This window comes from Muntiacus reevesi, chromosome 15 (genome assembly GCF_963930625.1).
Source record: "Muntiacus reevesi chromosome 15, mMunRee1.1, whole genome shotgun sequence".
Taxonomy (NCBI): domain Eukaryota; kingdom Metazoa; phylum Chordata; class Mammalia; order Artiodactyla; family Cervidae; genus Muntiacus; species Muntiacus reevesi.
The window spans coordinates 18,504,973-18,576,263 of NC_089263.1; the positions used below are offsets into that span (position 1 = coordinate 18,504,973).

At 47.9% G+C, this 71,291-nt stretch overlaps 3 protein-coding genes and 2 pseudogenes across 3 annotated transcripts; all 5 read right to left on the reverse strand.

Moving 5' to 3' along the window:
* Window positions 1-10,931: 10,931 nt before the first annotated feature.
* On the reverse strand, window positions 10,932-11,852 carry LOC136147452 (myeloid-associated differentiation marker-like). The gene has a single exon (XM_065906876.1). It carries the CDS (start codon window positions 11,850-11,852, stop codon window positions 10,932-10,934), a length of 921 nt encoding a protein of 306 aa, XP_065762948.1.
* Window positions 11,853-22,915: 11,063 nt separating this feature from the next.
* LOC136147453 (myeloid-associated differentiation marker-like) lies at window positions 22,916-23,873 on the reverse strand (annotated as a pseudogene).
* A 5,406-nt stretch (window positions 23,874-29,279) lies between these two features.
* On the reverse strand, window positions 29,280-30,056 carry LOC136147454 (myeloid-associated differentiation marker-like). Its single transcript, XM_065906877.1, has one exon. It carries the CDS (start codon window positions 30,054-30,056, stop codon window positions 29,280-29,282), a length of 777 nt encoding a protein of 258 aa, XP_065762949.1.
* Window positions 30,057-32,063: 2,007 nt separating this feature from the next.
* Window positions 32,064-47,899, reverse strand: LOC136147455 (myeloid-associated differentiation marker-like; annotated as a pseudogene).
* An 11,174-nt stretch (window positions 47,900-59,073) lies between these two features.
* LOC136147417 (myeloid-associated differentiation marker-like) lies at window positions 59,074-59,982 on the reverse strand. Its single transcript, XM_065906813.1, has one exon. It carries the CDS (start codon window positions 59,980-59,982, stop codon window positions 59,074-59,076), a length of 909 nt encoding a protein of 302 aa, XP_065762885.1.
* Window positions 59,983-71,291: the final 11,309 nt, after the last annotated feature.

Here is a 71,291-nt window from a genome sequence, read left to right on the forward strand (position 1 = left end):
TTGCTACCCCATGGACTGCAGCCCACCAGGCTCCTCTGTCCTGAGATTTTCCAGGCAAGAATACTGGAGTGGGTTGCCATTTCCTCCTCCAGAGGATCTTCCCAACTCAGGAATCGAACCCAGGTCTTCTGCACTGCAGGCAGATTCTTTACCAACTGAGCTACAATTTGTATAGAGAAGGGAAAAAAATATCGCCAGTTTGTTTCCTCCTGCCGCTTAAGAGAGATAAAAGTGTCTGGCTCTTGCAGCGTATTTCCTCCATTTGGAGACCCCTGGCCTTCCTGCCTGTTACCCTCTCAGGGTCTGACACGACTGAGGGACTGAGCATGCACACGCATACATACATGCACACATGTTTGTGATACATATCTGTAGTCTTTTTTCCAGGTTTATAAACATGAGACCATGTCATGCACGTGGCCTCTTGCTTTTTAACCACCCCCAACAAGTGTAGCTAATCTCTCCCGGGGCCCTAGTCTTCTCCATCCGTTTTACTTATTTCCTTCCCTCCTGGCTCCTGTGGGCATTTGGACCCTTCTCTAGATCAGTGGATCCTCCCCTGTGAGTCTCAGACACTGGGGGACACAGGATATGACAAGGGGTCCTGGGATCCATGTGACCACCATGCTCTAGAGCAGGAGGTCAGCCATTCTCTCTGTAAACTTAAAAAATATGACAAAAACTTTTTTCCTTTCTGGAAACTTTTTCTTGGTTTCCTAGGACTATTGAAACAAGTTGGTACAAGTTTGCTGGCTTAAAATAACAGAGATTTATTCTCTCACTGTCCTGGAGGCCTGAAGTCTGAAATCAAGGTGTCAGCAGAGCTGTGCTGCTTCAGATTCTTCAGAAAGAGAGTCCTTCCTTTCCTCCTTTAGCTTCTGGAGGCCCCTTAACTTGTGGCCACTTAGCTATGTCTCTGCCTCCACTTTCATGTACTCATCTTCTCTCAACTATGTGTGTTCAAATCTCTCTCTCATTTCTCTTACAAAGATACCAGTCATGAGATTTCAGGCCCACCATCCGTTCTTAATTAAATATGTCTGCAAAGACCCTATTTCTAAATAAGGCCCATTCTGAAGTTCTGAGTAGACATGAATTTTTGGAAGACACTCTTCAGCCCTTTATGCTCCTCTTTCACATCTTCCTGTCCTTACTTCATGATTCTTTTTCTAATGTGTTTTATCATATAAAGTGAATTTGTTTACTGAGTATTTCTGGTTGATGTGTGTTCACTGGAGTTCCTGGGACTCACAGTGGGTTGTTCCTCATGTATTTTGTCATTAAACTGAGACCCTCTTTTACAGGACCCCTTTTCCTGGAAGGGTCCTACTGGGTTGGGAGCTTCACCCAGAATAACTGCACCTGCTCCTGCTCAGGACCCTCCAGATCAATTGCCTATTGGGCACTGACTGTGTTAATTTCCCAGGTTGGAGTTGTTGGATCTCAGGGATCATGCACATTTGGACCCAAACTCACAAGAAAAGAAGACCTGAAATTTCTATTCCTCTTGTGGAAACTTTAAAAAAAAAAAGGCAAAACTCATGTGGGGTGGATGTCAGCCTTGACCTTTCCTCTAGCTGAAGGGCATGGGTTTTCCTTGTCTACCCTTGCTCCAAGGCTGTAGACCATGCGGTCTTGGCTTTAGGGAAGTGTCTCAGCTCCAAATCCTTACCTTGTGCCACCCCAAAGCCTCATTCCTGACCCAAGCGGGGATATAGATCAGCCTCCAGTTCAGTTCAGTTCAGTTCAGTTGCTCAGTCGTGTCCGACTCTTTGCGACCCCATGAATCGCAGCATGCCAGACCTCCCTGTCCATCACTAACTCCCAGAGTTTACTCAAACCCATGTCCATCGAGTCGGTGATGCCATCCAGCCATCTTATCCTCTGTCGTCCCCTTCTCCTCCTGCCCCCAATCCCTCCCAGCATCAGGATCTTTTCCAATGAGTCAACTCTATTTGCATGAGGTGGCCAAAGTACTGGAGTTTCCAGTTAGCCAGGCTCAATTCTCCCTTCTCCCTCCTCCTTCCTACACACAAGCAGCAGTCACATCAACTCTGCCACTGAAGACTCATGAGATCCTTGAGCAAAGCATTTAATCCTGCAACTCTTTCCTCTCTTTTTGTCTTGTTAATTCTAACTTGTCCTTTACCTCCACATCACCTCCTCCAGGAAGCCTTCCTTGATCCCACAAGCTCCACCTCTCATTGCTCCCAGATTGATACTTCTCAGCCTTTACCCTGTGGTTAGCAGTGATTGTGGACAGGTCACTACAGAGTCCTGCATCTTGTCTGAGCATCACAAATGAGGTGCGGAGTAACTGAGGAGTTGGATGGGCCTGAATGCCAGAGAAATAAGTTGGATTTTAGCCGTGAGTGATGATGCCTCACTGACATTTTCTACGGTTGGGCCACTCAATCAGACGCCCACATTGGAACTGTCCCTTCGGTTGTTAGGAAGAAAATGAAATGGAGGTCAGTGAATAAGCAATGCAGAATGCAGTGGTCATGTGGAGCAACTGGAACATGTGTACATCACTGTGGGTGTGTAAAAGCTACACTCAAGAGTCTAACAGTTTCTTATATAATTAAACATAAATTACCCCATGACCCAGCAATTTCAACAATAAATATTTTCTCAACAGAAATGAAATCTTCCTCTACAAGTCTTATATGAGAATGTTCATTCATAGCAGCTTTCTCATAATAATCCCAAATTAGAAACAGGCAATATATCAATTAACAGGGGAGTAAAAACAGTAATATAGTCAGACCTAGAGTATTACAATACAAAGGATGAACTATAAACTACACAAAATATGAATGCATCTCAGAAACTTTGTGATAATTGAAAGATTCTAGAAACAAAAGAATATACACAGTATGATCCTGAAATAGGTTAAACTAATCTACTATGCAGATCTAAAGTGGTCCCCTCTTGGGCTGGGGAGGTGGATTTACTCAAAAGGACACACAGAAACTTTCTGGGGTGTTTATATTGCTCTATATTTTAGCAGTAGTTTATAACACATTGGTGCACGGATTACCTTTTGATGGAAAATGAAATTCAAGAAATCCTCTCATTCTATAAAGTGTTTGATAACATTTTACAACAAGCAGTATCAAGATATGTATAGGCCACCTTTTGATAGTGTTTTAAATAATGGAACATTTTATAACAATCTGTAGAAATTCTATTTTTCCAAATCTCCAATTTTAGTTTTTGCCCTTTCAACTTATCTGATATTAAAGAGCATGGCAATATGAAAATAACCTGAGTGTCCATCAGTGCGTGAATAGATTAAGAAACACACACACAAAAAATATTATTCAGCCCTAAAAAAGAAAGAAATGCCTTAACAACAGATAAACCTGGAGGATGTTACACGGAGTTGAAAGGGAGACACAGAAAAACTAGCACAATTGCACTTATGTGTGGAATCTAAACAAACAAACAAAAAACCAGATTCACGGAGGCAGAAAGTAGAACAGTGCTGGGGCAGGGAGGTGGGGAAATGGGGAGACGTTGTCAAAGGATACAAAGTTGTAGTTCAATCCAAGGATGCTCGGATGCTGTAGTTTGGGAAAGAGAAAAGCTGGGGAAATTAAATGCCCAGAGAGGCTACCAGATCTTTCTGAACCTGCTTCTCTTGATGCCAAGGGAGGTCACTGGTCCAGAGGGACAACACAGAGAGAATCCTAAATCTTTGCTCCCTCACTTATTCTGTTTGGTACGCAATATTAGGAAATCCTACTTCTTTTGGAGATACAAGAAAGCCCCTTGGAAATATTTCAGCTTTTCCAGTACACAATTCCCATCGAGAATATGACTATCCCAGAAATATGCATGCACATACCCTGGAAACTTTGCAATCTGTTACAAGGCTCTTACAGATCTCCTAGAACCCATCTCCCAGGACATTAATGGACCCATGGGACTCAGGGTAGGACGCTGACCTTAGAGATAAGTCAGGTGATTCCTGCACTACCTTCCCCTCAGGTGTGGTTGAGCAGAATCCTGAGCTCATACTCAGGTCTCCCCCTTGTGGTGCCCCCCAAATGCCCGAGGTCCCCAGATAGACAAGAGAGTCCTCTGGAGGCAGACCAAGGAGTCTGAGTCCTGATAATGATGCCTGCACTCATCTTCATGGTCCCCTTTTTCTTCTATGACTCAGGAGTTCTGGGACTCCCATCACAGACCCCTCAGAAGGTGACTATTGAAACCTTTGGGGAAGGTGGGTTGCTATATTTTCCACTATTTGGATTAAACTGTTTTAAGAGAAAGATTGCAGTCTGGAATTTGTATCCTTAAGAAATGATAGGGGAAGGGTACTTCTCACAGATGAAGCCAGGGGCAGGGGGGACAGAGTGATATTTATGGGAGAGAGAGCAAGTAGAGTCTGACAGGGACAGGCGATCACAGTCTTGGGCACCACATTAAGCACTTAGGACTCAGTGGGAAGCCATTGTTGAGATGTAACCCGGGGACTAACTTTCAGTTACAGGAAAGCCTCTGAGAATTCCCCCCAGATAGGAAAGTGGCAGATATTCAATGAGCAGGGGGAGGGGGTCAAAAAATGAGAGAGGGACCCTGAGCTCAAACTCACAGGCAAAGATGGTCCCCCTGAAGCCCCAGGCAGGGGCAGGTGTGTGCTGAGAGCTGGGAGCTCACTGGGGTGGAAGGGCCCAGGGAGGCGGGCTGGACACTAGGAGCTGTGGCCACTTGTGGTCCCTTCTAACTCAGCAGATGTTTATGAAGCACCTGCTCTGGACCAGAGACTGAGGACCTGGGTGAGCAAGGTCCGGCCAGTCCTTGAGAAACTCTTGCTTGAAGGGAGGGTGACCCATGACCTAACCATCAACACATCTAGGGGGTGTGTCCACAGAGGGGCAGGTATCCTGAGCAGGGACGGAGGACAGGGGGCAGGCAGGACACCAAGTCCGAGTGGAGGGTGAAGGGTGTGTCTTAGTGGAGGAAGCAGGAAGGGGGGACTGGGGAGGGAAAAGCCTTAGCCCCAGCCTGAGGAGTGGGGGAGGGGAGCTTGTCTGAGGAGCAGGAATGTGCAGGAGGTGGGGAATGGACCTGAGTTTGGGCCCCTCTGCTGGGCTTGTGGCACCAGGGACCGAGGACAGAGTATCAGCTCCTGGACTCACTGAAGATCCCTGTTCTCAACATGCTGAGCAAGGAGCACTCTGGAAACATCTGAGTCCGTGTTCTCCAGGCCCTGGGCTCCCTGTGAGAACTGCTTGAAGCCAGGCCTGCTTCAGCACCTGCTGAGACTATTGTATCAGAGCCCTTGGAGACTCAATGCTGACCCACTTCAGCCCTGGACTCAGGGTGTGAGCAGGGAAGTCCCGGGTCCCATGGCACCTGGATTCAGCCCCCAGGCCCCTCTCAGTCCTGATCCTGCCAGACAGTGTGCTGGATACAACTCGGTGGAAGATACCAGGGCAGCCATGGAGCTCTACTGCATCTCCAGGAGAATTCGAGAGCAGTAGGGCTGCCTGCCTGGTAGAGTTCATCCCGCCCCTGCCTGAGGACTAGATCCTCATCTTTCCAGAGCAAATACTCCCTTGCTTTTGGAAAATGCTTTTTCAGCAATAAAATGGTTCCATGTCTCTCTATTCCCTTGGATCCTCCTCTTTTTCTTTCTTCTTTCCGAGCTGGGTGTCGGTGGACACCACCCAGCCCTGAGAGGGCGACGAACACTTGAGCCGGGAAGGCAGCATCCTGAATCCTGTGGGCCCAGGGAGCAGACCACATGACTAATCAATACCTCTCCCTCTGCCTCCCTGTTCCAGTTCCATTTGCTCAAGGGAGGTGAGTATTATTTCCTGGGGGTGGCACCTGGCTCAGAGGTCCATTCATCCCATTTTGAAATTGGCGCCCCAGCACTGGGGAGCTTCCAGGCAAAGGTACAAGAGGAGTGATGGGTGCTCCCTGCTGACCTTCAGCACCTCATCCCTCTCTGTTGGTGCAAGTTCTTGGGCCCCATGTACAGTGAGGCCAAACAAACTGAAACGTTGAGGTTTGGACCAGAAAAAGGTTTATTGTAGGGCCATGCAAGGAGACAGATGACTTGTGCCCTAAAAAACTCCTTGAAGAGTTCAGCAAAGCTGTTTTAAAAGCCACGTTGGGGACAGGAAGTGTTGTAGGGTCTGTGATTAGCTCCTGCACAATTCTCTGATTGGCTGATGGTGGGACAGCAAGGTGGTGTCACAGGGCTAAACTCAGTCCTTAGGCTCCAGGAGGCCTAGGGCTATGTGCTTCTGGTCATCAAGCAGTTAACCTCTTCCATTTGTTGGAGAGGGAGTTGGTTTTCACATTTTCAGAACATCTCAGGAAATGTGCATCACCTACTATTTATTAACTAGAAACTTCAGAGAGGAGCTAAAGCAGAGGATATCGGAGAGGGTCCTGTCCTGGGAAGATCTCATGGGTTCCTGCTCAGTTACACCTCCTCTCATTTATAAAAAGAGGAAGCAAAGGTGGTGGTCTCTGGAGTCTGGAGGAACTTGGATGGAATCCTGGTTCTGCTACCTGTGTGACCTAGAGTGAGTGACTCAATCTCTCTGTGCCTCAGTTTTACCATCTGTAAAGTAGGGGAATGTAACCATTCATAGGGTTCTCATGAGGTGTTGATACAAACCCCCAAGCACCAGGCCTGTCATAGATCAAGCGGCCACCAAATGTCTTTAACTGTGATTATTCTCTGCACCACAGGCCCACCTAGGAGAGCAGTCATCCTCTGCCGCAGGGCCCAGCCTGTGAAGAAAGGCTCTGCGTAGTGTGTGGGGAGAAGGGTCCAAACCAGAGTAGTGACTATGAATTGGAATCAGTTTCTGAGTTGTTTTTAATCCCTGCCTGGGTCCCGTTTCAGATTCACTGAACCAGAATCGCTGGGATTGGGCAATGGGGTTGGGGCAGAAACCTGTTAGTATTTTGACTTCTAGAGTTATTCTTTTCTTTTATTTATTTAGCTGCATTGGATTTTTTTTTTTTTTTAATCTTGTGGGGTCTTTCATTGCAGTACATAGACTCTCTAGTTGCAGTGGATCCAGTTGCTCCACGGCTTGTGATATCTTAGTTCCCTTACCAGGGATTGAACCCCTGTCCCCTGCACTGCAAGGCAGATTCTTAACCACTACCACCAGGGAAGTCCCATTCTAGAGGTGATTCTGAAAGCTAAGACATTGGAATCACCTGAGGAGTTTTTTAGCACCCCAGGACCTGAGCACCGTGTTCTCACACTGGACCAAGAGCAGCATCACCTGGGGGCTCCTGGGCCCCATCCCAGAATTTCTGACTCATCAGGTCTCAGGTAGAACCCAGGAATCTGCATTCCCAACAATTTCCCCCCATCAGCTACAAATTGGTACTTGCCATCTACCTCTATAAGGATTAAATCATGTGCTACTGCAGCTGTTGATCTTCAACACCCCCTAAAAGGAGTTCAGGGTGGAGAGCAGAAATGAGGCAGTCTGTGCTTGGGGTACTGGCAGGACAGGTCTTCAGACAGATATTTTCAGGAGCCGATTTTATGAGCCCAATTCTTGTACCTCCTCATATCTACAAAAGCACTAAATGCTTCATGGTGATCACTGTTCATCGTGACTAGCAAAAGCTTCATGAGACTAGTTGGAACCTTCTGGGAAAACATGTGCTTGACTGCACATATTCCCCTTTCGTGAAAATCATATATAAATTGCCTCTTTGGAGCAGTTTCTCAGAGCTACCTGAGATGCTATCTCCCGGGCTGCAGTCCTCATTTTGCCCCAAATAAAACTTAACGCACAACTCTCATGTCCTATTTTTTCAGTTGACACCCTCAACCCCCTGTTGACGTTCTGTTGGTGGCCCGGGAACCATGTTTGAGAAGCACTGCCGGAGCATCACGTGATTATGCTGTGTCGTCATGGATAAACCACTGGCCTAGAATCTGAGCACCACAGGGGGACTCCTGTCACCATCCAGCCTCTCCCCGCCTCTCCCTTGGCTGCTGTTCATCCAGAGAGGGCACAATCCTGCAGGATGTGTCCTAAACAGCCCACTGCATGGATGAGGGTCTCCAGGTGAGGTTAAGAACCTAAGGGATTCATTCCAGGCCCATCCAACTCTAAACAGACTTCTGATTCCTTCCTTCCTTTCGCTCTTTCCTCCTGTTTGGTTTGCCCACATCCTATTTTGCCTGTTGCAAATAAGATGTTGGCCTCACCCACCACTTTCTTTAGCTAAAGCAATCTGGCATTGACCTCGGAGAGACAGCTGTGAGTGGTCCTGACGAGAGATCTTAGCTTCCTGCCCAGGAATTGAACCTGGGTCGCCTGGATGAAAAACAGGGGCTGGAGGCTAGAAGAAAAGTGGCCCTGCTCTTTCCCTTGTTTGGAAGCAAGAACGTTTCAAGAAGGCAAAAACCGTAAAAACAGGTACACAGTTTATTATTAGAGACACAGCATAACACGTGGGAAAACACACAGAGAAACAGTTTTTTTATTTAAGTCAGAAGGAGGCCAGAAATATACACTTGGAGAGGAGTGCAATAGGAGGTGATTTATGTTGCTATAGGATAATCCTTCAAGGTCTTTGTTTACATTTGACCAAGACATGTTTGCAACTTTTTGCTAAGATGAATCCCAATGCAGAAGCTTGTGGGTGCATGTCCACACTTATTATGGGGTGCTGCCCTTTTCCTTTTTGAACTACAAGGATCCTTCCACATGTGCAGACGGGGAAGTCTTCCTTGACCTCAGGAGTGGGAACCTTATCTCTGCTTTAACTCTGCCACTAGCTTAACTCTGCTCAGCTTCTGCCACTAGCTTTGTCCTTGGAGTGTCTGGGTGAGAACAGAACTTCAGTTTTAGCCCATTTGACAAATACCAGCTGTCCAGTCCAGGGGCCCATCTATCCCCCACCTCAGTAATAATCAATTTATGTCCTGTCCTTGGGCTATGTCATTCTTTTAAATGTTGTGCCCTGCCCGCCTCCCTCCTTTCCCATCCACCCATCCCACACTCCCAAGAAAAATTTGAAAAGAAACTTTCCCTTTAAGAATAGGGTCACCCAGTAATTTTTGCCACCCAGACTAGGAAAACAAAACAAAAAATACCCATTCTATCATCACCTTTAAGGCTAGCAGTGGCCATTACTTCTTCCTGCAGGGGCCTGGATACACTAAGGCAGAAGGGCCACAGGGATGCCCTTCCCAAACATGCAGGCAGGTGTCTCCAAGACCATGAGATTTTTTTGATCATTTCTTTTGTAACCGAGCAGGACCCTATGGGGGCTTCTTGGACCAGAAAGAAAGTGTCAGTCGCTCAGTTGTGTCAACTCTTTGTGACCCCATGGATTGTAGCCCACAGGTTCCTCTGGGATTCTCCAATCAAGAATACTGGAAATCCCTCCCTCAAATCCTCTGCTTTAGCTCCTTCTGAAGTACCTAGAAAACACTATCTGAGGCACATTTCCAGAGTTGTTTTACAGATGTGAAAAACCCTGAGTGAATGTGACACCTTAACCATTTCAAGAGTTGGACTATAAAGAAAACTGAGCGCCGAAGAATTGATGCTTTTGAACTGGGGTGTTGAAGACTCTTGAGAGTCCCTTGGACTGCAAGGAGATCAAACCAATACATCCTAAAGGAAACCAGTCTTGAATATTCATTGGAAGGGCTGATGCTGAAGCTGAAACTCCAATACTTTGGCACCTGGTGTGAAGAACTGACTCATTTGAAAAGACACTGATGCCGGGAAAGATTGAAGGCAGGAGGAGAAGGGAACGACAGAGGATGAGATGGTTGGATGGCATCACCGACTCAGTGGACATGAGTTTGAGTAAACTCTGGGAGTTGGTGATGGACAGGTAAGCCTGGCATGCTACAGTCCTTGGGGTCACAGAGTCAGACACGAGTGAGCAATTAAACTGAACTAAACAGAACGACTTTAAGACCTTGAGCACACAGCCCCCAGGCCTCTCCTGGAGGTAAGGATCAGAGCATTGCATAGGAGCTGCTCGCTATCCTGAGACCCTCCTCCCTCACCTGGCCTTTAAATATGCTGATATTCTTAGGGGAGTTCAGGGCTTTTAAACATGAGCCACCTTTTTCCTCCCATGATCCTGTAGTAAACCTTTCTTTCTACTCCAAACTCAGACATTTTGGTATTGTTTGGCCTTACAGTGCATAAGGCACAAGAGCTTGCTTTCTATTACACTTGTTTGATACCCAGAGAGTTGTTGGGATGGAAGGCATCCTCCCCTGGCTTCCCCTAAGATGCCTTCTAGGCAGCAGGTATTTAGTGAGCTTGCAAAAGTTCTGGAGCCAGTCTCAGGTGGGGCTAAGCAATCCAGGTGGGGTGTCAGAATCCAGGTTCCCTGTTCTAAGCCTCCTTCCCACTGGAAATTACTAACCCTGTGAGTTTTATTTTGCTTTTATTCAGTTAGAAGGGAAGAACACTGTACAGCGCCCACCACTGGGAGAAAGGGGACACAATCACTAGGTGCCCACCACCGCCCCAAACCACTCCCCACACACACACCAACTAAGGCACCGCCGAGGGCACAGATGTGCTTTGCCAACAAGGCCCCTCCGGAGGCCCAGGGTGTGAACAGCTGCACAGAGGGCTGTGTGCTGTGGAGTCAGCACCTTAGGAGGCGGGAGGGGGCGGTGGGCAGAGAAGGAAGGAGTCTCAGGTCCTGATGGGTCAGAAGAAGGAAAATGGGAAGAGGGGGTCAGGACACAGGAGACAAGAAAATCAAGGACGACCAGAAAAGGGGTAAAAAGCAGAAAATGTAGGAAAAATGAGAAAGAGGCAAAACAGGGTGTGGGCAACCACAGAACAGGAAGGACACAGAGCAGAAGGAGGGAAGGAAACAGAAAGGAGAGTGAAGTGAGTGGAGAAGGATGTGAGGAGGGAGAGAGGGGAGCCAGGGAGATGACATCAGACGATAAAATAGCTCCATAAGTAGAGGGAAACTGGAGCCTGTGGGTGGAGCCTGTCACTGACCAGGCAGCTGGCGATCACCAGGTCGGCCACGTAAAGCAGCAGGTTGACCGCTGTCAGGACAGCCACAGCCAGTCGCTGGTCCCAGTTGCACACGTAAGTAGTGAACTCATCTCTGCAGGTCATATCACTGGATCTCTGGGACTGGCCGCCCAGGTCCTCATTGAACTGATAGAGCGGCCAGAGGAGCAGGGCGCTGATGTAGAGGAGGACGGAAAACAGGGTCAGCCCAAACTGGGAAACGGGGAAGCGGATGGGCAGCCAGTTGTCACAGTAGACCAAGCCCAGCAGGATGGCCAGGGTCCCCAGGATGAAACAGGTGGAGTACACAGCCACACACCACACCAGGGCCGGCTGGTGCTGGTACAGGGAGGTGTTGCTGATGAAGGCGAAGATGATGCAAGCCACAAAGTTCTCCAGCAGCTTGAGCAGGCCATGCACCATATGCACATAGGTGATGATCCTTCTGGGCCGGTGACCCACCCAGGTCCAGACAAATTCAGTCCCGTAAGCCACAGCAGCGATGCAAGAGAATGCTGTGGCAGTGATGGCGTGGTTCCGGGTGGGGCCCTGAGGCAAGAACGGGACGTAAGTAGTGGCAGAGATGATGGAGGTTGAGAAGCAGAAGAGGGCGGCATAGCAAGCATAGTTGATGGGGAAGTTGTACCAGTGGGAGGAAAAGTGGAACCGGAGTTTACTGTATTCCACAATGATGATGAGGAGGGTCACAATGTAGCAGAAGCACCAGAAGAACATGAACCAGTTATCTACGCCCACCCGCTGAGTGCCCACGCTGGCCACCAGGGAGGAGGCCACGCCAGTGGAGAGCAGCTGCAGCAGGCGGACGGAGCAGCCCATGATGGTCCAGGAGCAAAGGCCTGGGGACGACGAAGTGGTGGGCATGGTGGTTCAGATGGTCAAGTTGGTCACTGTCCGGGTAAGCCCTGGCCTTCGCTGAGGATCCACGAGAGAAAGATCCAGCTCCGGAGGTGGATTAAGTCAGAAACCAGGGAAAGGCTCAGGGTCCTGTGATGGATGAGGCTCAGAATCCGTGGAGTTAGAACCAGTGGCCCAGACACCTGGGTAACAGCAGAGCCGCTCCAGAATGATTCTCCCCACCCATCACCCTTGGCCTTGCCGGGTAACTTGTCTTATCCAAAACCTCACAGCTGGGTTGGGTCTGGCATCAAACCGTGAACATTTTTTACGTCTTTGTGCTATGTGCCATTATCTAAGGAGACACATGGTCCTTCATCTGCAAGCCCAACCCTTCAAGGCTCTGAAAAATGTATAAAACTTTTAAAAAGTCATTTGAAACAAATTTGATCTGAACAGACATGAGACAATTTATGGCCTTTATTTATTTCACTTAGTGTGAATGTTCAAAAGTTTGGTTGAAGAAACACTACTGTGATTGCAAGATGCTTTCAGACCCCAGTGGGGTGTGAGGTCATCTAGAGTAGATGTAACATGTCACCTGCCTAAAGGTGAAAAATTCTGAATTTTGGAGTATATCTGATCCCAAGAATTTCATAAAAGGCATTATGGATTGTACTGCTAACTCCATTTTACAGATAAGAAAGCTAATGCTTGAGGGAAAAAAATCTCTACCCTAAGATCCCATGCCTAGGAAGTGGGAACTTCAGATGAAAATGCCAAAGCTGTGAGTTTGAACCTTTTGTTCCACTGCGCACATGTCAGCAGGGCCTGTGGGTGGGAGCCCAGCACCAAAGCTCAGGGCTCTGGGACCCAGGACCCACCTTCAGGGCCACAGTCTCCTTCCACAGCACCTGAAGACACACGTGTCCCTGTCTCACCTCCCGGCAGCATCACTAGAAGGAGCTGCCGTCTGAGGGACACAGCTCCACCCGGGGGAGGGCAGCTCCAGGGGTGAACAGAGAAGAGCCATGGGTTGAGGGCAAGGCTGTGGGGACAAGATGCCATGGGAAGTAGCAACTGTTGTAAATCCTCCCCACCCTGGGGAATTTTGCCTTAACAGGTGACGCTTCCCTACATAGAAAGGGAGACACCAGCCCAGCATGACGCCAAGGTGAGTGTCCTGGAGGAACCAAGAAACAAATATTAAAATGCCAGGTTTTAAGCTCCAAAGCTGCCATCCATGTGAGAATCTAACCCCTTTTTAACAGCAGGAGCTGAAAGAGGAGCTACCTGCTAGACCCCTGGGAGGTGACAGCCCTGAGGATGCACCCGGGGCTGGGTGGGGGCGGGGGAGGCAGAGTGGAGATGTTGGGGGCAGTGGGGGTTGGAGGGAGGGATTGCAGGGTCCCAGTGGCCCTGAAGCAGCCCAGTAGGTGTCTTCTGACCCAGAAGAGATGCAGGCATGGAGCCAACCTTCCCCATGGAGGAGGGGCCTGGGCTGGTACTGAGACAGGAGAACAGGGGCCTAAAGGGGTTTCATGGCTGTGACAGGGACACGTGGCCAGAGCGGCAGGGACCCTGGAGACCATGGAATTGCCCAGGTCACCTGCCCAAGGCAGTCCCGCCATCCAGGGCTGCAGTCCTACTCACACAGGGGCTCCTCCAGGGTCCAGTGTTGGGGGAGTGAAGCCCCTCTCAGCCCGCCCCCTCCTCAGGGACAGCTGCCCTGTTTCCAAGGGACTATTTGCTGAGAGACCCCCAGGGCTGAAGGGCCAGCACCCTGAGCCCCAGTCAGCTTCCTGCCATCAGGGGCCTTGTCACCTTTGCTGATAATAAACCCTGGGACAAGCTGAGGTGGAAAGAGAAACACAGAGCAAACCTGAGAACCTCCCTGGACTCCCAGAGCTCCTTGATCCCCAATTGCCAGTGGAGCCCTGGAGCCTGCGGGCCTCCCCGTGGGCACTGCAGGGGTGGGGAGGGGCACTGGGGTGAGGGAAGCTGGGGTGTCATGCTGTCTGTTCCCCAATTGCCCGCCCACCAACCTCTCCAAAGTCACCCTTGATTCCACCTAAGGTTAAATGACAGCTTTGGATCCATTTGATGGCACAGAGGGAGGACTTGGGGAAGGAGAGGCATGGGGGTTCCAGCTGTGTGGCCCTGGGTGAGACCTGTGCCCTCTCTGGGCCTCAGTTCCCCCACCTGGAAATCAGCAGTTTTGCCTGAGTCTCCCAGCGGCCTCTCCTCCACTCTAATCTGTGAGCCTGGACATGGTGTCCCTGTCAGAGCACAGCCTGGGTGTGACTGAGCCCCGCCTGCCCAACGCCAGGCATGTGGACTGGAAGACAGGGAGCCGGGAAGGTCATGGCCACCAAAGGAAGGAAGGAGGAGGTGCCAGAAAGGCAGAGTAGGAAGAAGGAAAATGGATACTCAGCGTTACAAAGAGGCCCTGGAGCTTTGGCAGACACTTCATAGCTAAATGATCCTGAAGTTTCCCCACCTGTGCAATAGGCTTAATACCTACTTTGTGTTAAATAATGAATAAAAACATGTGAAGGGCTCATCAGAGGGCCTGACACACGGCACATTCAATCCAAGCCAGTTCCCCACTTCAGCTTGTGGCCATTTAACTCCATCTCCGCCTCCATCTTCACGTGCTCATCTTCTCTCAACTCTGTGTGTGCAAGCTTCTCTGTCCTTCCTCTTATGAAGACACCAGTCACTGAATTTTTGTTCCACACTCCATCCAGGATGCTTTCCATCTCAGAGGCTTTAACTAAATAAGTCTCCAAAGACCCTATTGCTAAATGAATGTGTTTTCTGAGTAGAAATAACCTTTTTGGAGGACAATCTTCAATCCACTATGGTCCTCATTCAAATCTTACTATCCTTTTTTCACTGTGTCTTTTTCTGATGTGTCTATCATACTAAGTGAATTTGTTTTCTTTTTCAGATTGTTCTGTGTTCACTGGAGTTCTTGGGACTCACAGTGGGTTGATCCCTTGTGTACTTTGTCATTACACTGTGAGACCCCTTCTACCTGATCCCTTTTCCTGGCAGGATCCTGACATCTGTGTTGGGAGTTTCACTAAAGTTTCACCAAAGAATAATTGCACTTGCTTCTGCTCCATGCCAATCACCTGTTTGGCACCTATTGTGTTAATTTCCTCAGTTTGTAAAGCCATTGGACCTGAAGGATGGAGAATTTGGGGCCAAAATCCACAAGTGAAGACCTGAAGTTTCTATTTCTCTTGTGGAGACAAAAACAAAAACTCCTGTGGAGGTAGGTATCAGCCTTGACCTTTCCTCTTTCTGAAGGGCCTGGTTTTCCTTGTCTACCCTTGCTCCGAGGCTGCAGACCATGTGATCCTGGCTTTAGGGAAGTGTCTCAGCTCCAACTCCTCACCTTGCGCCACCCCAAAGTCTCATTCCTGACCCAAGTGGGCAAATAGGCCAGCCTCCAGATATCTATGCTCAATTCTCCTTTCTCCTTCCCCCCTCCTCCCTCCTACAGACAAACAGGGGTCACATCAGTTCTGCCACTGAAGATTCAGGAGAAACTTGAGCAAATCAATTAATTCTAAAGGTTCTTTCTCTCTTCTTTTCCTCCTTAAAGACTTGACTTTTAATCACCTCCTCCAGGAAGGCTTCCAGGATCCCACCAGCTCCATGTCTGATTGCTCCCAGATTGATAGTTCTTGGTCTTTGCCCTTCTGTGAAGCAGCCTGGTGTGGACAGGTCATCACAAGTTTCTGGGTCTTACCTGGGCAAAACAGGTGAGGTGGGGAGGAAGGGAGGTGTTGCAGGGGCAGCAGACAGGGCCAAATGTGAATGGACCTGAATGCCAGAGACATAGGTTTTTAGCTGTAAGTGATGAGGCCTCACTGACATTCTCTAGGGAGGGGCTGATCCATCAGGGGCCCACTTTGGAACTGACACTCTGGCTATAGGAGGAAAATGGAATGGAGGCCAGAGCGTCAGGAAGGCAGCCGGGGTTCCTGCTTCCGCGTCTCCTGGAGGACCCTCCTGATACACGTGCTTCTCCTGTACCTGCACCTGGAGGCCTGGCTCGTGCACTTCAAGAGGGATGGAACTGATCAAGACATGAGAATTCTCAGGCAGACAATCCCACCCTGGTGAGTGACCACACAGTGAAATGTGACAAGGGTCCTTCACAGCTCCAACTGCCCCGAGCTGCCCAGGCAGCCAGACGCAGCTCCTGAGTTTGCCTCTGGTAGAAGGTAAGCACCTCACAGCCTCGCTGTGCCCTGGGATGTCTGGCTGAACAGTGACAGGAGCATTTATGATGAAATGTTGGAGGAGAGTCTGTGTGGTCCTAGATGACAAGACCTCCACGATCGATTTTTTTTAGTAACACAAATGTGTTTCTTTGGAGTGTATACCCATGTAAAGCTTATTTCTACCTTATCATAATTGTAATATATATGATTTTGTCTTTTCAAAGATTATACTTGATTTTTATGTTACCATGTGGGGTTCTTAATTACTTTTTTGTGTTAGCTTTTAAAAAACTTCTTTATTTAAGTGTTATTGACATGAAACTGTTCTGTATACAACTCAATGCATTTTCAGATAAATATACACTTCATGAAACCATCAACAATCTCAAGCCCATAAACTTTTCCATCACCACCCAAAGTTTCCTCCCCATCCACTTTATCTTTCCAATAATCACTGATTCCAGTTGTTCATTTGTCCAAACTACACCCTGGATGGACTTGGCCCAGAGACCCAGAGGTGACCACAGAGACTACATGCTTATTGCATGGAGCTCTGCTCCAGTGGGTGCGTCAGATGACAAATCCATAAACTAGTTAAATCCTCTAACAAGGTAACCTCAGGAAGTGACCAACACGATGAAGAGAACAATGGTCCTGGGACAGAGCAGATGAGTTTTGGAAGATCCTCCTACACAGGTGACATTTCAACTGAGAACTGAACACTGACAAAAAGAGGTGGCCACGTTGAAGGTAGAGGGAACAACTTGTGCAAGATCTTGAACAGGGAACAAGTCGCCATCTCGAGATTATGTGTAAGAGAGTTGTGGGATCTGGAGAGTCAAGGGACCATAGAACAACGAGCACTGGAGACTGAATGTCACTGGAGACATGTGAGGCACCATGTGTGGCTCCACAACTCATCATCGCAGACAGCCAGGAGGGTGGAAGGTCTGGAGATGGGGGCACAGTTGCGGTTGCATGAGGAATCCGGGGAGGCTCTATGCACTTCTGCTCTAAACAATGATTTACTGCATGTTTGCTGTGTGCTGGGCACTACAGACCCCACAGCGAAACTGGTTCCTGTCCTGAAGGAGCATCTGGCTTAATGCAGAGACATTCAGTCTAGGGAATGTGAAGACAGAAGATCCAGAGACATAGCAGAACTTTCAGAGGACTCTGAAAAAGAAAAGGATTGGGTCTGTTCTGTTCAAACTCCAGAGAGCAGGGAAAGTGGGCTTTGCACCCCTTAAGGAATTAAAGATGCCCCCAAATGAGACGGGCCACTGTGGGAGGTGATGTCATTAGAGCCTTTCCAGCCAGCACTGCTGGATCACTCCCAGCAGAGGCTTGAAACTAATTGTTCCCAAAGGATATCCCATGGAATACTAGTCCAAAATGCTGCATGGAAAGTGTTCCCTGACCATGCAAGTTTGAGAAACACTTCCTGCTATTGGTAATTTTATAATGCATACTGCTTTATTCAAGGCGCTAGGAAGTCCTGCAATAAACAAATTTGTTTAACTTTTTAACATGGTGTTAAATGTATTTGGCCATATGAAACTTTTGTCTTGCCTTAACATATTAATTTTATTTCATTACTTTTTAAGATTAGCTGCCATGGGGACCGCCTCCTGGGAGCCCTCCCCACCCACCGCACCTGCCCCTGGCTGAAGATCACATGGCTCATGTGATCAGTACAGGAGTGAGGGGCACAGTGGGGTCCTTCTCCTGCCCTTCCCACAGCTCTGCTTCCCTGGCCCCTCTGTCCCTGGTGACCCTAGGATGCAGGGCTCTGAGGCTTTGTTCTGAGACTAGGAGAGGAAGAAGGACTGTGGTGTGTTTCTGGCTACTGATTACTGTAAAGGGCCATTGATCTCAGTGCATGGGAGTGCACGGATGAACACACACACACACACACACACACACACGCACTCTGAGCAAGCACGCAGGCACAGAACTTTAAAGACAGGCGTTGAGATGCTGGCAAGGGACCTTTAAGAGCTACAGGATAAGATGTTGGGCATTGGGGTGGGGCCCAACCCCTAGTTTCCCAGGGCTGAGCCCTGTCTAAGGCTCTGGGGTGGGGAGGCAATAGCAGGGGCTTGTAAAACTGTTGGTTTGGGTGAAGATTGACACCTGCTTAGTTGCTTCTGCATTCTAAGCAAATTTGGGTAATCAGGGTCTGTGGATTTTGTGTTTTGTCTGTTTGTCTGCTTGGTTTTTTCCTTTATCTTTCTCTGAGCATTAAGAAACATCTGACATAGAAACATATGTGCGCATGCTCTACACAGGCAAGTGAGGCAATTCCTTCCACTATAGCAGCAGGTTTCAAACCTACCCCTCTGCTTGCCCCTAATCTACCCCTCCACTCCCCCAAAAATTGAAAAGCAACTTTCTGTTTAAGAATAGGGCCACTAGTACTTTTTGCCCTCATAACCAGGAAAAAGAAGAAAAAAATCCAGGTTAATGTCAATTTGGAAAAAAAAAAAAGGCACAAACTAAAGTTTACAAATTATGTTTTACCCAGGAAACTTATGGAGGTCCATGGCCTTGGAAACAGCCTCTAAGATAGTTGTGTGGAACTGTTCCAAAGAGCTAAGGGGAGAGCCAGAATACGCATGTATTTTTTCTAAAAAAAAAAAAAAAATAGCATGAAGTTGACCATCAAAAGATTATTGCTAGCCACAAAACCCAGGCACCTCAAGTTAATCATTTTAGTGCTTTCCTATCTATGGGAAGAGAGTGTGAGCTCACTGAAATTATTAGATGTGCATGTTAATCATCTTGAGCTAGTATCCTGTTTTTATCCGTTCTGAATTCCTCCCTGGTTGCACTTTTGAGGGTGGCTGCAGTGGCTGATGGATAGATAGAGGGCAACATCCATTGTTTACTGAAATGGCAAACCATGTTCTTTGTCCTTGGCAATTCCTCCTGGTCAAATTTTGACCAAGATTTGTGAGGCATTTCATAGCCAGTTTGTGGACACTAGAAAGACTCGTTCCTAAATCAGGCAAGGATTCCTTCTAGTCTTAAAAATACGCTAATTTTTCAGATTAGGTCCTGTTGATAACCCAGAATTCTATGGATCACCTGTCTCACTAGTCTTTTGTGATCCAGGAAATGTTTTCTCTTGTTGCTTCTCCTAAAATCTAGAGTTGCAGTATTACAGTTATTCTATGTAGAGTTTTATACATGATAAAATAACATGTTTAGCCATCATTAATTTTGTCAAAGGCTTGATTACACATTGGGTAAAATAAGAGATAGCAATCTTAGAAGTAGACAGAATATAAGTGATAGAGCAGTGGCATTAATAAAGTCATAGTACAGCAGGGAGGGGCATGAGGCATACATAATTTGAAAATAGTAAGAGACAACAAATTAAAACAGTGAATAGTATAACTAGTTGTAATCTGGTCACAATAAATCATCAAGTCCACAGGAGAGCAAGCTGGATAAGCCAAGTTCTAAAGGGATCAGGTAAAGAGAAAAAGATAAATGTTACATCTTTATTTACAAACGTATACTTTAACAACTTGTTGTAGATCACAGCAAAAGAGGAAAGGTTTTCTGAAAACCAAAGATTAAAAACAGTTCTATTTCAGGGCTTCATTGGTGACTAGGTGGTAAAGAATTTGCCTGCCAATGCAGGAAACATGGGTTCGATCCTTGGTCTGGAAAGATCCCACATGCCATGGAGCAACTAAGCCAGTGCACCACAACTACTGCGCCCACACACCCTAGAGCCCGTGCTATGCAACAAGAGAGGCTGTTGCTATGAGAAGCCCGCACACTGCAACGAGAGGGTAGCTCTGTGTAGCAACAAAGAGCTGCTTTAAAGACCCACCAAAGCCAAAAACAAAAGGAGGTGCCACCACAAGAAGGTGCAAAGGATGTAGCCTTCACAAAATGTAGGAAGTTTACTCCCAAAAATAGTATGAGAAGGTAAAAAGAAGGTTAAGATGACAAAGGACCCTTATGGGTTGGGATCCCTTATGACTAATTTCCCTGAGAGTTGGCAGAGCCAGACAAAAAGTCTCCTTGTAATCCCAATGTATTTCACTGGCTGCCATATGAGTTCCTCTGGATAATAGAGACCAAGCTTTTAAAACACAGGGAAGAGTGGGGAAATGCCTAAGATTAGGTACATTTAATCGCAAAGACACAGGAAGAGAAATGTAAGTTTTCACTACAGGGCTTTTGTTCCTTTAAAGTGAGAATTTTTAAAGGATGGTTTATCAAGCTGGTTTCTCTAGCTGCACATGCAAAAATATATTAATTTTGCAATGTCAAAAGAACCCCAATCTTGCCAATTTAAGGTGAGATTTCCTTTAATTATCAATTAAGCAGATACTTGTAAGTATAAATTCTGTATGGACATAATAAACTATTCCTAGTGTCCTTCAACTGAGAATAATCCAATGTTCATGAAAAAAATCATAGTCGATCTAAGAAACAAGCAGAAATTTTTATTTGAGCTAACCTGGAGGATTATAACCCAAGAGATAGTCTTTCAAAACTCTCTCTGAGAACTGTTCCACCTGTTATGAGTCAAAGCACAGTTGTATAAGCTTTCGAGACAAAGAGTTATACATTAAATGATATATTATTGTCAGTTTACTCAATCCAGATCTACACAAACAAAGAGAACAATGGGTATGAGTCATGCTGTTCATGCTCAGTCTTGTCTGACTCTTGTGATCTGATGGACTGTAGCCTGCCAGCCTCCTCTGACTATGGGATTTTCCAAGCAAGAATATTGGAGTGGGTTGCATGTTCTCCTCCAGGAGATCTTCCCAACCCAGGGACTGAACCTGTGTTTCTTGCATCTCCTACATTGGTAGGTGGATTCTTTACTGCTGGGAAGAATATACCTGAGAAGCCTGGGTCATCTTGGTCCCTCACAGAATTAAGAAGGAAGATTATCTCATAAGAAACCATGATCTTTGATGAAATCAAGAAAAAACGTTGTCTCCCAAGGAGGCCTAGTTCATGCAGATGCACAATACACAAAAAAAGTGAAGGAGGAGACCCAAATGGGCAGAGAAAAGTCTTCTGCTTAAATTTTTCTCAACTTGCCATAAATATGGATTTTATTTCATTACCATTCAGTGTGTTTCAACTGAGCAAAATCTTCCCACATCTTTTAACTGAAGATAAACCAGTTACTGCTTCTCGAAACTAAGTTTCAAGGAGAACCTACTCCTCCAGAGAGGAGCTTAACACCACAGAATAAAATTTAGGATTATCAGACAATAACAGGAAGTCCAAAACCCAAGAGAGACTCACCTCAGTTCATCTGGACTCCCTAAGGAGGCAGATGGGCGCAAGAGGCCTCTGGTGGTATAGAAGGCTCAGTGCTTCATAGAGTTCAGGAGAAGAGGAGAAGCTTTCCCTGGGTGCCTTCTGTAGTCACCAAAACCATTGACTGGAGGGGAAAAAAAGCAAAACCTAAAAGTCACAAATTTGTGCTTAATTTGGAGATGTTACTGAGGACTCTAGCCAAGGAGACACTCTCAGATAGCTCTGAGGAACTGTTCCAAAGAGGTAAGGGAGAAGTCAGGATATACAGAAGATTTTACTGGGGCTGGAGGAACACATGTAGTTAAAATCAATAGATTATTGCTGATCACAAAAAAACAGATGTCTCAAGTCAATGATTTTACTGCTTTTCTATGTATGGGAAGATACAGTGCTCTGGGCTCACAGAAATTATCCTCTGATATGCATCTTAACTTTCTAGGATCAGTACCTTGTTTTTCTCCATCCTGAATTCCCCTTAGGATAGGATATTAGGGCTGAAACAGAGGCTGACGCACTGAGGACATGATGGACAAGATAATTCACCATTTTCTGAAAATGCAGGCAGAATTCTTTGTCCACATTTACATCACTTCTAAGGCTGGTGGATCCATGCTCTTCTCCCTGCAGAGGCAGGACAAGCTGTTTTGATCACTGAGACAGGAGGGCCACATTACTGCCCCTCACCAACATGGCAGACAGGTGTCTTCAAGACCCTGGGGTTCATCAAGAACTCCTTTGATTCCACAGAGAGTAGTTGTGCTGGAAGGCATTCACTCCTGGCTTCCTGTAAAATTCCCTTTAGTCAGTCGGTGTTTAGTAAGCCTGCAAAAATTCTGGAGTCAATCTCAGGTGAGGCTGAGCGCCAGGTGGGGCCCAGGGATCGAAGGTCTCTGCTTTGAGTATCCTGCCCGTTGGACATTATTGACCTCCAGATACTTCTTTTCAACTTAAATGGGCGAGGCACACTGTGCACCCCCCTCTACTGGGAGAAAGTGAGCCCAATGCCTATCTACATACTCCCACCCCAAAACACACACACACACCAACTAAGACACCCCCAGGGGGACAGACAGACTTTGGCAATGAGGACCTCTGGAGGCCCAGGGTGTGAACAGCTGCACAGAGGGCTGTGTGCTTTGGAGTCAGCACCTTAGGAGGTAGGAGGGGGCGGTGAGCAGAGAATGAAGAAGTCTCAGGTCCTGATGGATCAGAAGAAGGAAAATGGGGAGAGGTGATCAGGACACAGGAGATGAGAAACCAAGGATGACCAGAAAAGGGGTAGAAAGCAGAAAATGTAGAAAAGATGAGAGCAGCAAGAGAAAACAGTAAAACAGGGTGTGAGCAACCACACAAATCAGGAAGGAGACAGAACAGAAGGAGGGAAGGAAACAGAAAAGATAGGTCAGTGGGGAAGGATGTGAGGAGGGAGAGAGGGAGTCAGGAGGAAGACATCAGAGGACTCCAGAGCTCGGTGAAGATACTTCCTGTGAGCAGAGGGGATCAGGAGTCCCTGGGCTGGTCCTCAGTCCCTAACAAAGACCCAGCGGGCCCAGTACACCAGGTCGGCCATGTAAATCAGCAGGTTGACCGCTGTCAAGATGGCTACAACCAGTCTTTGGTCCCAGATGCACACCAGGTGGGTGAATTGATGGCGGCAGCTCATATCACTGGACCGCTGGGGCTGGCCACCAAAACTCTCGTCGAACTGGTAGAGCAGCCAGAGGACCAGAGCGCTGGCGTAGAGGAAGACGGAGAGCAGGGCCAACCCCAACAGGAAGATGGGGAAGCACATGGGCAACTTGTTGCTATAGCCTCTCAGATACAGCAGGAGGGCCACGGCCCCCAGGAAGAGGCAGATGGAGTACACGGCCACACACCACACCAGGGCCGGCTGGTGCAGGTACAGGGAGGTGTTGCTGATGAAGGCAAAGATGACACAGGCCACGAAGTTCTCTAGCCCCTTGAGCAGTCCCGGCATGGGGAGCACGTAGCAGGTGATCTGGCTGGGCCACGCATAGATCCAGGCCACTTCAGTGGCATAAGTCACAGACGCGAGGCAGGAGAAAGCAGTAGCAGCAATGGCATGGTTCCGGGAGTTGCCACGAGGGACGATCTGGATGTACGTGGTGGGGTAAATGATGGAGGCCGAGAGGCAGAGGAGGGTGGAGTAGGAGGCATAGTTGATGAGAAAATCGTCCCAGGAAAAAGGCAAGAGGAACTGGAGCCCACATAACTCGACTATGAAAGTAAGGAGGGTCACGACGAAACAGAAGCACCAGATGAACATGGACCAGTTACCTATGGTCTCCCTCCAAGTGTCAGTGGTAGCCACCAGCGAGAAGGCCAGGCAGGTGGAGAGCAGCTGCAGCAGGCGGAGGAAGTAGCCCAAGATGGTTGCAGAGGCCAGGCCAGAGGACGAGCTCATGGTGAGCCTGATGGTCAGGCTGGTCCCTGTCATCAGTCTGGGTCTTCACTGAGGACCCACCAGAGAAAGATCCAGCTTTGGAGGTGGATTAATCAGACATCTGAAAAGAGCCTAGGGTCCTGTGACAGCTGCTACTCAAGATCTGTGGAGTTGGAACCAATGACTCAGACAGTTGGGTAACAGCACAGTTGATCCAAGATGATTCTCCCCACCCATCACCCCTGGCCTTGTCACAAGACTTGTCTTATCCAAAAGTTCAGAGCAGGGTGGGTCTGGCCTCAAACCAGGAACATTTTGGATCCCTCTGAGCTGTGTGTCGTTATGTACAGAGACACAGGGTAGGATGGTCCTTTCTACAGTCCCAACCCTTCACGTGTGTCAAAATTGAAAAAAAACTTTGTTTTTAATTATTTGGTAACAAAATTAGATGTGAACAGACATGAGACAAATTATGATCTCTATTTCACTTAGTATGATTATTTAAAAGTTCAGTTTCAGAAACACTAATGTGTTTGATCACAAGTGCTTTCAGACCCCAGTGGGGTGGGGTGGGATGTCCTATAGAGTAGACGCACTATATGCAACTGGAGTTGAAAACATCCTGAATTCTTGAGCATATCTAACTCCGTGGATTTCATAAAATGGACTGTAGATGTACTGCTAATCCCATTTTAGAGATGAAAAAACTAAAGTGAAAGCCACTCAGTCGGGTCTGACTCTGCGACCCAGAGAATTCTTCAGGCCAGAATACTGGATTGGGTAATCATTCTTTTCTCCAGGGGATCTTCCCAAGCCAGGGATCAAACCCAGGTCTCCCACATTGCAGGCGAATTCTTTACCAGCTGAGCCACCACTGCTAACCCCATTCTAGAGATGAAAAAACTAAGGCTTGGTGAATCAAGGGCCTTCTCTAAGGTCAAAAGGTTAGGAGTAGTAACCTCATATAAAAATGCCAAAGCCATGGATTTGAACACTTTCATCTACAGCCCAGCATGCCAGTAGGGCCCGTGGGTGGGAGACCAAGACCAAAGCTCGGGGCTGTGGGATCCAGGACATGCCTTCACAGCCACGGCCTCCTTCCTCAGCAACCTGAAGACACATGTGTTCCAGCCTTTCCTACCTACAGCATCACTAGAAGGAGCTGCCATTTGAGAGGACACAGCCCCATCTAGAGGAGGGCAGCTTCAGGGGTGAACAGCGGGGAGCCATGGGGTGAGAGCAAGGCCGTGGGGACATGATGACATGGGGAGTAGGGACTGTTCTGAATCCCCTCACCTCATCTTTGCCTTAACATGTGACTCTTCCTCACTGGGACAGGGGACACCAACCCAGCGTGACTCAAGATGGAGTGTCCTGGAGGAACCACAGAATAAATAACATGATGTTTGGCTCAAGCTCCAAACTTGCCATCCAGGTGGGAGTCTGGAAAGATCTAGGAGTAATCCTATGTGAACGAGGATTTCTGTGACCTGGGAGACTGGGTGGAAGTTTCCAAGCTGGGAAGAAGAGGTTGAAAATGAAAAAGGATTTTGTATCTGTGTGCTCATGTAGAGTCTTTGAATCCATTTAATGGCACAGAGGGAGAATTTAGGAAGGAGAGGCATGGGGGTTCCTGCTGTGTGACCTGGGTCAGGCCCGTGCCCTCTCTGGGCCTCAGTTCCCCCACCTGGAAAGCAGCAGGTTTGCCTGAGTTTCCCAGCAACCTCTCCTCCACTCTAGTCTGTGAGCCTGGACATGGTGAGCCTGCCAGAGCCCAGTCTGAATGTGGCTGAGCCCTGCCTGCTCAGCAGCCAGGTGTGTGAACTGGAAGACAGTGAGCCAGGAAATTCACGACCAGGACAGAGGAAGGAAGGAGGAGGTGAGATGGACGGTAAGAATTTCAGGGAGGATGTGGGGCATGGGGGACCTGGCAAGTTACCCACTGAGCCTCAGTTTTTCCATGTCTGCAATGGGCTTAATACCTGTGCATGCACACGGCCATGTTCAACTCTTTACAATCCCTTGGATCGGAACCTGCCAGGCTGCTCTGTCTATGGGATTTTCCAAGCAAGAATTTTTAGAGTGGTTTGCCATTTCCTTTTCCAGCAAATCTTCCTAACCCACATTTTAAACCAACATCTCTTCCACCTCCTGCACTGCAGGCAAATTCTTTACCACCTAGCAACCAGGGAATATGTCAATTAAGTGGATGAAAGATTGTGAAGGGCCTATCAGAGGGCCTGGCACATGGCACACTCAGTCCATGCCAGCTTCCTGTTCCCCTCTCCCTCCCATTCTAAGAGGACTGAGAAGACCCTGCCCGCTCTCTGGACACAAACACATGCAAGCTTGATTTGCTGTAGATTAGGAAAAACTGTGTGCCTTGGAGGTGGCCCAGGGATGTGTTTGTTTTTCCTTCTGAGTGTTTTCAGGAAGAAATGGTGTAGAATCAGTTTTATTTCTTCCTGAACTATTTGGTAGATGCACAGTGTTTTCATCTCTCATGAATATCCAGATTTCTAGCTCCTTTAGAAGTCTCATGAATCAGTTGCTATGCCCTTTACTTTATATTGTTTTCCATTCTCATCTCTGTTTAGCATATTCTATATTTTCTTCTTCTCATATGTAATTGGCATAAAGCATGACTATGATCATCTCACATGTGCCCAGTTTCCCCTCTTGAGCGTGGCCAGGCTTCCTGTTTGCTCACACGAGTACCCACCCCTCCTTCTGGGGAGCATCTGTGTCCTCAACCTCATGTACAGCCTTCAGCACACTTCACATGCTCTGACATCATATGTAGACATATACGTACATGTATGTAGGGCACATCTGTGGATTACTTTCCTGTTTTATAAACCTGAGACCCTGTCATGCACAGGGCATCTCACTTTTCCACCACCCCCGACAAGTACAGCTGGTCCTCTCTAGGGGCCTTAGTCCTCTCCACCACCTTTACTTACTTCCTTCCCTCCTGGCTCCTCTGAGCATTTGGACTGACCACCTGTCTCTAAATACTCCCCTCTGAGTCTCAATCATGGGGGACACAGGATATGACAAGAAGTCTGGGATCCATGTGACCACCATGTTCTACGGCAGAAGGCTGGTTTCTCTGTAAACTTAAGAAATATGAAAAAGACTCTCTTCTTCATTTCTGGAAACTCATCTTAGTTTCCTAGTGCTACTGGAACAATTTACTCGAAATCTGATTGCTTAATACAGTAGGAATTTATTCTCCCACAGTTCTAGAGGCCAGAAGTCTGAAATCAAGGTGTCAGGGGAACCATGCTGTCTCCAGCGCTCCAGGTGAGGCTCATTCATTTCCACTAGTAATATTTCAAACCCCTCAGCTTGTGGCCACTTATTCCATCTCTGCCACAGCCTTCATGTTGTCATCTTCTCTCAATTTACTGTGTGCAAACTTCTCTGTCCTTTCCCTTATAGGGCCACCAGTCGCTGGATTGCCAGCCCACCCTCCATCCTGGACGATTTTCATCTCAAGATCCTTAAATAATTATGTCCACAAAGACCCTACTTCTAAATAATGCCATAAACATGGATATTTTTGGGGTGGTGGGGGTCGTTCTTCGACTCACTAAGGTTCTCTCTCATATCTTCCTGTCCTTTTTTCATGGTGTCTTTTTCTAATGTGTTTAATCATACGTGTACCTGTTTGCTGTCTCTTTCAGATTGGTGAGTGTTCATTGGAGTTCTTGGGACTCAGTTGATTTTTCCCTCGTGTACTTTGTCATTACACTGTGAGCCCCTTGTACAGGAGCCCTTTTCCTGGGAGGGTCCTCTGCCTGGGTTGGGAGCTTCAGCCAGAATAACAGCACCTGCTCCTGCTCAGGACCCTTCAGGCCAATTGCTTATTGGTCCCCACTTGCGCAAATGTCCCAGGTTGGAGTTGTTGGATCTCAGGGATCAGGTACATTTTGGTCTAAATACACCAGAAGTGAAGACCTGAGAATTCTATTTCTCCTGTGGAGACTCAAAAGAAATCCCAAACTCCTTTGGAAGCAGATATCAACTTTGTCCTTTTATCTTTCCGGGGGGCATGGTTTTGTTTTTGTTTGTTTGTTTTTAAGCTTTTTTATTGTGCATCGGGGTATAGCTGTGATAGGTAAAGGTGAACACCAAAGGGACTCAGCCATACATATACATGTATCCATTCTCCCCCAAATCCCCCTCCCATCCAGGTTCCACATAACATTGAGCAGGGTTCCATGTGCTATACTGTAGGCCCTTCTTGGTTATCCAGTTTAAATGTAACAGGGTGTACAGGCAACCATAAATTCATTCTCTAAGTCTGTGAGTCTCTTTCTGTTTTGTAAGTTCATTTGTATCATTTCTTTTTAGATTTCACATATAAGGCATGTCATATGATATTTCTTTGAAGGGCATAGTTTCCCTTGTCTACCCTTGCTCTGAGGCTGCAGGCCCCATAGTCCTGGCTTTAGGGGAGTGTCTCAGCTCCAGCTCCTCACCTTGTGCCACCCTAAAGCCTCATTCCTGACCCAAGTGGGCAAACAGACCAGCCTCCAGTTGGCCAGGCTCAATTCTCCCTTCTCCCTCCTCCTTCCTCCCTGCTATACACAAGGATCGCAGTCACATCAGCTCTGCCACTGAAACTTCATGAGATCCTAGAGCAAATCAATTATTCTAAATGTCCTTTCTTTCTTCTTTCCTGTGAACCTGAACTTCTCCTTAAAGACTTGACTCTTAGTCCTCTCCTCCCAGAAGCCTCCCTGGATCCCACCAGCTCCATGTCTCATTGCTCCCAGACTGACACTTCTCAGCCTTTGCCCTTCTGTGAAGCAGCCTGGTGTGGGCAGGTCATCACAAGCTCCTGGGTCTTACCTGGGCAAAATAGGTGAGAAGAGGTGGAAGGGAGGTGTTGCAGGAACAGCAGACAGGGCCCTCTGTGGATGGATCTGAACACCAGAGACATAGGTTGGATTTTAGCTGTAAGTGAGGAGGCCTCCCTGACATTCTCTAAGGAGGGACTGATCAGTCGGAGGCTCACTCTGAAACTGACACTCTGACTATAGGAGAAAAATGGTTGAAGGATAATTCTGTAGTCAAGGTGGTATGTGATGTTGGGCCTTGAGCAAAGACACTGCAGGAGTGAAGGGCAGGGGCAGATTTATGAAAATCTTTAGGGAGCAAGCATTCAGCTGGTCTTGATGAGAGAAGGGGCCGCAATTACCAGATATTTGGTGCCCCCAAGGGCAGCTGCAACCCCACTTCTCCCTCCTGCTCCCTTTACATCTCAGACCCCATCCCAGGTGTTCCCAGCACCCTACCCTTCCTCTGGGCACCTGAGCACTGAGTGCTTTGGGAAGGGAGAAATGGGGAAGGATATGAGGAGAGAGAGAGAGGAGCCAGGAAGAGGACATCAGAAGACATCAGAGCTCGGTGAGAATACCTTTTGTAAGCAGAGGATCAGGAGTCCCTGGGCTAATCCTCAGTCCCTACAGAGACCTGGTGGGCCCAGTACACCAGGTCGGCCACGTAAACCAGGAGGTTGATGGCTGTCAGGACGGCCACAGCCAATCGCTGGTCCCATTTGCACATATTGTAGGTGAGCTCGTCCCTGCAGTCCCCATCACTGGACCTCTGGGGCTGCCCGCCGAGCTCCTCGTAGAACTGGTAGAGTGGCCAGAGGACCAGAGCACTGATATAAAGGAGGACGGAGAGCGTGGTGAGCACAAGCTGGAAAACAGGGAAGGGGACCGGCAGTCTGTATTCCCGTTCACCCAGGTTTAGCAGGAGTACCACAGCTGCGAGGATGAAGCAGATGGAGTACACGGCCACACACCACTCCAGGGCCGGCTGGTGCAGGTACAGGGAGGTGTTGCTGAGGAAGGCGAAGATGACACAGGCCACGAAGGTCTCCAGCACCTTCAACAGGCCTGGCAAGGTGTGCACATAGCAGGAGATATCATCGAGATCATACCAATCCCATACCCAGGCCACATCCAGGGCATAAACCACAGACGCGATGCAGGAGAATGCAGTGGCAGTGATGGCTCGGTCCCGGGAAGGACCATAAAGCAGGAATTGGACGTAGGTGATGGAGTAGATGATGGAGGTCGAGAGGCAGACGAGGGCAGCGTAGCAGGCATAGGTGACGGGGAAGTTGTACCAGTAGAAAGGGAAGCGGGATGGGAGCCTCCATAACTCGACCATGACTATGATGAGGGTCATGGTGAAACAGAAGCACCAGATGGACATGGACCAATTACCTATGTCCCCTCTCCCAAAGCCCATGTCAGCCACCAGAGAGAAAGCCACGCAGGTAGAGAAGAGCTCTGGCAAGCGGAAGTACCAGAACCCTACCCAAAAGTCATCATAGTCTGGGGGTGATGCCCGAGTGGGCATGATGTTTCGATGTCCAAGCAGGTCACTGTCACCAGTACAGCAGTGGTCTTTGCTGAGGATCCACCAGAGAAAGATCTGGCTCCGAAGGTGGGTTAAGTCAGACGCCTGGAAATGACACAGGGCCCTGTGACTGCTGAGGCTCAGTATCCGTGGAGTTGGAACCAGTGGCTCAGACAATCGGGTAACAGCACAGCTGCTCCAGAATGGTTCTTCCCACCCATCACCCTTGGCCTTGTCAGGAGACTTGTCTTATCCCAAACCTCACAGCTACATGTGGTCTAGCCTCAAACCACAAACATTTTGGGTCTCTCTAAATAGCTGTATGCCATTATCTATGGAGACACAGGGTAAGATGGTCATTATCTGCAATCCCAACCCTTCAAAATTCTCAAAATTGAAAACGAATTTTTAAAAAATTGTTTGGTAACAAATTTGACTTGAAGAGACATGAGACAATATATGATCTCTTTATTTTTTCACTTAGTGTGAATGTTCAGAAGATCAGTTGCAGAATCACTAATGTGTTTCATTACAAGGTACTTTCAGACTACAGTTGAATGTTATGTCCTACAGAGTAAATGCAGCATGTCATCTATCTGGAGCTGAAGAAGTGTGAATTCAGGAGCAGATCTGACACTAAGGATTTCAAAAAAGGGATTGTGATTGTAGTGTTAATCCTATTTTACAGATGAGAAAATAAAGGCTGGAGGTATTAAGTCCTTCCCTAAGGTGGCATGACCATGAAGTGGAAATTCCAGATAAACATACTAAAGCCCTAAGTGTGAAGCCTTTGCTCTACATCCCACATGTCAACAAGGCCTGTGGGTGGGAGCTCTGGAACCCAGGACCTGCCTTCAGGCCTCCTTCCACAGCAACCTGGAGACACACCTGCCCTGGCCTCTCCTCCCTGCAGTATCACTAGAAGGAGCTGCCATCTGAGGGGACACAGCCCCACCCAGAAGAGGGAGGTTTTAGGGGTGAACAGGGAAGAGCCATGGGGTGAGAGCAAGGTTGTTGGGAAGAGATGACATGGGAAGGAGGAACAATTTGAATGCTTTGCCCAATTTGTCCTTCACATGTGACTCTTCCCCACTGGGGAAGGGAGACCCCCCCAACCCAGCATGACTCCAAGGTGGAGCATCACAGAGGAATCACAGAATAAATTAACATAATGTTTGGCTCTTAAGCTCCAAAGCTGCCATCCAGATGCGAGTCTGGAAAGATCTAGGAGTAGTCTTACCTGAGCAGGATTTTACTGGCTTGGGAGACTGGTTAGCAGCTCCCAAGCTAGGAAGAAGGGATTTTGGAAATGAACAAGGATGCTGTGTCTGATGCTGACGTGGAGACTTTCAGGGTATCCCAGTGAGGGGGTGGGGATGGACGGATGATCAGCCCCCTTTTAAGGGCAGGAGATGAAAGAGGAGTCCCCTGCTGAACCCCTGGGAGGGGACAGTCCTGAGGATGCATCTGGAACTGGGGTGAGGGGGTGGCACACAGAGCGGAGATGACTAGGGGGGATTCCAGGGTCCCAGTGGCCCTGAGACAGCCCAGTAGGTGTCTTCTGACCCAGAAGAGATGCAGGCATGGAGCCAACCTTCCCCATGGAGGAGGGGCCTGGGCTGGAACTGAGACAGGAGAACAGGGGCCTGAAGGGGTTTCAGGGCTGTGACAGGGACACGTGGCCAGAGCAGCAGGGACACTGGAGACCATGGAATTGCCCAGGTCACCTGCCCAAGGCAGTCCCGCCAGCCAGGACTGCAGTCCTGCTCACACAGAGGCTCCTCCAGGGTCCAGTGTGGGGGGAGTGAGGCCCCTCCCAGCCCGCCCCTCCTCAGGGACAGCTGCCCTGTTTCCAAGGGACTATTTGCTGAGAGGCCCCAGGGCTGAAGGGCCAGCACCCTGAGCCCCAGCCAGCTTCCTGCCATCAGGGGCCTTCTCTCCTTTGCTGATAATAAACCCCCGGACAAGCTGAGGTGGAAAGAGAAACACAGAGCAAACCTGAGAACCTCCCTGGACTCCCAGAGCTCCTTGAGCCCCAATTGCTTGTGGAGCCCTGGAACCTGCGGGCCTCCCAGTGGGCACTGCAGGGGTGGGGAGGGGCACTGGCTTTAAGGGACCTGGGGGTGTCACGCTATCTATCTTCCACTTTGTTCCCACAACCTCTCTGAATTTACCCTGTGTATGCTACTGGAGAAGGAAATGGCAACGCACTCAATTATTCTTGCCTGGAGAATTCCATGGACAGAGGAGCCTGACAGGCTACAGTCCGTGGGGTGGCTTAGAGTAGGACACAGCTGAGCTACTAATACACTCACATGCTGCTTAAGGCTAAATGACAAGTATGGATCCTTCTCATGCCACAGAGGGAGGACTTGGGGAAGGAAAGGCATGGGGATTCCTGCTGTGTGACCCTGGGTGAGGCCCGTGTCCTCTCTGGGACTCAGTTCCCCCACCTGGAAAGAAGAGCTTTGCCTGAGCCTTCCAGCAGCCCCTCCTCCACTCTAGTCTGTGAGCCTGGACATGGTGCTCCTATCAGAGCCCAGCCTGGATGTGGCTGAGCCCCGCCTGCCCAGCAGCCAGACATGTGGACTGGAAGACAGGGATCTGGGAAGGTCATGGCCGGGTCAGAGGAAGGAGGTGGTGCCAGAAGGACAGAGAAGGAGGAGATGAGATGGACACTCAGAGTGACAAGGAGGCTGTGTGTCATAGAGGAACCTGGCAAGTTACTTAACAGAACCACAGTTTCCCCATCTGTGCAATGGGCTGAATACCTACTCTTTGTCAATCGATGAATAAAAAGTACATGTTGGACTTATCAGAGGGGCTGGCACATGGTACATTCAGTCATGCCAGCTCCCTGTTCCCCTCTGTCGCTCTCAAAGAGGCTCCAGACCGCCCTGCTGCACTCTGGACATAAGCTCATGCAAGACTGGTTCACTCCAGATCAGGAACTGCAAACCAGTTTGTACTGGAGGCAGTCTCTTAATGCATTTAGTTTTCCCTCACAGTGTTTTCTGGAAGAGAGGTAGAATAGGTATTATTTCTTCCCTAAGTGTTTGGTAGCTGCCCATTGTTTTAATTTCACACGAAAATCCAAATTTCCTGCTCCTTTAAAAGCCTCAGGAGATCTGATGTCACTGGGCTGTGTTCCCCTGGGGGAGGTAGCTGGAGCTGAGCGACTGCTACACCCTCTATACTGTTTTTCACTCATATCTTTGTGTAGTTTTCCATATTTCTCTTATTCTCATGTATAATTGACATAAAGCTGGACTATGATCATCTCACATGTCCCGGTTTCCCCTCTTGGGTATGACCAGGCTTCCTAGCTGTTCAACAGGATCGTCCTCCTCTCCATCCATGTCCTCAACCTCATGTACAGCCTTCAACACATTTCTTATGCTCTGAAATCATATTTAGACATGTGTGTACATACATGCACATGTGTTTGTAGGAAGTATCTGTATCTTTTTTCCTGTTTTATGTGCATGAGCTCGTGTCATGCACAGGGCATCTTTTCCACAACCCTGACAGGTGCAACTGGTCCTCTCCAGGGACCCTGGTCCTCTCCATCCCCTTTACTTATTTCCTTCCCTCCTGGCTCCCATGGGCATTTGGACTGACCCGCCTTCTCTAGATCAGTGGACCCTCCCCTGTGAGTCTTAGACACTGGGGAACTCCATTGTATGACCTTCTAGAAGGTGACTGTTGAAAACTTTGCAAATGTGCATTGCTTTGTATTTTCCAATATTTGGATTAAACCCTTTTCAGAGAGTGGACTGGGATCTGGAGGGTGCACCCTGAGGAAATGAGGGGCACCTGAACCAGGGCTGTGCTGGGGGAGGAGCACTTACTGTGGTAAGGGGCAGAAGAAAGGGGGCAGGTGGTCTGAGCAATGTTTGTGGGAGAGAGAGTAGAGTCTAACAGGGACAGGCCAATCACAGCCTTGGGCACCAGATTAAGTATTTGGGACTCAGTGGGAAGACAATGTTGGTACCATTCATTTACGGAGAAGCCTCTGGGAATCCTCCCCCCTAACCGCCACCCCCCCCAACCAGGATAGGAAAGTGGCAGATGTCTAATGCAAGGAATTCAAAAAGTGAGAGAGAAACACTGAACCCAAACCCACAGACTGAGCAAGCTCCCTCAAAGCCCCAAGAGGGGGCTGGTATGTGCTGGGGGCTGGGGGTTCACCAGGGTAGAAGAGCCCAGGGAGACAGACCGGACATTAGGAACTGTGACCACATGTGGGCCCTTCTAGCTCAGTGGATGTTTTATGAAGCACCTGCTCTGGGCCAGGCTGGACCACAGGCTGAGGACCTGGGTAAACAAGGCCTAGCCTGTCCTTGAGAAGGTGGAAGGGAGGTTACCCATGACCTGACCATCAGCACATCTGGAGCGTGTGTCCACAGAGGGGAGGGCAGGCGTCCTGAGCAGGGACGGAGGGCAGGGTCAGACAGGACACCAGGTCTGAGTGGAGGGTGAAGGGTGTGTCTTAGCAGAAAAGGACACGAGATGGGGGCTGGGGAGGGCAGACCTGGAGCCCCAGCCCAAGGAGTAGGGGGCAGCTTGTCTGGGGAGGAGGAATGGGCAGGAGGCAGTGGATGGGGCTGAGTTTGGGCCCCTCTGTAGGACTTGTGGCACCAGGGACCCAGGACAGAGTGTCAGTTCCTGGATTAACTGAAGAGCTCTATTCTCAATGTGCTGAGCAAGCAGCACTGTAGAAACATCTGTGTCCATGTTCCCCGGGCCCTGGGCTCCTGTGGGAACCGCTCCAGCCCCTCTGGGTCTCAGGCCAAGTCTGCAGTGCCCCGCCCCCACCCAGCAGATGGGAGCCTCTGGAGGGCACACCCGGCCTCAGGACCTGGATTCTGTGCCTGGTCCTGCCTGGGCCCCGGGCTCATGGGTGAAACCAGGCCTGCTCCAGACACCTGCCGAGTCCAGGGTGTCAGGGGTCTGGGAGACTCACCCCTGACCGACTTCAGCCCTGGACTCAGGGTGTGAGCAGGGAAGGCCCAGGTCCCATGGCACCTGGATTCAGCCCCCTGTCCCCTCTCTGTCCCATGTGTGCAGGACAGTGTGCTGGGACACAATTCAGTGGAAGATGCCAGGGCAGCCATGGAGCTTCATCGCATCTCCAGGAGAATTCAGGAGCAGTGAGGGCTGCCCTCCTGGTGGTATCAGCCCCTGCCCAAGGACTAGAGTCCTTCTTCTCTTCAGGATAGCAACTCTCTTGCTTTTGGAAAATGCAATTTTAGCAGTAAAATGGATCTATATTTTCTCTACTCTTTAAGATCCTTCTCTTTTTCCTTCTTCTCTCTGATCTGGGTATCGGTGGACACCACCCAGGACTGAGAGGGCAAGGAACACTTGAGCTGGGATGGGGCAAGTGTCAAATTCCTTAACATCCTGCATCCTGTGAGTCCAGGATGAAACCTAACCTTCCTTTTCCAACTACATCTATGCCCAGGCAGGAGGCCTTATTTCCTGAGGTGACACCCAGCTCCGAGGTCCATTTGGCACACCTTGAAGTTGATGCCCTAGCACTGGGGAGCTTCCAGGCAAAGGTACAGCAGGTGAACACCCTGCCTGGTGACCTTCAGCACCTCATCCCTACTCTTGCTTGTAAAATGAAGAAGCAAAAGTGGTGGACTATTGATTCTGAAAGAGCTAAGTTGGGATTCTGAGTCTGCCATTTAGTAGCTGTGTGACTAAGGACTTAGCTTCTCTGTGCTTCTGTTTCTTGATCTGTAAAGCAGGGAATTCTAACGATTCACTGGGCTCTTCTGAGATGTTACACACAAACCATCCAGCAGCATGCATGTCATAGCTCAAGCTGCCACTAAATGTCAATATTGGGTGATTATTCTCTGCACAGTACAGTGACCTAGCAGACAGCAGCTGTCCTGTGCTGCAGGGCCTGGCCTCTAAAGGAAGAGTGTACATAGTGTATATATAGAAGTGTCCATACCAGAGCAGTGACTTACATTAGGACCAGCTGTTTAGAGCTGTGCCTGGGTCCTGCTTCAGCTCCAAGGAACCAGAATCCCTGGGGGTGGGAGTGGAGTGGCTCCTGTTGACCTTCACAGATGCTTCTGATGCCTAAGACACTGGGATCCCCCGGGGAGCTTTCTCAGTACCCTGGTACCTGAGCACCATGTTCTCACCCTGGACCAGGATCAGCATCACCTGGGGGGACTGCCGGGCCCCATCCCAGAGTTTCTGACTCAGTAGGTCTGGGGTGGAACCCAGGAATCTGCATCCCCAATAACTTCCTGTTGATGTTCTGCTGCTGGTCCGAGGACCACAATTTGAGAAGCACTGTCCACATCAGGCAACCGTGATGTGCAGCCACGGATGAGCCACTGGCCTAAGAGCTGAGCATCTCCAGGGCGACTCCTGTCACTGGTCCAGCCTCGTCCCTGCCATCTCCCTGGGCTGCCTGTTCATGCAGAGAGGAGACACAGTTCCACGGGACGCGTCCCAGATAGCCCGCTGCAGGGCTGAGGGGCTCCAGGTGAGGTTAAGAACCCAAGGGATTCAAATCCAGGCCCATCTGACAGCAATGCCAGTGCTTTTCATTCAGACAGCTTTACAATGGCAGTTGTCCCATTCCCACCTGTGACACCTGTGTAGCAGTGTGAGAGAGCGGGGAGGTACAGCTTGACTTCTCAGGGGTCTCTGCTGGAGGCGGCTGTGTGTCTGTCTGTGAGTGGCCACCAGGTGGAGCACTAGCGTCATCGCTCCCCCGGGGGCTGACTTAGAGGGAGAACCAGCCCGAGGGACACTGGCAGGAGGCAGGAGGGGCTGGGTCTCCAACTTGGTTAGGGGGCAGCTCCAAGGATCTCTAGATGCCCTCTCTCAGCCAAGAAGCTGAGGTTGGGAGAGGCCTGGGGCAGTGTTACAGCCTGATGTGGAATTCCTGCCTCTCAGCTCAGGTTTCTTCCAGGGTTTCAGGCTTTCTTGGAATGAGAGGAACCAGGATTCCCATAGGAAGAGCTTTCAAATCTCTAACCGGCTTCCTGCTTCTGGCTCAGTGCAGGGTCAGTTACCCTTGGCAGGTGCCACTCAGCCCAGCTTCTCATGTCTGTGAAGAACTACTGCCCTCTGTTCCCAGGTGCTGGAGCCCCAGGAAAGCTTGTCAGGATCCCGTTTAGGGCTCTGAGCTGGTCCCTTGCTCAAGACTGAGCGTCTTCACTTCTTCGTGTCCTCCTATCCCCAGGGTTTAGGGCTGAGATAGAGGGACAGGGGTGCAGACACCGCCCTGCTAGTCAATCCCACCTCTTCACCCCTGGGGTCCTCAGTGGAGGCTGGAGTCATTCCACCTGATGGACCCCCACCCAGGACCCTCCTTCAGGAGGAGGAGCTCAGGCTGAGAAGGAGCTGGCATTCCTGGTGGTTCAGTCTAACTGCACTGGGACTCACTGGAGTCCTCAGAAAAGAGGGGTAGATTTGTAATAAGAACTCTTTCTATGTGACTAGCATCTGTGCTCTAAGGAAAGGAAAGGCTGGAAGACAGTGACCACGGCTGGGGCTCCCCTGTTGTTTGGAAACCCCAGGAGCCTGGCCTGAGGTGCAGCCACAGAAAGGGAGGACCCGGTAGGCAGAGACTGGAGACCAGGCCCTTCTCAGTGGTTCCCAGGCTGGGAAGTCCTGAGCTCTAGCCCTGCTGAGTTCCTGATGTGTAGACTGGGGATAATAATTAACCCTCCAAAGTTACGGTGAGGGTCAGAGACAATGATGTGAGGGGCCAGGCACAGAGGGGCCCTGGTGAGAGGCAGCCTTGAACAAAGACGCACCTGTGATCCTTCCATCCCCTCACCTGCACTCCTGCCCTTAGCTTCTAGCTGCTTCCTCTATTTCCCTTCTTCCCCTCAATGTCTGCTTGTGCTGAATGCAAACTGAAATAACTTTGAAGGCTTCTCTTTGCTGCCTTGGGATGAATCACTGCTGGGGTCCAGCCCCAGCAGGATCCAGGGGAACCCTCAGGATGAACGGCGTCGGCGAGAGATAGACACACAGGACCGGCCTTGATAGGGCCAAGTCTGCTAGGGAGAGAGAGAGAGAAAGAAAGAAAGAGACCAGACCAGGAATATGCAGCAGAGTCTGGCAGTTGCTTTATTTTTCACCATAGCCTTTATACCCTAAGTTGGTATATTTCTAAGGGGCAGATAAGCATACAGACTTAATTTAACATTCTATTAGCTTGTCCTTCACGAAACCAGGTGTGCTCTGTATATTTTTGTTTACGAAAGTCTTTTCCCATAGATTTTTTGTACATTATCCTCTGGCCTTGAGGTTAGCAGAAAACAGAACATTGGCAGTCTCATGGTACAGCAAGTCACAACATAATAGAAATACAATGCTGTTAACATAAAGTCAGTCTTTTTGCAGAAATTCTCAGCTAAATTTATCTAAAAAGTTTAACACACAAAGACTGTGACTCTGGTGAGGCAGCCCCTGTTTAGCACTCCTGGTTAAAATTAACAACTATCTTATTGTTATTACACTAAGGCTAAACTCTTATTTTACGATACCTTTAACTATATATTAGCAATAGTTTCCACTGCACAACCTCAGCACATTAACATCAATCAAATGTTGATCTAATAACCACTTTTAAAACAATATTTTTTGTATTCTCTAACAGGGCTTCCTCACCCCCCAAAGGGCTCTGTGCCTATTAGGGCCTTTTTTATGGTTAATCTCTACGTATAATATCTTTTGGCTTTCAGGCCTGTTGACAATTTATGGCTTGCACCTGGTGCAACTTTAAGCAACTTCAATAGCCGACCCTGTCTTATTTGTGGTTAATCTATTTTCTTTCTATTAGGTGTCATCTCCAAGGGAACTAGATAGGATTACATTTTTTACAGCACAGAAATGCAAAGGATTTCAAAAACAGCAGATATGGCACAAAACAGGCTCTTAGTCTAAAAGTTAATTACCTGCAAGAAGTCGCCAGCTAATCTCTATCTAAACTATTTTCTGTTAGGCACATTTGTGGCTATAATATTTGTGGAGCTTTTCTCACCCCACGAAGGGGCCTATGCTTAATAGTTTCTTTTGTTAGCATACTATGTTTAGGATGTTTAGAACAATCATGAGCATTTTGTGCAATGAGAGCACACATTTATCAAACAAGCTAGAATGCCAGCAAAAGGGTTTGAATTGAAGCATTTCCTTCATTCCTGGCCTCTTCATAGGGTACCAGCGTCCAGGAGATTTATTAATTAGGGTTTTAAGTTGGTTCTCACTCAGTGAAAGAGGAGCAGGAGAGCTCTCGGCAGGCAACACAAGAATGCGCAGCAGGGCAAACAAGAACAACAGCAGAAAAGGGGGGAGGATATAGGGTAGGGTAGAGGCCGAGGCCAACCTGGAGGGTCCCTTATCCTAGACGGCCTTGCCTGTCAGGTATTTTCTTCATGACCTCGTCACGGGCGGGACCTCCCATAACGGCTCCCAACAAAGCACAAACTCTAAAGTGTCACCTCCAAAGCCCTGCAAACTCACACTCCTTTCTACCTCTCCAGCTTCATCACCTCCCTCCCTCCAGACACTGAGAACTTCTTCCAGTTCTTCTTGGTCATCTCAGGGCCTTTCCCGTGACATGTCTATGTGCTCCCCAACCCTGAACTGAAACCAAAGCTCAGCCTGGCACACAGTCATCCTGCGCTCAGTCTATGCCACTCTAAGCCTCAGTTTCCTCATCCAGAAAGTGGAGTTAATAGCACCTGTTTTTAGACATGAAGGCTTTTGATTACACCATGAAGAGAACGTTTCTGGAAACCTAAGCAGAGAACAGCTCTACTAGAAGGATGCTGAATAACTTGGAGAATCATTAGGGAGGGACCAGCCTGAGATCAGGCAGAGACCAGGAAGGTGGGAGCTGGGCAGCCAAGGGCAGCTGGCCCAGGCACCTTGGCTGTTGGAAGCACACGCAGAATGCTCCCGCAGGCCCCGCAGAAGGGATTCTGATCGGTCCTGGTATCTGTGTGTCACCCGCTTCTTAGGTGTGCCCCAGTTGTGGGGCAGTTCAAATATTTATCTGGTCTTTTACGTTTCTTGTTGAGGGTGAGGCCCAATCTCTCACTGAGACTCACAGAAACAGGTCATCCTCAAATATGGTGGGGAGTTCAGGTTCTCAACGAATCCATGCAAGAAGGTGTCTGCCACACAAGGCCACAGGGCAGTTGGGAAGATTAAAATGAGATAACATGCAAATCTGTGATTCTCAAACATTTCCCCTAAAGGCAGAAGAAATGGAATGGATCCTGGTCAGGAGGTCCAAGCTGAAGCCTGAGGCTGCAGTCTTATGCTGTATACAGTCAGCAAATATCTGCCATGTGCCAGGGCCTCAGCATGGGGACTACAACAATGAACAAAGGACATGATATCCCTACTCAGTGGATCTGTATTCTAGGGTTTATCTTGGAAACCTCTTATTTTCCTTGAAAGTGAATGCAGAGTTTTTTCTTCCATTTTGTAACAGGACCATAATGCTAATAATGCACCCATACCATGTCAGGCATATTTCAGTACAAAAGTTATGAATGAACTGGTTCCTGCACTGCATTATTTGTTTGAAGATATAGAAAACGGTGTCTTCATGTGCCTATATTTGAGCACATTCTGGTTGATACTCCTCCTCTGGGTGATGGAGAAGAAAACTGGGTCCTGTGGGAGAGTGTGCAGAGTGTAAGAGAGATGATGGAGGGACTGGTCCCCTGCCAGCCTCTGCAGGCTCCAGGAACAGAATATTCTGGAAGTGCCTCGTCCCTGAAGCACCAGAAAGAACCACACTCCCTTTATTTTTAGAAATTTGAATAAGGAGTGGTCTCACACTAACAACAGGAGTGTTAGTGGGGTCAGTGGTCTGGGCTGATGGGCAGCTGGCCCTGGCTCAGCATGGACTTGGACCAATGCAGTCACCAGGTGGCCTGAGGGATGGCGTGCTGCGGGCAGCAGTGGGCAGCTGGGAGCTCAAGGGGCAGGGAGGCTATAGTGGAGACCAGGGGAGTGACTTCCCTTGACGGTAGTGCTGAGAGCGTGTCATTGTCCCTAAGGCTTGTCAGGGTCAATGTAGAAGGGGAGGAGGCCTGAGGGACCACCCCCCCCCCCTCCATGAGCAGCCCAGATGGGTGCTCTGGAGGAACTTTGTTACCTAACAAAGCTTACTTTCCTTCTAAGCAAAGCATTGGAGGGATTTATGGAAAGAGATGCTGGTTGGAGTGGGGGATGAGGGGCTAGGCTTGAACTGAGCTCTTCCTCCTCACCTCCTCACCTCCTCACTCCTGGTCAGAAGCAAACCTAGAAAAGACCAACTGGAGCAAACCTTCATCCTCCCAGCCTGGCTCCAGAAGAGACCTCAGATGACAGCGCACAGGTTCTGTCGGCTGAGAAAGGGGCCCTGAGGACTTGAGCTACACTGGGGCTGCTGTGGACACAACAGTTATAAGTTGTGTGTAAGTGTAAGTACATATGTGCCGTGCTCACTGCAAGTCAAGCTCTGCTGTTGATTCATTTGCTCCTCCCAGCAGCCCCTGAACTGTGCACTCAGTGTCCCTATTTTCACAGCAGAGAGAGGTCAACTGGCCAAGATCACATGGGTTTATGTGGCAGAGCTGGATTTGAATCCAGTCATGTGGGTTTAGGATCTTAAATTCTCCTTGGCATTCACCTTGCAACTTATATCCAGAGGAAGAGAGTAGCCAATATTTTATTGTACCAACTGTCTTATCTGGTGACTTATTACCTCTATTTCATTTTATCTTCAGGGAGATTATTATTGTCATTCCCATTTTATAGATGATAAGACTGAGGCTCAGAGAGTGCATTATGTAATTTAAACAAAGTCACACAGTTACTCCCTGACAGAGCCTGGATTTGAATACAGGTCTGTCTCTCTACAAAACTCAGCAGGTAATAGAATCTCAGGAAATGCAGAGCCCCTTCCCTCTTCTTTTGGATCCAGGAAATCATCTTCTGGGTCCTGAGGCTCTGACTGCAGTGCCCCAACTAGAGGTCCTTTAACAGTCAGACCACTTCCTGTTAGAAAGTCAGTCAGAAAACGCCAGAGAATGTTGAGATTCTAGGCAGAGGCTAATATGTGTGTGTGTGTGTGCTCTGTCATATCTGATTCTTTGCAACCCCATGAACTGTAGCCTACCAGGCTCCTCTGTCCATGGGATTCTCCATGCAAGAATTCTGGAGTGAGTTGCCATTTCCTTCTCCAAGGCAGGGGCTAATGGAGCATAACTATTCTCTTTCCACCAACCAGCCTGTCTACAGGGACATTTGAGAGGAGCCAGCCTCACAGACAAGGGTTGCATGGATTGGCAGCCATCACTGCTACCCCAACAAGGGTGGACAGGCAGGTGCCTGAGGCTGCAGAAGAGAAGGGGTCCTCTTCTCTCCACTCAAAGTTGGACTGAGGAAGCCATCACCACGATTTTCCAAGAAAAGTCAGAGAATGGGAACATCTGTGCTCCGAGTTCTGTTCTGAATGCAGCTCAGGACACAGTCTGGGGGAGCATCATCTGGAAACACCCTGCATGGAGGAGGCCAGAGGAGCAAGGGTAGGGCCACTGTCCTGGGAGGCAGGGAGCCCAGGCCAGGCAGCAGAGAGCAAGAGAAAGGCCTGAGGCTTGGGCACCAGAGGGCTTCTCCATCAACTCTTTCTGCTAAAGGGCTGGGGGAGGCCCTGGGGATCCAACAGGTGAGTATCCTCTGGGGAGTTCCCCCTCCCCAGAGCCCTGGACCCAAGGCACCTCTGCCTTTGGAGACAGGCAGAAGTCCCTCTTCTGACCTTCCTTCTTCACTTTGTATATTTTTCAAACTTAAATTTTGTTTTCTTAAAGGTAATTTACTTACATGTTTCAAAATCAAAATGCCCTAAAAAGCCACATGTTGAGAAACCTCACTTCCACAATTGGCTCCATGCACTCTCCCCTCAGCTACCCTCTCTCATCAGCGCCAGGTAGTGACTGCTCCATTGCACTCATGGGAGCCCTTCCAGTGCTTCAGGATACAGATCAAGTACCTACAGATTTATTTTTTATTTCTCCCACTCTCTTTACATTAAAAAAGGATATAACGTATTGTTCTGTATCTTACTATTTTTACTTAGGGTATACTGGAACTTTTTCTTTATCATTATTTTGAAAGCATCCTCGTTTTTCCCAGCTGTATAGTATTCTGTATTCTGTCTACACCTTGGTTTATTAACCAGCATCCTAAACATGACCATGTGAGTTGTTTCCATTCTTTCCAATCTTATTTTCAAGTGAGATCTTGAGTGGGAACTTGATTCTCACCAGACTGCTATGGTTAGAGAAAGTGATGGGTGAGGCTAACACACTATTTTCAACTTCCATCACCTCACCGGAAATCAAGTGCTCCAGGGAACACAGCTCAAAAACTATGATATTAGCCCAAACTGCTCATTTCATCAATGGGAAACTGAGACTCAGATCAGGGACAAGACTCATCTGTTATATGGTGGTGGAACTAGAACTAGAAACCAAATTTTTTGGATTCTGCTCTCCATACTCCTCACAGTTCATCCCTAAGGGGACCAGACCACAATGGTGGGGCCACTGGACTGGAGGCAGGACCACATGTGACTGTGAACCCAGATGTGGACCCCATATCTGCCTCTCTCTCTCTTACTCTGGGATTCCACTAAGCCATCAGGGAAGTCTAGGGAAGTCTATGCATGTTTGCTTTTCTTGATGAAAAATGAATCATTAGTCAATCTAAGAAAGAAGCAGAATTTTTTATTTGAGTTCAGCCGTAAAGAATCCACCTGCCAATGCAGAAGGCGCAGTTTTGATGCCGGGGTCAGGAAGATCCACTAGAGAAGGAAATGGCAACCCACTCCAGTATTCTTGCCTGGAAAATCCCATAAACAGAGGAACTTGGTGGGCCACAGTTCATGGGGTCAAAAGTGTCAGACATGACTGAGCAAGTAAACAACAATGAGGAGTATGACCTGAGAGACAATCTTTTTGGAAGTTGTAAGAACTGTAGTGAAGAGGTAAGAGAGGAGGCCAGTATGTATGTGATTTCAGGGAAGGGGTACATGAAACCAAGCACATAGCTTTGGTAGAATGTTACTGCTCTTCATGAGGAATAGCTCCCTTACTAAACAGTTTTAGTGCTTTTCTAGGTATGGAAAGATGCAAGAAACTGGGCTCACAAAAATTTCTCTTGAAAAACTCTTGCTATTTTAGGTCCAGTTTTATAGATCATAGTGTCTCATCCTGATGTTCAGCCTAAATTCCTTCCAGGGTGGATTGTAGGTCAGTGACTGTGGTGGCTAATTACTTGATTCTTGTAGAACTGAGTGGTGGGCGGCATTTTTTATTTCACAGTCTTCTTTTTGGTCTTAATTTTGGCCAGAATTTGGGAGGCATTTTGTGGCCAGTTTGTCACAGGTCACTAGGAATGTCTATTCCTGGTCACTTAAGGTGCTATTACTCACCCAGTCCTGGTAACAGTAGCCTTAATCCTCTGGGCCACCTGTCTTACTAGACTATCAGCTCCAGGAAATGGTTCCTTCCTATTGCTTCTTCCCATATCTAGAGTCACACTATTACTATCATGGATCTTACAGAGTATACAATTAGGTCAATCATTTCAGGTCAACATTATTTTTGACCAGAGGCTCAATCACACATTTGTTAGTGCAAGAAGCAATAATCTTGTAAAATAGGCAGAATACAAATAATACAACTATGACATTAATAAGGTCATAAATTATGTTAATCTTCTGAGGAGTTACATGCCTGGGGCCAAAAGAAGGAAAAGTTCATCTTTATGGTTGAGCAGCTATTTCTGCCCCCAGAAGGTTGGTTAACACATACTGCAGATGCATAATGCTCACTAAAGGGGAGGGAGGAGGCTCAAATGGGCAGAGAAAATTTTATGTTGAAATTTTTCTTGATTTGTCTTATATTATGAACTTTTTCAGTCCTTCTTAAGATTTTCCCACCTCCTGGGAGCCCTTCCCATTCACCCCACCTGCCATTGGGTGAAGATCAAATGGCTTCCTCCTAGTACAGGAGTTAGTGGCAGCGGGGGATAGGAGGTGGTCCTTCCTCTCCCCTCCCCCACAGCTCTGCTTGCCTGGCCCCTCTGGCCCTGGTGACATAAAGGATGCTGGGCTCTGAGGCTTTGTATCTTAGAGTAAGAGAGGAAGAAGGCTTAGGGTGACTTCACAGCCACCAGTTATTAAAGGGCTGCTGGTCTTAATGCATGCCTGCCCATTGACACACACATAGACAACCACACACAGTCGGTATGCATAAGGCACACACCTTTAAAGAGAGGCATCCAGGGACTGGCAGGGCCTTTTTACGGCCTAGGCTGCTCCTGACTTCTAGTCAAATTTGGACAGTTAGGACCTGTGGACTTTGTTGGTTTCATTTTCGTTTTATCTTTATATTGAGGTTTTAAAAAAGAACATTGTGGATGTGAAAGAAAGGACAAGATTTCTCTCTATAGTTGACAGTAGGGACTGATGGGGATCAGAAACTCTAGGTAATTAAAAGAAACCATACATATTTTTTTCTACATTTATATAGGTTGATTTATGCCTGAGTCTCAGAGAAGCAGAAAGCAATGGCAAAAAGCCACTGACATGCAGAAACACATGTGTGTGTGCACCACACACTCAAGTACTGCAATTCATTTGACTACAGCAGCTGAAATCCCCACTCAGTCAACCCACCTTCCCCAGATAAATAGAAAAGAAACTTCATCTTTAAGTACAAGTCCATTCAGTCATTTTTGTCCTCATGACCAGAAAAGGAAAAGAAAAAATCCCAGGCAGGCTAACATCACCTTCAAGGCTGCAGGGGCCACACTCTTCTCCCTGCAGAGACAGGACCTGCTGTTTTGATCACTGAGGCAGGAAGGCCACATCGCTGCCCCTCACCAACACTGCAGACAGGTGTCTTCAAGACTCTAGGATTCTTTACCAGCTCCTACTTTGATTCCCCAGAGAGTAGCTGGGATGGGGAGGTATTCAACCTTTGCTTCCTTTAAGATGGCCTCTGCAGGCAGTGGGTTTTCAGTAAGCTTGGAAAATTTTTGGAGCCAATGTCAGGCAGGGTTGAACACCAGCTGGGGCCTAGGAACCAGGGTCTCTGCTTCAAGACTCCCACCCACTGAAAATTACTGACCTCCAGAGACTTTTTTTTTAACTTAATGTGGAGGCACAGTGTATACTCCCTCCCCTGGGAAAAAGAGGGCCCAATGCCTAGCTACCCACCCCCACCCCCAAACCCATCACATATATACCAGGGGATAGACATGCTTTGTCAGTGAGGTCCCTCCAGAGGCCCAGGATATGAACAGCTGCACAGAGGGCTATGTGCTATGGAGTCAGAACTTTAGGAGGCAGAAGGGGACAGTGGGCAGAGAAGGAAGGAGTCTCAGGTCCTGATGGATCAGAAGAAGGAAAATGCGGAGAGGTGATCAGGACACAGGAGATAAGAAATCCAACGATGATCAGAAAAAAAGCAAAAAGCAGAAAATGTAGAAAAGATGAGAGCAGCAAGAGAAAGATGCAAAACAGGATACTGGCAACCACACAAACAGGAAGAAGATAGAGCAGAAAGAGGGAAGGAAACAGAAAAGAGAGTGAGATGAATGGGGTAGGATGTGAGGTGGGTGAGAAAGAGTCATGAAGATGACATCAGGAAACAACAGAGCTCTGTAAAGACCCCGGATCGGACCAAACAGAATTTGGGGCACTGGAGACATCCTCAGACCCTACAGAAACCTGGTGGGCCCAGTACACCAATTCGGCCACATAAACCAAAAGGTTGATGAATGTCGGGATGGCCATAGCCAGTCCCCAGTCCAAGGTGCAATGGTGTAGGTGAGCTCATTTCTGCAGTTCACAATGCTGGACTGCTGGGGCTAGCCCCCTAACTCCTCATCGAACTGGTAAAGCTGCCAGGAGATCAGAGCACTAAAGTAGAGGAGGATGTAAAACAGGGTGAGTACAAGCTGGAAATTGGGGTACAGGATGGGCAACCAATATTCCCATTCAGTCAGCTTCAGCAGGAGGGCCACGGCTCCCAGGATGAAGCAGATGGAATACATCGCCACGCATCTCTCCAGGGCCGGGTGGTGCAGGTACAGGGAGGTGTTGCTAAAGAAGATGAAGATGACACAGGCCATGAAGGTCTCCAGCACCTTCAGCAGGCCTGGCATGGTGTGCACACAGCAGGTGATATCACCCAGCTTGTACCTGTTCTACGTGAAGGCCACATGCATGGCATAAAAGGCACACGAGAAGCCTGTCCTGGCTTGGTGATGTCCTGGCCATGTGATGGCCTGGTCCCAGTAAAGACCTTAGGCAGGAACTGGGTGAGTGAAATGGAGTAGTTGATGGAGGCCAAGAGGCAGATGAGGGCAGCATAGCAGGTGTAGGTGACAGGGAGGTTGTACCAGAAGAAAGGAAAGCTGGATGGGAGCCTACATAACCCTACAATGGAGATAATAAGGGTCACAGTGAAACAGAAGCATCAACTGAACATGGACCAGTTACCTATGTCCCTGTTCTCAACGCCCATGTTGACCACCAGCAATAAGGCCACATGGGTGGAGAAGAGCTGTGGCAGGTGGAGGAAGCGGCACACCTGAACCCAGCCATCCAGGTCTAGGGATGTCCACCTGGTGGACATGGCGCTGTGATGGTCAAGCAGGTTACAGTCACTGCTACGGCAGTAGTCACTGCTACGGCAGTGGTCACTGAAAACCCACTAATGAAAGATCCAGCTCTGGAGGTGGATTAAGTCAGATGCCTGGAAAAGGCTCAGGGCCCTGTGATGGCTGAGGCTCAGGATCTGTGGAGTCAGAATCAATGACTCAGACACTCGGGTAACAGCACAGCTGCTCCAGGATGGTTGTCCCCACCCATCAGCCTTGGCCTTGTCAGGAGACTTGTCTTATCCCAAAATTCACAGCTGGGTTGAGTCTGGCCTCAAACTACGAACATTTTGGGTTGCTCTGACTATGTGTCATTATCTACAGAGACACAGGGTAGGATGGTTGTTATCTGCAATCCCAACCCTTCAAGTGTCTCAAAATTGAAAGCGAAATTAAAAAAATTATTTGGTGACAAAGTTTGATCTGAACAGACATTTAACTTAGTGTGAATGTTCAAAAGTTCAGTTGAGGGTATACTAATACGTTTGTTTACAAGGTGCTCTCAGACCACAGTGGGATGTTATGTCATATGGAGTAGATGCACCATATCACCAGTCTGAAGTTGAAAAATTCTGAGTTCTGGCCCATACCTGACCCCAAGAGTTTCAAAAAACAGATTGTGGATTGTACTGCTAACCCATTTTACAGATGAGAAAATGAAGGCTGGGGGTGTTAAGTCCTGCCCCAAGGCCACAGGTGCAAAGCCTTGTACCAAGGCCATAGAAGCAGAGCCAAGAACCCAGGTCACCTCAGAAGTTGACTGAGTTCCTTTGTCACCATGGCCAAAAGACCCCCAGATCATCACCAGCAGGCTTTCTGACCCCAAATGAGGCAAGAAAGCTCGCCCTGGTGGTCTCCCTATAGTGCCCTAACCAGTTGCCTAACACCAACTTTCCAGCAGGAATTTTCTTTGTCTTGAGGCTATAAAAATTGGCTACTGTTGAAAACTGTCGACTTTTCCTGGTCTGTCAGGTCGGCCTGCTGTGCTTGCAGTGCCCAATTTGTTATCTCTGCTCTTTCTTTTTAATAAACTCACTTCCTTCTGAAATGCTGTGTCCAGAAACTCGTTTCCGACCTGCACTTAGACTGCTTCAACAGGGAGCTTAAGTGCCGTCCTTAAGTTTGAAAGGCTAGGAAGTGGGAACCTAGATAAAAATTCCAAGATGTGTGTGTGAACACTTCACTCTATAGCCCACATGTCAGCAAGGCCTGGGGGTGGGAGCCCAGGACCAAAAACTTCAGGGCTCTGGGACCCAGGACATGCCTTCAGTGCCACGGCCTCCTTCCACAGCAACCAAAGACACAGGGTCCTGGCCTGTCCTCCCTGCAGCATCACTAGAAGGAGCTGCCATCTGAGGGGACACAGCCCCACCTGGAAGAGGGCAGCTTCAGGGGTGAACGGGGAGGAGCCATGGGGTGAGAGCAAGGCCGTGGGGACAAGATGATGTGGGAAGTAGCAACTGTTGTGAATCCCCTCCACCCAGTTTTGCCTTAACATGTGACTCTTCTGCACTAGGGAAGGGAGACCCCCACCCAGCATGACTCCAAGGGGGAGTACCCTGGAGGAACCGCAGAACACATGTGGAACACAAAATTTTTGCACTTGTTTTATGTCCCTGGATATGTTCCAATGTCTCCTGGTTTATTGTCTATGGGAACTTGAATAGAATTTGTATCCTGCTGTTGTGTGAAAATTGTATAAATCTTAATTATGTTGAATGGTTCATAGTGCTTTTCAGGTCTACTATACTTTTCTGCATTTTCATTCTATTAATTTTCAGGAGTTTGCTATTAAAACTCTAAAAATTGTAATTATCTACTTAAAAAATAATTGTAATATACAGTGGATATTACATATATACCTATATTAATATACATATATAACTTTGTTCTATATTTTGCAAGTCTCCTGTAAATGTGTTACCATATTTTCATAATTTAAAAAATAAATAAATAAATTAGCATAATGTTTGGCTTTTAATCTCCAAAGCTGCCATCCAGGTGGAATATGGAAAGATCTAGGAGTAGTCCCACCTGAGTGAGGATCTTCCTGGCCTGGGAGACTGGTTAGCAGCTTTGAAGCTGGGAAGAAGGGATTGGAAATGAACAAGGGTGCTGTGTCTGATGCTGATGGGGGGCATTTAGATTCATTTAATCGCACAGAGGGAGAACTTGTAGGAGACGAGTGGGGGTTCCTGCTGTGTGACCCTGGATAAGGCCTGTGCCCTCTCTGGGCCTCAGTTCCCCCACCTGTAAATCCGCAGCTTTGCCTGAGCCTCTCAGCAGCCCCTCCCCCACTCTAGTCTGTGAACCTGGACATGGTGCCCCCATCAGAGCCCAGCCTGGATGTGACTGAGCCCTGCCTGCCCAGCAGCCAGGCGTGTGGAGTAGAAGACAGTGAGCCAGGAAGGTCGTGGCCAGGACAGAGGAAGGAGGAGACGGTCCGGAAGGACAGAGAAGGAGGAGGGGAGATGGACACTCAGAGTGACAAGTAGTCTGTGGGGTGTGAAGGAAACTGGCAAGTTACTTTACACAGCCTCCATTTTCACATGTGTGCAATGGGCTTAATACCTACTACGGGTCAATTAAATGAATGAAACTATGTAAAGGGCTCCTCAGAGGGCCTGGCACTTGGCACCGTGGATCCATACAACCTACCTGTTCCCCTCCCCCTAAAAGAGAACCCAGAAGTCCCTGGCTCCACTTTGGACATAAGTACATGCAAGCTTGATTTGCTCCAGATCAGGGGCTGCAAACTCGTACGTCCTGGATGTGATCTGGCTATGTTTTTGGTTTTCCTTCGCAGTGTTTTCAGGAAGAGATGTATAGAATCAGCTTTATTTCTTTCTGAAGTGTTTGGTAGATGCACAGTGTTTTCATCTCACATGAAAATCCAGATTTCTAGCTCTTCTAGCTCATAAGATCAGTTGCTATGCCCTTTATTCTATATTCTTTTTGATTCTCATCTTTGGTTTTCTATATTTTTCTTCTCCTCATGCATAATTGACAAAGTAGGATTATGATCATCTCACATGTGCCCAGTTTCTCCTTTTTGGTGTGGCCAGGATTCCTGCCTGCTCACAGGAGCATCCACCCCTCCATCCAGGGAGCATCCATGTCCTCAACATCATGTACAGCCTTCAACACATTTCACATATGTACATGTGTGTAGGGCACACCTATAGACATTTTCAATTTTATAAACTTGAGACTGTATCAACACACAGCATCTTGTTTTTACACCACCCTTGATAGGCACAGCTGGTCCTCTCCAGGGACCCTAGTCCTCTCCATCTCCTTTACTTATTTCCTTCCCTTCTGTCTCCTGTGAGCATTTGGATTGACCACCCTTCTCTGTGGTGATCAGTGGACCCTCTCCTGTGAGCCTCAGACACTGGGGTCACAGAATATGACAAGGAGTCCTGGGATCCATGTGATCACCCTTCTCTTTTATATTTTGTCCTACCTCCTTTTGAAGATGATGGGCTGCTTTTCTGGGCTCCTGATGTCTTCTGATAGCGGTTAGAAGTTGTTTTGTGAAGTTTGCTCAGCGTTCAATTGTTCTTTCGATGAATTTGTAGGGGAGAAAGTGGTCTCCCCGGCCTATTCCTCCGCCATCTCGTGTGATCACCCTTCTCTAGGGCAGAAGATCAGCAAGCTTTTCTGGAAACTTCTTAAAAGTATGACAAAGATTATATTTTTCATCTCTAGTAGCTAGTATGTAGAAAGAAGTTATACAACTTAATAATAGGCCACTCAATTAAAATTATCGACTAAACTTCCTAAGATGTTTTAATTATCTTACTGATTTAAATGTGATAATTTTTGAAAATTTCTTTAGGTACCATGGAACTCTAATTTAAAATTTTTAATTTGGTATTTTACCCCCTAAGTCTTGCTTTAAGGAATTATGAGTCTACGAGAATGGCTACTATTTTACAAAAATGAAATTCATATAAGAGATAAATGATTTAGATGCAGTAAATTCACCTAATCAGTACTTGTGCTCTTTTGGAAAAGTGTATAAATTGTGCTAATCAATAGTTGTGCTATACTCAAAAAGCGAAAGTTAATATAAGAAATAGATCATTTAATTCAAATGGCACTGTTTGATTGCAAAAAATAAGCCAAAATATTTTGCAGTGGGATATGGGTGTGGGATATTCCCAGATATGGGAATGGTGTTAGCTGCTCAATTGTGTCCGACTCTATGCAACTCCATGGACTGTAGCCCACTAGACTCCATGGGATTTGTTCATGGGATTCTTTACACACAAATCCTGAAGGATGAGCCCCAGACTGAGTGACAAGTTTTGTGGCTTCTTTTTCTTATGTTAGATGTCAGGACTGGTCTGAGAAATTCATCTCTCTGGGCAGAGTGCATGGAACAACCAGGAAGCCATGAACTTTATAATCAAATAGTCATGAGTTCAAGTTTTGGCCCTACCACTTAACACTGTGCCTAAGTTTCACTATCTGCTGTCCATGGGGTCTCCAGGCAAGAATACTGCAGTCTGTAGCCATTCCCTCCTCCAGGGACTCTTTCCAACCCAGAGATCAAACCTGGGACTCCTGCACTGTAGGCAGATTCCTTACCATTAGAACTACCAGGAAAGTCCATGTGAATGGTGGGTAAACACATGAAAAAGTACTCAGACTCATTAATAGTGAGAGAAATGCAAATTATAACCCCAATGAGATATAATTACACACCTTAAACATATACAATTATCATTAAAAAAAAAAAAAAAACAGTGAGCAATAAGGCAAGGAACACAAGTCAGGGCCAAGTTGTAGAGGTTCTTAATTGTTTTTTTCAAAAACTGTCAGATTTTTGAGAAGGGTAATGATTTAATTTATTTTTTTTTCACCCTTCAAATTTATTTTCCCTTTATTAGTTGGAGGCTAATGACTTTACAATATTGTAGTGGTTTTTGCCATACATTGACATGAATCAGCCATGGATTTACGTGTGTTCCCCATCCTGAACCCCCCTCCCACCACCCTCTCCATTCCATCCCTCTGGGTCATCCCAGTGCACCAGCCCTGAGCGCTTGTCTCATGCATCCAACCTGGATGGTGATCTGTTTCACACTTGATAATATACATGTTTCAATGTTATTCTCTTATATCATTGATTTAATTTTAAAAATAAAGTTTCACAGGACTGCCTGGTGGTCCAATGGTTAAGACTCTGTGCTTCCAATGCAGGGGGCACAGGTTCCACCCCTGGTTGGGGAATTAAGATCTCACATACTTGTTGCTCAGCTGGTAAAGAATCCGCCTGCAATGCCAGAGACCTGGGTTCGATCCCTGGGTTGGGAAGATCCCCTGGAGAGGGGAAAGGCTTCCCAGTACAGTATTATGACCTGGAGAATTCCAGGGACTGTATAGTCCATGGGGTCACAAAGAGTCGGACACAACTAAGCGACTTTCACTTCACATACTGGGTGGAGGCGCCAAATAAAAACAAATAATAAATAAACAAACTGACATCCTGTAACTGTTTAAAATAAATAAATAAGTTTCAGAAAGATTAATCTGATATATGTTCATAGAATGGTGAATTTAATAAAAATTATCCAACATGAAAAAAATCTAATAAAAAGCATAGTACCTTTTTTTTATTAGAATGCAAGTTATAAATCATTATAGTCCTGAAATTATAGGATAGATAAGCTAATCTAATTGTCCAGTTGGTATGTTTAAAAAGTTGGAATCAAATTATCTTGCAGAAACTGCAGGAGTTTGTTCCATAATTTGACTACTTTTATTGGAGCTTCCCCTCAATTATACTTTTACTTTGAATAAAACAATGAAACTGTGAAAGTGAAAGTAGCTCTGTCATGTCTGACTCTTTCGTGACCCCATGGACTATACAGTACATGGAATTCTCTAGGCCTACTGAAGTGGGTAACCTTTCCCTTCTCCAGAGGATCTTCCCAACCTAGGGATTGAACCCAGGTCTAATTTTTGTGTAATTCACACTTTTTACATCTTCACTAAGCCCTCTGTTTAGTTTTACTAACTTCATTTTTGTTTTTGGCAAAACATTCTTGATGAAGGAAGCAGAGCATTGGTTCAGTGGCCCAGCCTTCTTCATCTGGGTCATGTCTGTCCTGCCACTGCAGCTGGGCCATCAGAACACTGCTACACTAAACTTAAACTCCAATTTGCTTACTCTGATCATACTCCTGGATCTTTGTACAATGTCAAGTTGCTCTAAAAGTTTCTAAATGCTCCCTCTCACCTTCCGTACTTCATCTCATTGTGGACAAGGAACAATTTGCAATCAGCACTAATCCACAAACCACACTCTGAGGAGCACTGTACAGAGTTCTCTGGGAAATGATGGATAAGCCCAGGGTTGGGGTATAAGGTAGAGAACTGAACTAAAGTTCTAAAGTGGTCCCTCCACCCAGGGGTCCTCTGATGATGTAGTTTGGGAAGGAGATGATCTGGGGACATTAAATGCTCAGAAAGGCTACCAAATGTTTCTGAACATGCTTCTTCTGAAGGAGAGGTCAGTATCTCCAGACAACCCAGAGAGATTCTCAAATCCATACTCCCTCACTTACTCTGTTTGGTTCAGCAATTTTAGGAGATCCTACTTCTTTGGAAGTTATGAGAGCCCCTTGGGAATTCTTACCTTTTCTGCACATAAATCCCTTTGAGAACATGATTATCTCAGAAATACACATATATACACATTTGAAATCTTGCATTCATTTACAAGGCTTTAATAGACCTTTTAGACCCCATCCCAGGACATCAGTGGATTCATGGGGCTTAGACTAGGAAGGTGGCCTTGGAGGAGTAAGTCAGGTGATTTTTTTAAAAATAATTTAATTAATTAATGGCTGTGCTGTGTCTTTGTTGCTGGGGGGCTTTTCTTTAGTTGCTGCACATGGGCTTCTCCCTTGTGGTGACCTCTCCTGTTTCAGAGCACCAGCTATAGGGAACTCAGACTTCAGTAGTTTTGACTCCCAGGCTCTAGAGCACAGGCTCAGTAGTTGTGGCACATGGGCTTAGTTTCTCCACGGTATGTGTGATCTTCCGGGATCAGGGATCGAACACCCGTGTCTCTTGCCTTGGCAGGCAGATTCTTTATCAATGAACCATTAGGGATGCCCAGAAAGTAATGGTTTCCTACAAATGGCTGCTGAACTGGACTCAAAAGAAGTGGAAAGTCAAGAAAGTGCAGGAACAAGGGAGCCTGGGAAACCTCAGACTGTGGGGGCGCTTGGAAGAAGTTTGTATTTTGACAAGAATCACTGGAGAGTTGGACCACTGTGAAGTGACGGAGGAAACATGTTATGGGAGAGAAATGTGTTCCCCGCCAAACAGAGGTGGTGGGGAAGGAGGGTCTGTGTAACCAGGAAGAATGTTACCAATAAATAGGACCCAGCAGACAAGAGGGAACAAGCAGAGAGGGTGGACAGAGGGGAGGAGCCGGCTTCCATCTCCACATCTGAGTCTCCAGGACTGGCAAGTCCAGGGGCCCCGGGAAGAGGGGGGCTGGGAGGGACCAGGGGTCTCTGGCACCCATTCCCCATCTAGGAGATGAGGAAACTGACTCAGCAGCAGTGAGTGCCCTCCTCAGGGGGACAGGGCAGGTTTGTGCAGAACAAGGGTGCATGGGACAGAATCTCAGCCTAGAGGAGGCTGTTGCTATACCTGTAACAAGCAACATGGAGCCATGGATGGACAGCTGGCCCAGGAACCAGGACACTTGAGTCCTGACTCTGACTGCACACACAGGGTGACTCTGGACAAGTCCTGCCCCTCCCTGGGGTCCAGTTGCTCCTCGTCTATGGTGAGAGGGTTGGACTATGCGAAGGATCTTTATACTCTCTTTTGAGCTCCACAGTGAGGGGACTGGATCAGCCTTGAAATTGTGACAATGACCCTTAACCTCCCAACACGAGGGATGGAGCAGCTGCCCTCATGAACCACAGGCTTGGACAGAGAGCCCCTCAGGTGAGCCAACCCTGGGCAGTTCTTGTTCTAAAGCACAGAGGCATCTATCTCCATCCTCCTGGGAAGTGAGGTCTCAGGGTGTGTTAAATTTGATTCAGGAAAATAATTTTATGAGATTCCTTGTACCAAACTTGCAGAGATAAATGTGTGCTTGCTAATATTGATGAAAAATTTATCAATAGTCAATTAAGAAAGAAATGGAAAATTTTATTCAAGCCAACCTAAGAATTATAACCAAGGAGACAGTCTTTCAGAAAAGTGTGAAAACTGTTCCAAATCAGTAAGAAGGGGAGGCCAGTAGGTATGCAATTTTGGCAAAGGGGCACATGCAAACAAGTACACATTTGGGCAAAGTTATTGCTCTGTGAAAGGACCAGATACCATAGTTAATGGTTTTAGTGCTTTTCTAAGTTTGGGAAGAAGCAAGAAACTTGGTTCATAAAAATTTCTCCTGAAAATATCTAAGCATCTGAGAACCGGTTCTGTCGGTTTTCCCAGAACACAAAGTGCCTCATCCTGATTTTTACCCCGAATTCCTTCCAGGGTGGGTTATAGGTTAGCGATAGCAGTGGCTAACGACTTGATTCTTGTAGAATGGGGTGGTGGACAACATTTTTTATTGCACAATCCTCCACACTATCTTCCTCTTAATTTCCACCAAGGTTTGGTAAGCATTTTTGATCAATTTGTCTCTGGTCACTAGGTATTCTTGTTCCCAGGTAAGATGAAGCTTTCCTTGATAGGCCACTCAGCGTGCTGTTTTTCATCTAATCCTGTTAGCAGTAGCCAAATTCTCTGGACCACCTGTCTTACTTGCCGCTCAAGCTCCAGAAAATGGTTCAGTCTTGTTACTTCTTCCCATATCTAGAGTCACACTATTACAGTCATGGATTTTATAGAGTATACAGGTTAATCATTTCAAGTTTTCAAATCCCCTAATCATCATAATTTTTTTAGGGGTTCAATCACACATTTGAATGCAAGAAAAAATAATCTTGTCAAATAGAGCAGAATGCAAGTAATATAGCTAGTGACATTAATAAGGTCATTTGTAAGTAGTATTACTTTCAAAAGAGTTACATGGCTGGGACTAGAACAGAAGTATTGATCTTTATGGTGGAGCAGGTATTTCTGCCCTTAGGAAGGTTGATTAACACATAATACAGATGCACACTGCACACTAAAGGGGTGAAATTTTTCTTTTCTTGCCTTAAAATATGAATTGTATTTCATTGTTTCTTAAGATTTCCTGACATGGGAACCATATCCCAGGAGCCCTCCCCCTCCACCCATCCTGTCCCTGGGTGAAGATCACATGCTTCATTCCAGAACAGGAGCGAGGGGCAGCAGAGGGTGTCCTCCCCCTCCCATCCCCCACAGCTCTGCTTGCCAGTCCCCTGGCCCTGGTGACACCAGGATGCTGGGCTCTGAGGCTCTGTGGCTGAGAGCAGGAGACTTGTTGTGTCTTTATAGCCACCAGTTACTGTAAAGGGCTGCTGGTCTCAAAGCAGGGGAGCAATGGTCACACACACACACATATGCAAGTGCACTGAGCTTGAACACAGGCACAACCCTTTATAGAAAGGCTGATGCTGTCATGGCCCCTTTAAGAGGTAGGGGGATAAGGATGTTGGCTTTGGGGTGGGGCCCAATCTCTTGTGCCACAGGCTGGCCCACACCCCCAGGTGTGGGAGGGAGGTCAGTGGGAAGGGCTCCCAGAGACCTAGCTTTGGGTGAAGATGGAAACTGGCCAGGACCCTTTTGAGCTCTAGGCAAATTGGGGGCAATTAGAATATGTGGATTTTATTCTGAAGTTTTTTTTTTCTTTGTTTTCTTTCATTTTTATGTTGAGTTTAAAAAAGACACTATAAATGTGGGAGAAAGGCCAAAGATTTTCTCTATAATTAACAGCAGGAGCTCTTGTACTAAAAAGCTCCAGGGAATTTTTCTAAACTATGTTTGTATAGATCATATTATACCTGAGTCCTGAGGAGCAGGAAACAGCAGCAAAAAGCAACTGACACACAGAAACATGTGTGTGTGTCCCCTCACACACAAACACAGCAGTTCCTTTGACAATGGAAGCAGCAACCCCCCACCCCCACCCCCTCAAGCCGCCTGCCCAAGAAAATATAAAAAGAAACTTCCCCCTTTACAAATCTGGTCAGCGAGTAACTTTTGCCCACTTGACCAGAAAAAAGAAAAGACTTGAAGGAAAAAAAAGCTACCATCAGCTTTAAAGGCTGTAGGGGCCATGCTCTTCTCGCTGCAGAGGCAGGACCTGCTATTTTGATCACTGAGGTAGGAGGGCCACATCACTGCCCCTCACCAACACTGCAGACAGGTGTCTTAAAGATCTTGTGATTTTTCATTTTTTGCCAGTTCCTTTTTTATTTCACAGAGAGTGGTTGGGATGAAAGCTATCCCAGCTTCCTTTAGATACTGTCTATGCAGCCAGTGTTCCATGAGCATGGAAAAATTCTGGAGCCAATTTCAGGTGGGGATGAGCATCAGGTGGGGCCCAGGGACCCAGGGTCTCCGCTTCAAGACTCCTGACTACTGGAAATTATAGACCTTCAGAGGCTTTATTTAACTTTAAGAGGAGATGCACTGTACACCGTACTCCACTAAAAGAAATGAAGCACAATGCCTACCTATCCTCTACCACACACACCAACTAAGCCACCGCCAGGGGGACAGACATGCTTTGGCAATGAGGACCCTCTGGAGGCCCAGGATGTGAACAGCTACACAGAGTGCTGTGTGCCGTGGAGGACCTCAGCTACACAGAAGACCTTAGGAGGTAGGAGGGGGCGGTGGGCAGAGAAGGAAGGAGTCTCAGGTCCCGATGGATCAGAAGAAGGAAAATGAGGAGAGGTGGTCAGGACACGGGAGGTGGGAAAACCAAGGATGACCAGAAAAGGGGCAAAAAGCAGAAAATATAGGAAAGATGGAACAGGAAGAGAAAGGGGCAAACAGGATGTGGGCAACCACACAAGACAGGAAGGAGTCAGAACATAAGGAGGGAAGGAAACGGAACAGAGAGTGAGATGAGTGGAGAAGGATGTGAGAAAGAAGAAAGGGGATCCAGGAAGACGACATCAGAATTTGGTAAAGATACCTCTGGTGAGCAGAAGGGATCCAGAGTCCCTGAATCAATCCTCAGTCCCTACAGAAATTTGTAGGCCCAGTACACCATGTCAGTGATGAGAAGCAGCAGGTTGATGGCTGTCAGGATGGCTACAGCCAGTCGCTGGCCCCAGGTGCACATGTCGTAGGACAGACCATAAATGCAGCTCACATCACTGGACCAATGGGGCTCCCCACCGAACTCCTCCATGAATTGGTAGAGCGGCCAGAGGACCAGAGCACTGATGTAGAGGAGAACGGGGAGCAGGATCTGCACAAGTTGGAAAATAAGGAAGGGCATGGGCAGCCAGCTCTCCCATTCATTCAGTCTTAGCAGCATTGCTAAAGCTGCCAGGATGAAGCAGATGGAGTACACGGCCACGCACCACTCCAGGGCCGGCTGGTGCAGGTACAGGGAGGTGTTGCTGAGGAAGGCGAAGATGACACCAGCCACGAAGGTCTCCAGCACCTTCAGCAGGCCTGGTAATGTGTGCACATAGCAGGTGATATCATCGAGATCATACCAAGACCAAATACCTGCCACTTCAATGGCATAAAACACAGATGCGATGCAGGAGAATGCAGTGGCGGCAATGGCCCGGTCCCGGTAAGGATTATCAGGCAGGAACTGGACGTAGGTAATGGAGTAGATGACGGAGGCTGAGAAACAGACGAGGGCAGCGTAGCAGGCGTAGGTAATGGGGAAATTGTACCAGTAGAAAGGAAAGAGGGTCTGGCACCTACATAACTCGACCATGGAAATGACAAGGGTCACAACAAAACAGAGGCACCAGATGGACATGGACCAGTTACCTATGGCACCCCGTTCAATGCCCATGTTGGCCACCAGTGAGAAGGCCACGCAAGTGGAGAAGAGCTGTGGCACCCGGATCCACCAAAACACTGCATACAAGTTGTCCAAGTCCGGGAATGTCATCCGGGTGGGCATGGTGTTTTGACAGTCTTGCAGGTCACGGTCACAAATATCGTCTTGACTGAGGATCCATCAAAGAAAGATCCAGCTCTGGAGGTGGATTAAGTCAGATGTCTGGAAAAGGCTCGGGGCACTATGACGGCTGAGGCTCAGGATCTGTGGAGTTGGAATCAATGGCCCAGACACCTGGGTAACACCATAGCCACTCCCGAATGGTTCTCCCCACCCATCACCCTTGGCCTTGTCAGAAAACTTGCCTTATCCCAAACCTCACAGCTGGGTTTGGTCTGGCATCAAACCATGAACATTTTGGATCTCCGAGCCATGGGCCATTATCTATGGATACACAGGATAGGATGGTCTTTATCTGCACTCCCAAACCTTCAAGTCTCTCAACACTGAAAATGAAATTTTAAAAAATTAATTGGCAACAAAATTTGACCTGAACAGATGTGAAACAATTTATGATCTCTATTTATTTCATTTAGTGTAAACATTAAAAACTTCAGTTGAGAATACACTAATGTGTTTGATTACAAATTGGGTTCAGGCCCCAGTGGGGTGTGATGTCATATAGAGTAGATGCACTCTGTCCCCTGTTTGGAACTGAAAAATTCAGAACAATCCCTAAGGATTTCAAAAAACAGCCTGGATTGTATTACTAACCTCATTTCACAGATGAGAAAACTAAGGTGGGGGAATCAAGTGTCCTCCCTAAGTTCGAAAGTTTAGGCGTGGTTCAGTTCAGTTCAGTTCAGTCGCTCAGTCGTGTCCGACTCTTTGAGACCCCGTGAATCACAGCACGCCAGGCCTCCCTGTCCATCACCAACTCCCAGAGTTTACTCAAACTCATGTCTATCGAGTCGGTGATGCCATCCAGCCATCTCATCCTCTGTCATCCTCTTCTCCTCCTGCCCTCTATCCCTCCCAGCATCAGGGTCTTTTCCAAAGCGTCAACTCTCCACATGAGGTGGCCAAAATTTTGGAGTTTCAGCTTCAGCATCAGTCCTTCCACACCCAGGACTGATCTCCTTTAGGATGGATTGGTTGGATCTCCTTGCAGTCCAAGGGACTCTTAAGAGTCTTCTCCAACACCATAGTTCAAAAGCTTCAATTTTTCGGCACTCAGCTTTCTTCACAGTCCAACTCTCACATCCATACATGACCACTGGAAAAACCTTAGCCTTGACCAGACGGACCTTTGTTGGCAAAGTAATGTCTCTGCTTTTTAATGTGCTATCTAGGTTGGTCATAACTTTCCTTCCAAGGAGTAAGCATCTTTTAATCTCATGGCTGCAGTCACCATCTGCAGTGATTTTGGAGCCCCAAAAAAATAAAGTCTGACACTGTTTCCAATGTCTCCCCATCTACTTCCCACGAAGTGATGGGACCAGATGCCATGATCTTAGTTTTCTGAATGTTAAGCTTTAAGTCAACTTTTCCACTCTCCTCTTTCACTTTCATCAAGAGGACTTTTAGTTCATCTTCACTTTCTGCCATAAAGGTGGTGTCATCTGCATATCTGAGGTTATTGATATTTCTCCCAGTAGTCTTGATTCCACCTTGTGCTTCTTCCAGCCCAGCATTTCTCATGATGTACTCTGCATAGAAGTTAAATAAGCAGGGTGACAATATACAGCCTTGACGTACTTGTTTTCCTATTTGGAACCAGTCTGTTGCTCCATGTCCAGTTCTAACTGTTGCTTCCTGACCTGCATACAGTTTTCTCAAGAGGCAGGTCAAGTGGTCTGGAATACCCATCTCTTTCAGAATTTTCCACAATTTATTGTGATCCACACAGTCGAAGGCTTTGGCATAGTCAATAAAGCAGAAATAGATGTTTTTCTGGAACTCTCTTGCTGTTTTGAAGATCCAGCAGATGTTGGCAATTTGATCTCTGGTTCCTCTGCCTTTTCTAAAGTCAGCTTGAACATCTGGAAGTTCGTGGTTCACGTATTGCTGAAGCCTGGCTTGGAGAATTTTGAGCATTTACTTTATTAGCGTGTGAGATGAGTGCAATTGTGTGGTAGTTTGATCATTCTTTGGGATTGCCTTTCTTAGGGATTGGAATGAAAACTGACCTTTTCTGGTCCTGTGGCCACTGCTGAGTTTCCCAAATTTTCTGGCATATTGAGTGCAGCACCCTCACAGGATTTGAAATAGCTCTTTCAGGATTTGAAATAGCTCAACCGGAATTCCATCACATCCACTAGCTTTGTTCGTAGTGATGCTTTCTAAAGCCCACCTGACTTTGCATTCCAGGATGTCTGGCTCTAGGTGAGTGATCACACCATTGTGATTATCTGGGTTGTGAAGATCTTTTTTGTACAGTTCTTCTGTGTATTCTTGCCCCCTCTTCTTAATATCTTCTGCTTCTGTTAGGTTCATACCATTTCTGTCCTTTATCGAATCCATCTTTGTGTGAAATGTTCCCTTGATATATCTAATTTTCTTGAAGAGATCTCCAGTCTTTCCTATTCTGTTGTCTTCCTCTATTTCTTTGCATTGATCGCTGAGGAAGGCTTTCTTATCTCTCCTTGCTCTTCTTTGGAACTCTGCATTCAAATGGGAATATCTTTCCTCCTCTCCTTTGCTTTTTGCTTCTCTTCTTTTCACAGCTATTTGTAAGGCCTCCTCAGACAACCATTTTGCCTTTTTGCATTTCCTTTCCATGGGGATGGTCTTGATCCCTGTCTCCTGTATAACGTCACGAACCTCCGTCCATAGTTCATCAGGCTCTCTGTCTATCAGATCTAGTCCCTTAAATCTATTTCTCACTTCCACTGTATAGTCATAAGGGATTTGATTTAGGTCATACATGAATGGTCTAGTGGTTATCCCTACTTTCTTCAGTTTAAGATGAATTTGGCAATAAGGAGTTCATGATCTGAGCTACAGTCAGCTCCTGGTCTTGTTTTTGCTGACTGTATAGAGCTTCTCCATCTTTGGATGCAAAGAATATAATCAATCTGATTTCAGTGTTGACCATCTGGTGATGTCCATGTGTAGAGTCTTCTCTTGTGTTGTTAGAAGAGGGTGTTTGCTATGAACAGTGCGTTCTCTTGGCAAAACTCTATTAGCATTTTTCCTGCTTCATTCCGTACCCCAAGGCCAAATTTGCCTGTTACTCCAGGTATTTCTTGATTTCCTACTTTTGCATTCCAGTCCCCTATAATGAAAAGGACATCTTTTTTTGCGTGTTAGTTCTAAAAGGTTTTGTAGGTCTTCATGGAACCATTCATCTTCAGCTTCTTCAGCATTGCTGGTTGGGGCATAGGCTTGGATTACTGTGATATTGAATGGTTTGCCTTGGAAACGAACAGAGATCATGCTGTCGTTTTTGAGATTACATCCAAGTACTGCTTTTCAGACTCTTTTGTTGACCATGATGGCTACTCCATTTCTTCTAAGGGGTTCCTGCCCACAGTAGTAGATATAATGGTCATCTGAGTTAAATTCACCCATTCCAGTCCATTTTAGTTCACTGATTCCTAGAATGTCAACATTCACTCTTGCCATCTCCTGTTTGACCACTTCCAATTTGCTTTGATTCATGGACCTAACATTCCAGGTTCCTATGCAATATTGCTCTTTACAACATCAGACCTTGTATCTATCACCAGTCACATCCACAGCTGGGTATTGCTTTTGCTTTGACTCCATCCCTTCATTCTTTCTGGAGTTATTTCTCCACTGATCTCCAGTAGCATATTGGGCACCTACCGACCTGGGGAGTTCCTCTTTCAATACCCTATCATTTTGCTGTTTCATACTTTTCATACTTTTAGGAGTGGTAACCCCTTATAAAAATGCCAAAGCCGTGGTTGGAATATTTGCTCTACAGCCCACTTGTCAGCATGGCCCATAGGTGGGAGCCCAGAATCCAAGCTCGGGGCTCTGGGACCCAGGACACATCTTCAGGGCCATTGCCTCCTTCCACAGCAACCTGAAGACACAGCCCCACCCGGAGGAGGGCAGCTTCAGGGGTGAACAGAGAGGAGCCACAGAGTGAGAGCAAGGCCTTGGGGACAAGATCACATGGGAAGTAGGGACTGTTGTGAATCCCCTTCTCCAATTTTGCCTTCACATGTGACTCTTCCCCACTGGGGAAGGGAGAATCCAACCCAGCATGACTCCAAGGAGGAGTGTCCTGGAGGAACCACAGAATAAATTAACTTAATGTTGGGCTTTTAAGCTTCAAAGCTGCCATCCAAGTGGGAGTCTGGAAAGATCTAGGAGCAGTCCTACCTGAGTGAGGATTTTCCTGGCCTGGGAGACTGGTTAGCAGCTTCCAAACTGGGAAGAAGGGATTGGAAATGAACAAGGATGCTGTATCTGATGCTGATGGGGAGCCTTTTTTAGTGGTGGTTAGTCACTAACCAACCTGAGTCTAGAAAGTGTTAGTCGCTCAGTTGTGTCTGATTCTTTGTGACCACAAGGACTATAGCCCACCAGGCTCCTTTGTCCATGGGATTCTCCTGGCAAGAATACTGGAGTGGGTTGTCATTCCCTTCTTCAGGGGATTTTCCTGAATCCGGGATTGAGCCCAGGTCTCCTGCATTGCAAGCAGATTCCTTACCATCTGAACCACCAGGGAAGTTCTGATGTGGAGCGTTTACATTCATTTAATGGCACAGAAGGAGGATTTGGGGAAGGAGAGGCATGGGGTTTCTAGCTGTGTGACCCTGGGTCAGGCCTGTGCCCTCTCTGGGCCTCAGTTCCCCCACCTGGAAAGCAGATTTACCTGAGTCTCCCAGTAGCCCCTCCTCCACTCTTGTCTGTGAGCCTGGATGTGGTGCCCCCGTCAGAGCACAGCCTGGGTGTGGCTGAGCCCTGCCTGCCCAGCAGCCAGGCATGTGGACTGGAAGACAGGGAGCCGGGAAGGTCAAGGTCAGGACAGAGGAAGGAGGAGGAGCTGAGATGGACACTCAGTTACAGGGAGGCTGTGTGTCATGGTGGAATCTGGCAAGTTACTTAACAGAACCACAGCTTTCCATCTGTGCAATGGGCTGAATACCTACCATGTACCAATTAATGAATAAAATCATGTGAAGGGCTCATCAGAGGGCCTGTCAAATGGCATACTCAATCATGCCTATTACCTGTCCCCCTCCCGGTCGCCCTCACAGAGGTAGAGGCCCTGGACCCACTCTGAACATAAGCACATGCAAACTTGATTTGCTCTAGAACAGAGGCTATAATCCTGTTTGTACTACAGGTGGTCCAGGTATGTGTTTGTTTCCCCATCACAGTGTTTTTAGGAAGATATGGTATAGAATCAATATTATTTCTTCCTTAAGTGATAGCTGCACATTTTTAAAATTTCACATGAAAATCCAGATTCCCAGATCCTTTTGAAGCTTCAGGAGATCTGGTGTCACGGGCTGTGTTCCATTAGGAGGGAGTGGTGAACAGAGCTGAGCAGCTGCTATGCCCTTTACTTTATACTGATTTTCATTCTCATCTGTGCATAGTATTTTCTGTATTTTCTTATTCTCATGTATAATTGACATAAAGTTGGGCTATAATTATCTCACCTGTGCCTGTTTTCCCTCTTTGGCATGGCCAGGCTTCCTGCCTGCTCACATGAGCATCCACCCCTCCATCCATGGCCTCAATCTCATGTACAGCCTTCAATACATTTCACATGCTCTTACATCATATGTAGACATGTGTGTTAATACATGCACTCATGCTTGTAGGGAGTATCTATGTCTTTTTTCCTCATTTTATAAAGACAAAACCATGTCATGCACACGGCATCTTGCTTTTCCACCACCCCCAAAAGGTGCAGCTGTTACTCTCTGGGGGCCCTGGTCCTCTCTGGGGGCCCTAATTCTCTCCATCCCCTTTACTTATTTCCTTCCCTCCTGGCTCCTGTGGGCATTTGCACTGACCCTCCTTCTCTAGATCAGTGGACCCTTCCCTGTGAGTCTCAGACACTGGGGACACAGGATATGACAAGGGAGTTCTGGAACTCCACTGTATGTCCCACTAGACGGTGACTTTTTAAGCTCTGCAAGGGTGCATTGCTGTTGTATTTTCCAATATTTGGATTAAACCCTTTTCAGAGAGTGGACCATGGTCTGGAGTGAGCATCCTAAATGATGAGGGGCTCCTGAATCAGGATTGTGCTGGGGGAGGGACACTTCTCATAGTAAGCGGGACAGCCAAGGGGCAGGTGGTCTGAGCAATGTTTATGGGAGAGATAGACAGACACACAGACACACACACACAGAGTAGAATCTGGCAGGGACAGGCATTCACAGCTTGGGGCACCACATTAAGCATTTGGGACTCAGTGGGAAGCCATTGTTGAGATGTAACCTGGGGACTAACATTCACTTACAGAGAAGACTCTGGGAATTCCCCTCAGGGTAGGAAAGGTACAGAAATGCAATGGGGGGGTTTCAAAAAGTGAGAGAGGAACACTGAACTCAAACCCACAGGCTCCCTCAAAGCCCAGGGGCAGGTGTGTGCTGGGTGCTAGGACCTCACCAGGGTAGAAGAGCCCAGGGAGACAAACTGGACACTGGAAAGCATGACCACTCATGGGCCCATCCAGCTCAGCAGATGTTTATGAAGCATCCGCTCTGGGCCAGGATGGACCAGAGGGTGAGGACCTGAGTGAGCAAGGTGCAACCCATCCTTGAGAAACTCTTGGATGAAAGGAGGGTGGCCTGTGACCTGACCATCAGCACATCTGTGGGGCGTGTTCACAGGGGGGAGGGCAGGTGTCCTGAGCAGGGACGGAGGACAGGGGCAGGCAGGACACCAGGTCTGAGTGGAGGGGGAAGGGTGTGTCTTAGTGGAGGAGGCGGGAGAGGCAGGTGCTGGGGAGTCGAGAACCCGAGCCCTAGTCTGAGGAGTGGGTGAAGCTTGCCTGGGAGCAGGAGGCAGGAGACAGTGCTGAATTTGGGCCCCTCTGTAGGGCTTGTGGCACTAGGGTTCCTGGGTTCAGGTCAGCTCCTTGACTCACTGTAGATCCCTCTTTTCAATGTGCTGAGTAAGGAGCACTCTAGAAACATCTCTATCCACGTTCCCCGGGCCCTGGGCTCCTGTGAGAACTGCTCCAGCCCCTCTGGGTCTGAGGCCAAGCCTGCAGTGCCCCGCCCACACCCAGCAGATGGCAGCCCCTGGAGGGCACACCTGGCCTCAAGACCTAGATTCTGTGCCTGGTCCTGCCGGGCCCCGGGCTCATGGGTGAAGCCAGGTCTGCTCCAGACACCAACTGAGTCCAGGGTGTAAGAGGCCTGGGAGACTCACCCCTGACCCACTTTGGCCCTGGACATCAGGGTGTGAGCAGGGAAGGCCCGGGTCCCATGGCACCTGGATTCAGTTCCAGCCCCTCTCTGTCCTGTATCTGTAGGACAGTGTGCTGGGACACAACCAGTGGAAGATGCCAGGGCAGCCATGGAGCTTCACAGCATCTCCAGGAGAATCGAGAACAGTGAGGGTTGCCCACTTGGTGGTATCAACACCTACCCAAGGACTAGAGGCCTTCGTCTCTTCAGGACAAAAACTCCATTGCTTTTGTAAAATGCGTTTTTAGCAGTAAAATGAATCTGTATTTTCTCTACTTCTTAAGATCCTCCTCTTTTTCCTTCTTCTCTCTGAGCCAGGTGTCAGTGAACACCACCAGCACTGAGAGAGCAAGGAACACTTGAGCTGGGATGGGGCAAGTGTCAAATTCCTTAACGCCCTGCATCCTGTGAGTCCAGGATGAAACCTCACCTTCCTTTTCCAACTACATCCATGCCTAGGCAGGAGACATTATTTCCTGAGGGTGACACCCAGCTCCAAGGTCCGTTCATCACATCTTGAAGTAGATGCCCCAGCACTGGGGAGCTTCCAGGCAAAGGTAGAGCAGGAGGGATGGGTGCCCCGCCTGGTGACCTTCAGCACCTCATCCCTACTCTTGTTTGTAAAACAAGGAAGCAAAGATGGTGGACTCTGGAGTCTGAGAGAACTAGGTTAGAATTCTGAGTCTGCCATTTAGCAGCTGTGTGACTAAGGACTTAACTTCTCTGTGTATAAGTTTCTCGATCTGTAAAGCAGGAAATTCTAATGATTCACTGGGCTCTTCCGAGATGTTACACACAAACCATCGAGCACCATGCATGTCATAGCTCAAGCTGCCACTAAATGTCAATATCGGGTGATTATTCTCTGCACAGCCCAGTGACCTAGCAGAGAGCAGCTGTCCTGTGCTGCAGGGCCTGGCCTCTAAAGGAAGAGCATGCACAGTGTACATATAGAAGTGTCCATACCAGAGCAGTGACTCATATTAGGAGCAGCTGCATGTGGCTGTTTAGAGCTGTGCCTGGGTCCTGCTTCAGCTCCAAGGAACCAGAATCCGAGTGAAGCAGAGGGGTGGGGGCAGGGTGGACCCTGTTGACCTTCACAGATGTTCCCAATGTCTAAGACACTGAAATCTCCGGGGGAGATTTCTCAGCACCCTGGTACCTGAGCACTGCGTTCTCACACTGGACCAGGATCAGCATCACCTGGGGGGCTGCTGGGCCCCATCCCAGTTTCTGACTCAGCAGGTCTGGGGTGGAACCCAGGAATCTGCATTTGCAAGAACTTCCTCTTGATATTCTGCTGCTGGTCCGAGGACCACACTTTGAGAAGCATGGTCCACATCAGGCAACCGTGATGTGCAACCACGGATGAGCCTCTGGCCTAAGGGCTGAGCACCTCCAGGGCGACTCCTGTCACTGGTCCAGCCTCGACCCTGCCATCTCCCTGGGCTGCCTGTTCATGCAGAGAGAAGACACAGTCCCACAGGACACGTCCCAGATAGCCCGCTGCAGGGCTGAGGGGCTCCAGGTGAGGTTAAGAACCCAAGGGATTCAAATCCAGGCCCATCTGACAGCAATGCCAGTGCTTTTCATTCAGACAGCTTTACAATGGCAGTTTTCCCATTCCCACATGTGACACCTGTGTAGCAGTGTGAGAGAGCGGGGAGGTACAGCTTGACTTCTCAGGGGTCTCTGCTGGAGGCGGCTGTGTGTCTGTCTGTGAGTGGCCACCAGGTGGAGCACTAGCGTCATCGCTTCCCGGGGGCTGACTTAGCGGGAGAACCAGCCGGAGGGACACTGGCAGGAGGCAGGAGGGGCTGGGTCTCCAACTTGGTTAGGGGGCAGCTCCAGGGACCTCTAGATGCCCTCTCTCAGCCAAGAAGCTGAGGTTGGGAGAGGCCTGGGGCAGTGTTACAGCCTGATGTGGAATTCCTGCCTCTCAGCTCAGGTTTCTTCCAGGGTTTCAGGCTTTCTTGGAATGAGAGGAACCAGGATTCCCAGAGGAAGAGCTTTCAAATCTCTAACCCGGCTTCCTGCTTCTGGCTCAGTGCAGGGTCAGTTACCCTTGGCAGGTGCCACTCAGCCCAGCTGCTCGTGTCTGTGAAGAACCACTGCCTCTGTTCCCAGGTGCTGGAGCCCCAGGAATGCTTGTCGGGATCCCGTTTAGGGCCCTGAGCTGGTCCCTTGCTCAAGACTGAGCGTCTTCACCTCTTCGTGTCCTCCTATCCCCAGGGTTTAGGGCTGAGATAGAGGGACAGGGGTGCAGACACCGCCCTGCCAGTCAATCCCACCTCTTCACCCCTGGGGTCCTCAGTGGAGGCTGGAGTCATTCCACCTGATGGACCCCCACCCAGGACCCTCCTTCGGGAGGAGGAGCTCAGGCTGAGGAGGAGCTGGCATTCCTGGTGGTTCAGTCTAACTGCACTGGGACTCACTGGAGTCCTCAGAAAAGAGGGGTAGATTTGTAATAAGAACTCTTTCTATGTGACTAGCATCTGTCCTCCAAGGAAAGGAAAGGCTGGAAGACAGTGACCATGGCTGGGGCTCCCCTGTTGTTTGGAAACCCCAGGAGCCTGGCCTGAGGTGCAGCCACAGAAAGGGAGGACCCGGTAGGCAGAGACTGGAGACCAGGCCCTTCTCAGTGGTTCCCAGGCTGGGGGGTCCTGAGCTCTAGCCCTGCTGAGTTCCTGATGTGTAGACTGGGGATAATAATTAACCCTCCAAAGTTACGGTGAGGGTCAGAGACAATGATGTGAGGGGCCAGGCACAGAGGGGCCCTGGTGAGAGGCAGCCTTGAACAAAGACGCACCTGTGATCCTTCCATCCCCTCACCTGCACTCCTGCCCTTAGCTTCTAGCTGCTTCCTCTCTTTCCCTTCTTCCCCTCAATGTCTGCTTGTGCTGAATGCAAACTGAAATAACTTTGAAGGCTTCTCTTTGCTGCCTTGGGATGAAGCACTGCCGAGGTCCAGCCCCAGCAGGATCCAGGGGAACCCTCAGGATGAACGGCGTCTGCTAGAGAGAGACACGTAGCACCAGCATTGATAGGGCCAAGTCTGCTAGGGAGAGAGAGAGAGAAAGAAAGAAAGAGACCAGACCAGGAATGTGCGGCAGAGTCTGGCAGTTGCTTTATTTTTCACCGTAGCCTTTATACCCTAAGTTGGTATATTTCTAAGGGGCAGATAAGCATACAGACTTAGTTTAACATTCTATCAGCTTGTCCTTCACGAAACCAGGTGTGCTCTGTATATTTTTGTTTGCGAGAGTCTTTTCCCATAGATTTTTTGTACATTATCCTCTGGCCTTGAGGTTAGCAGAAAACAGAACATTGGCAGTCTCATGGTACAGCAAGTCGCAACATAATAGAAATACAATGCTGTTAACATAAAGTCAGTCTTTTTGCAGAAATTCTCAGCTAAATTTATCTAAAAAGTTTAACACACAAAGACTCTGTGACTCTGGTGAGGCAGCCCCTGTTTAGCATCCCTGGTTAAAATGAACAATTATCTTATTGTTATTACACTAGGACTAAACTCTTATTTTACTATATCTTTAACTATATTAACAATAGTTTCCACTGCACAACCTCAGCACATTAACATCAATCAAACGTTGATCTAATAACCACTTTTAAAACAATATTTCTTGTATTCTCTAATAGGGCTTCCTCACACCCCAAAGGGCTCTGTGCCTATTAGGGCCTTTTTTATGGTTAATCTCTACGTATAATATCTTTTGGCTTTCAGGCCTGTTGACAATTTATGGCTTGCACCTGGTGCAACTTTAAGCAACTTCAGTAGCCGACCCTGTCTTATTTGTGGTTAATCTATTTTCTTTCTATTAGGTGTCATCTCCAAGGGAACTAGATAGGATTACATTTTTTACAGCACAGAAATGCAAAGGATTTCAAAAACAGCAGATATGGCACAAAACAGGCTCTTAGTCTGAAAGGTAATTACCTGCACGAAGTCGCGAGCTAATCTCTATCTAAACTATTTTCTATTAGGCACATATGTGGCTA

Coding starts and splice junctions, on each gene's coding strand:
- LOC136147452 (XM_065906876.1), bottom strand. CDS start 11,852: ATGGGCTGCTCCGTCCGCCTGCTGCAGCTGCTCTCCACTGGCGTGGCC.
- LOC136147417 (XM_065906813.1), bottom strand. CDS start 59,982: ATGCCCACCCGGATGACATTCCCGGACTTGGACAACTTGTATGCAGTG.
- LOC136147454 (XM_065906877.1), bottom strand. CDS start 30,056: ATGTCCATCTGGTGCTTCTGTTTCACCATGACCCTCATCATAGTCATG.